Below are 72,089 nucleotides of genomic sequence, written 5' to 3'. Positions count from 1 at the left end.
CTGAGTGATCCGGAATTGTCCTGAGGGGCCTTGAATGAGTGTGGGGTTAGATATGTACTTGCAGGTGATATAGCAAGAACTGTTGCAAGGGAAAGTGCCTGGTGTGGATGGTTGCTGAGGGCGGTCAAGGGAGCTGTGAACAAGAAGGTTACGCAGATTAGGTGGTTGGAGTTATGAGATGATGGGGTGGTCAGAAAAGAGAACCCCAATGGAGGGATCATCCTGTAGGATGGAAAGGTTGTCGTTAATAGTCCTGGGGATAGAAAGTGTGTTGGGGTGGTAGGGAAGCACCAAAGTAATGTGATTGTTACGGCAGGAGTTCCTGCTCAAATTGATGGTCCAAGGGGTGTTTTTGGCTCGGGCAAGGGCCCTGTCAATAACACTTCTAGGGTATCCTCTGTTAATGAAAAAAGAATACATTTTGAGGGCTTGGTTCTGGAAATCGTTGTTGTCGCTGCAGAGTAGTTGTAGCTTAAGGAACTGTGAAAAGAGAGTTTTTAGTGTGTTTGGGGTGAAATGAGCTATACAGGAGATAGTTCAGAGAATCAGTGCGTTCGTAATAGACTGAAGTAGAGAGTCGGAGGTAGTTAATGGAGAAGTTGATGTCTAGAAACGGAAGAGTAGTGGAAGATATGTTAATTGTATATTTGAGGGACGGGTGGAAGTTGGTGAAGTGATGCAGGAATTGCTCAAGTTGATCATTACAGCATGTGGCGGAACCGACAAAGTCATCAATGTATTGCTTGTAGAGGTCAGGGACAAAGCCAGTGTAGGAAGAGAAGAAGCGTTCTTCTACCCAGCCGACAAAAATATTGGCAGAGTACTTGATCCACTTACCCACACCCTGGTACACCTTGCAGAATTGGTTCTCCCACTGAACGCATTCTCATTCAATAACCTTTTTACCAACAGGTTAGTGGAGTCGCCATGGGCACCAGAATCAGACCCAGCTATGCCAAGATTGATGACTGCGTTGGTGCCGCCACATGCTCTAACAATCAGCTTGTGTCTAACAACCAACTTTCTTTTCTTTTCAGCATGGAATAAACCTATTTCTTGTTCCTTTGCAACCCCAGTGGTTGGGCATCTAAGCTGTATATCTTTTTTTAAGAGGGTCCCAGGACAACATACATCTGCAGCCGTAAGGTGGTAACCAAGTGCTCTTTTATTTTATTTCTTCCCATACCACAACAAAACCACAAGTGTTTGGTCATGACAGTTTTGAATAAAGAAGAACCTCTTAAAAATATTGTATACATTACTTCTTTTTAATCAAAATGTGATTTTATTAGTGAATAACAGGGATTCTTCTTCACTGTAATACACAGTTTAAACATTGTACATTGTTTTGTTACAAAAAGGAGAGTGATGGAATTAATAAAAAAAGATGTTATGAAACTAAAATAAAAGGTCCTGACAACTCCTTAGTTTGCAAGTACAGGTAAATTCTAAAGATTATTCATAATATCATACAGTAATGTCATGGAATACTAAGCATTACACAACACGTGATTTTGTTATTCTTCAGCACAACTTGATAATGAGTAATCATTGGCGGCAAGCTTATACAGGACAAATATTTATTATAATGAATAAATTACATGCAACACAGAAAAGTTTTAAAGTATGAACAGATGTTTACAATTCGTTTTGTGAGATCCACAGCCCTATTGTCTCTATAGAAAATACAGAATTCTACCTCCATAACCTAAACACAAAATGCAGGCCAAATGGCAATGTATCCTATTAAAAAGGGATTTGACTAGGGCTAAATCTCCCCCTATAAAAGGACGCTAACCAAATGAGAACAGATTCTATATTCTAAACATGATATCAATAAGAACAGACAACTTGGTTTTCAAATCTAAAAAGTGATTTGAGGGAAAACCCTCTCACAGACCAGTCTTCTTATAATAATGTCTGTCCTTTCTGTCTGTTATTACTGTTTCTCCCATGCTTACTGTCTTCCTCTGTTTATCCTTTCTTGAGGCTAATTTTGTCTTGTTCACATCCGAATGGAGCCTGGCTTAAGGACTTCACTCGCAATTTACAGTCACTTTCAAATATTTATATTTTAATACGTTTGAGGGATTAGCTCTCTATTTATTCCCTCTCCATTCATTTACAGATTGTAGCTTTTGATACCTGTTCTCCTGATCTCCCTTTCTGTGGATATTTTCCTGACCTCTATGGGCATTCTCACCTACTCTGTCCTTTTTTTCCTGTGTTTTATATTCCCACCATTTTACTCTCTCATCCATGCACCTGAAAAAGGCTTGACAGCCTGAATGTTGTATTTCTCCACTTTATTTTTTATTAACCTTTACATGGTACTTATTTTCTAATATGACTTGCCTTGACAATTTCACAGTGATTAAAAAGCATTTAGCTAACTCAAATGTCCACACCTCCCACACCCCCCTTCAACAGGCCACACTGTTATCTATGTAAATATGTCCATAAATATTTAAATTTATCATTTGAAAGATTCCTCCTATAACAAAAGACTAATGTTGTTTACTAGTGTTGTATATCCGAAAATTGACTCAGTGGATTATATATTATGGATATTTTAATGCAAATTATGAATAGCACTCATCTTCACACATTTATATTGTATACACTATATATACGAGCTAATTTAGCACAAAAATCAAAATACACAAAATTGCCTCTTATAATACTGAATATATTTATAAGTAAAAGAGCTCATGAGAGGTCACACATTTCAAAAACCATGAGTGAACACTATTGTGAGAAAATAAAGTACAGTGTTTGATGGTGTTTGTGCTATGGTTTGAGAGATGGTTGAAATATGTGGAGTATCAAATCAGCAAATTGCTCTTACAATTGGTTTGCAAAGAATGCATGAGATTGCTTGAGAAAAGCATATGTTCTGAGCATCCTAACATCCTAATGAATATTATTTGCTCTTAATTTTTATTATTCCAAATGTAGTTGTCTTCCCATCTATTGGATTTCTACCAATATGATTAGGCACCCATCTTAATCAAAACCCATTTTCTTGTGTTGCTTTTATAAGCAGAACACAAGGGTAAAATATTTAAACCCTTAAAATTATTCTCACTATAGAATAAAAAAACTATGACTATATACAATTTTATATGCTATGCATTGATCAACCAAAAAAGAAAGAAAGATCATATAGTATAGCATATTAACATGTTACAGTATTAGAATGCATTCTAAACATTCCTATCTGGACAAAGAAATATTAAGTTTGAAACTACAAATCTTATGTGTACTACTCCTTTGCTTGAAAAGGACAAATGAAGTTAAACAAACAAATAAATACATTTTCAGAGTAGAAGCTTTGGACTACTAAAAAACTCTCAATAATATTGAAGAAAATATGTTTGACCTTTAAAAGTTCTATCATTTTATAATTAAGGATCTAGAAGATATTGCAACAGCTTGCTTATCTTTTTCTATCTAATTCCTAATCTCTACAAGAGAAAGAGTGCCCACGAGCAGAGAAGGAGATACTGTAACTTTATGGTCCATCCAGATTTCAAGGAGGACTGTAACATTGCACCCAAATTATTTAAGATTCAAGCATTTGATGACCTGGTGGAGACTTAGAAGTGTTTCTGTCTTTGCCAGCAGTTATTTTACACCAAAGGTCCTCTGAATGACAGTTTATTATTGTTTCTTTTCAATGCAGATGACATTGCCGCCTTTTCTTAGAGTGCTAACAATCTACACAGACTGCTAAAAATAAAACAGACCATAGCAAAGGTTGACATGTCTTCCTGCCAGTAACCTGATCTGTCTTGTATCTACATGCTCAAGGGCCATCCCACCGGCTCCACAAATCATGAAACTTATCTTGGCAGAATGTTCAGCTCTGGCAATAACTTCACAGATGAAATCTCAAGGTGCTAGTCCTAGCCCCCAATGCTTTTCACATTTTAGGAGGAAATTGTGTTGTTGATAATCGGTTTCTGCTACCAAACTTTTGCATAGGTTTTAACTATACTACAACATTTTAGGTGTTTGTTTAGATTTTTTTTTAATGGGAAGGTTTCAAATAACTCAAAAGGCCATTATATTGTATAAACAGAAAAATACAATGAAGGGTAAATCGGGTATATTACTGTAATTTGTGAGATCGACTCTACACAAACAACGTTTTTTTTAAATAAAAAATTGATTAATTTTTCGAATCTACTTGTGTTTGCATGCACATTGCATTTGAAGAAGTGATTACTTATCACTTTTACAACAGGACACTATGCACTAAGATCTTTATGTAAATTAAATGCAGAAGATTCACTGTAGAGAAATGGAGGAGAAAAACAACTATTTAAACATTTTATATCTGTAATATGTACATATTCAGAAAAATGCATCTACTTTGGTTCAGTTTAAGAGAGCAAACAGCTAATTCCCAAAGGAGATTTGCAGATATTTTCCATTTTTGTATGGAATTGAAAAATCTGATAAGGTCCTCTGGAGCATTTATTCTGTTTCATTTGTAAAGTATACATTTTGCAAGTAGAATAGTTTTTGTGTAAATTGTATATGAATTTCAAAGGAAATAGAATATGCCATGTAACATTAATAAAATATAATGTATTCTATTATTGGGTTAAAATATGTTTTAGGATTTACTCTTAACTCATAAGATACTTTTATGTGTAATGTTGTATTCAACCAATATTCACAAAAACAAAAATCAAATTTAACAAGAGAACAAAAGAAGGCAAACAAGGGAAGGGCTTTCAGTGACCATTTATGTCATTTGGTTGCCAGCAACAAATTAATCTGAGGAACACATCCAGCAATGTATTTAAACAGACAAGGAAATAGGTTCCACAATATTGATGGGAGACTCTTACCAAACTCTAGCATTCCTTTGTGGAAAACAGTAGTTCCTTAGTTTTCATGCACTTACCTAGTACACTTGTAAAGTTTACACTTTTCTCTTTTATTCCCCCCTCACATTGCATAGAAAAGAAGTGTGCAATCCTTTCCTGGTGTGTCTACAATTTTTAGGGTCATTCAAATCAATAGCACCTGAAGAGTTGGGAGACATTGTTAAATTAGCCCAATTAAGCAAGTAATCAGTTGATGTAGGTCGTGTACAGCTGAGCTAGAATGAAAACCTGCAGATACACTGGGCTTGCAGGACCAGTATTGGGCTAGAAAAGTAAATTACATGTGAACCAATGTATTTTTAAAAAACAGATTCCTCACTGCTATTCTACCTGTTTGCTGTTCAAACTGTTCTACAGTTTGATTGCTCTCCATCTCCTCTTATTACTGTTTTCTTTGTCATTCTCCCATATACCTCAAGATAGCATAATAGCCAACAAAATTATTTTTACTTTTGAAGGTGTAATTAACATTTACTTATTCCTTTGAAGCTGACTTGCTTGTGCAACTCCAAACTGTAACATGTGTTTATCCATATATACCACGTGGATATTTAAATATTGTACACACTGTCACTCATGTTGACAAAGCCAGTACCTTTCAAATATCGGTCTTTGAAATAATTTTTAAATTTAAAAAAAGGGCATTTGTGTCTAAAATACAACATATTGCACTTTGCTTATGAACATTCATCAGTACTATAGTTTATCTCATTTGTCTTTTTTATCTTTTTTCTAAATGTCATTCCAGGATTGAGTCAAGAAACTCAAAAGAGTTTCATTTTGTTTTATTTTGTTTAAAAGCTTTTCACATGCTTTTCTTTGTAATAAATCACTTATAGTGTAAACACTATAGGATTTCCATTTTGAACAAACTGATAAAAAGTCAGAGGTACAACCTGCTTTTAGTTGCAGGATTAAGGCTTAATAGCTTTTGTCAACAGCTTTCACTGAACGAACTTGACCTGACTTGATAAATCACCTGTATTTTGTTAAGGCAGAACTCTGAATAGACACAAAACAAGCAGAACAGTTGTACAACTGTCTGAACTAATTAAAAAAAAATGTAAAGTTGTATATTTTGTTGGGAAAGTTGAAACCTTGTGTTGTTACATGTAGCCCGAGTCTTGTGTAAAAATATAATAATACATTGACAAAGCTTTTATGCCCCAAATGAATTTACAATACTTGGCAATTTAAGACATAGATTTAGAGGTGACATTGTCCCAGTTTCCTAACACAGATTATTTTTACTGTCACCATTGCTCATCCTGGATAACAACAATAAGAATAATAATAATAGGAAGAAGATTATGATGTTGATGATGATGAGAAATGTTTTGTAAATCACAACTAATATCAGTTTCTCACCTCTTCTCAAAGCTATTGTAAATCACACAATGAAGGCTCCTAGGCATGCAAACTAACACAAAGCCAACACATATCTCATCATAACAATGCAATCCTAAAAGAAGCAACTAAAGATATATTGGGCATAAAGATTAAATTCCCTTCCAGCAACTGAGTGGGTGCTCTCTCTCGAACTGTGCTGAAACAAATCAGAAGGACTCTTGGGACTCTGGATCAAATGTTATGTTTTGCAACAATCTTTGGATAGACAAAATGCTACAGGCTGCAACACTCTCATTTTACACCTATCATAAACACTAGAGAAAAAAAAAAACAATTACACTGACTTGTGGATACAAATATTATCTATGGATATAGAAGAAAAAACAATCATAAATATCACTACAATGTGAATAATCTCTATTGATCATGGGTAACAGTTTGAAAAAAAGGCAAAAAAATAAAAGTGCAATTTAGTATTACTACTTATTTCCATTGTATTTCTCTATCATTATTGAGCTATAATCCTATAATAAAAGTGAGATCCACAGCTGCACAATAATTTCAGAATCTGTGAAAAATGTAATGTTGGATGTAAAGTTGACTTTCCTGTTTTTTAAAAAAAAACAATTACATATTTACCCCTTGTTACACTGTTCCTAGTTTTTTTTTACTCTATTTTTTACTTCAGTGGAAGAAAAATGGTAATTGTACTTACAATACATGCAGACAGCTGCCATATTTCATAATGTCAATCCTCCTGAGTTATTTCAATTATGCTCTAAGACACTTGACAGTAAAAACATGGAAAAATAAAAATGTATTGATTTCAAATGCAAAGGAAAATATTTCAATCTTAATAAAATAACTCTCCAAAGACGTCCTAGACATTTTCACAGGAATTGCTCTGCGGTACTCCTGACAAGCACCTTAAACATCTATGATTCATTTATTTTTTAGCTACAGTACATATTCAAGAGTGGAAGACTGAGATTAGTAAGGATGAAACCAAACAGAAGATAAACCTAAATTCTGCATATGTTTTAAGAAATGTGATTGTCAGTTATTTTTTTTATATTTTAGAATTTTTCAACATTATGTTTTATTTATATTGTGATATTTCATTATTATTTATAATGTGTGTAGCAGCCCTTTATTTTACGTTCTCTAAATTAAGTGCAATAAATACTGTTTATCTCTTTGTGTGTTTTTTTTTTTACCTTCAATGCATTCATCCTTGCAAGTTGTAATTAATATGTTCATTACATTAACTACCAGGTTCTAACAAGTCAAAGGGAAAAGATCTGGACCAAAACCAAAAGTAAGCATAGAGTGTTGACTCACACAGTAGGTTAGATTAAGCACAATTATAGCAGTATTTTGTCATTTATAGATATTTAACAAGCAGTAATGTGAAAGAATGAAAGAAAAGGAAGGCTATTACCCAGTTCTGCATTATTGTTTTGCCCCTTCACTGAACCAGCTGTCAGGTTTTTAATCCTAACCTGAATAGGCAATTAAACAATCAACCATATTATTTTATTAATTAAACACATGAGAATAATCCAATAAAGAAAAAAAAAGTATGTGTTCACGTATGGTCGTGTTTTAGCATGCAAGCTGCAAAGGAACAAGTATAAAATAAGTCTAAGGTTGAATGTACAAAGACAAAAACACAACATTTCACCCTATGCACCTTTCTCCTCACACCTGAAAACAAATTACAGTTGATCACTCTAAAATATAATTTCATTAAAGTTGGAGCTCCAAAACATCATACTATCAACCCATAGTTATGCAGTTCAATAAATAATTAGATCATCTATGTAAATTAGATCTAAGGTAGAGCAAAACAAAAATTACACTTAATCCTCCAGAAACTGAATTTAAGACCCATTCGAAACCCCAATCTATGAAGAATTAAACACATAGTACAATATAATGTACCACAGTAGCTTATTTAAATGGAAATACTGACTACCATTTAAAAGTATTTTAAATGGTAAAGTGTTGGTGTGGAGGATGCGATCATCTACATGCTGCAAAGGGCCTACTCACACCTGGACAGGGCTGGCAACACTGTAAGGATCATGTTTTTCGACTTCTCCAGTGCCTTCAATACCATCCAGCCCTTACTTCTAAGGAGGAAGCTGGAGGAGATGCAAGTCGATGCCTCCATGACCTCGTGGATCACTGACTACCTGACAGGCCGACCACAGTCTGTGAGACTTCAGAACTGTTTGTCTGAACAGGTAGTGAGTAACACAGGGGCACCTCAAGGGACAGTTCTTTCTCCAATCCTCTTCACTCTCTATACTTCGGACTTTAAGTACAACTCAAAGTCATGCCACCTGCAGAAGTTCTCAGATGACTCTGTAATTGTGGGATGTATCAAGGGTGAGCAGGAGGAGGAGTACAGAGGACTGGTCAGCAGCTTTGTGGAGTGGTGTGGGGTGAACCACTTGGAACTGAATGTAACAAAGACAAAGGAACTGGTGGTAGATTTCAGGAGGAAAAAGGACAAACCTTCTCCTGTCTACATCCATGGGAGTGGCGTGGAGATGGTGGACTCGTTCAAGTACCTGGGAGTGCACATCGACGATAGACTGGAATGGTCTAAGAACATCGAGGCCATCTATAAGAAGGGACAGAGCCGACTTTACTTCTTAAGGAGGCTCAGATCCTTTAATGTATGTAGTAAGATACTTCATATGTTCTATCAGTCGGTGGTAGCGAGCGCCATTTTCTACACAGTGGTATGCTGGGGCCCTGGGATTAGAGCAGTGGATTCTAAAAGGCTGAACAAGCTCATCAGGAGAGCAAGCTCTGTCATTGGGTCTGGCCTGGACCCCTTGGAGGTAGTGGCTGAGAGGAGAATGGTGTCCAAACTAGAGGCCATCATGGACAACATCTCCCATCCCCTCTATGACAGGCTTGCAGAAATGAAGAGCATGTTCAGCAATAGACTGATTCATCCACAGTGTGACAGGGGGCGCTACAAGAGGTCATTCTTGCCTTCTGCCATAAGACTGTACAACGCATCCACGTCTGGGCAGAGGCAACATTGACAGTGACCTGTTTCTGGACTGAACGGATCTACACATCTACTGCTACATCTGTTCTCTTTCTTTTTCTTTTCCCGTTTACAACCATTTTTTGTGCAATATATGCCAGGGACCTGTGCAATACATTTATATCTATATTTATATCTATATCTATATTTACATCTATATTTATATTCATATGTGTGATACAATCTTTCTGTGTACTGTTCTGTTCTAGTTTGTTCTTTGTGTGTCCGAACTGTGAGTAACTCTTGTATTGTATTGTATGTATTGTACTATTATTATGTAATTCGTTACACTGTGGCTGTGTTGTCTGTGTTAAGCTGCTGTTGCACTGCAATTTCCCTCACGGGGTCAATAAAGTATCTATCTATCTAAAGTTCTGGAATAACATGAGTATGTAGTTTAATTTTCTAATTTATAGAATTAACTAAAAGAAAAATTTGTGGGTTTTCAGACTCGCTTTTAAAAACAGACACCTGCAATGTTCTGTAGTTAAAAAGGACATTTCAGAAAATATAAAAAATATTTTACCTTTTTATAGACAGTTAAGGGCTTAAACAAATTCTCATTTACAACAATGACTTGGAGATCACCCATTTATAAAATGGAATAGTTAAAGTTAAAAGTAAAAACCTGAGTGAAGTACCTTGCTCAAGGGTACAATAGCAGCATCCCACCCACAATATAACATCACTTTATTAACCCTTTACAATCTTGCATTAGGAATTATCGTTTCGCATACCCCAGCTTGCTCTCCATGAGACACACAGATAGGAAGAGAGCCTGGGGTCAGAGCGCAGGGTCTACCATTGTACGGCGCCCTTGGAGCAGTTGGGGTTAAGGGCCTTACTCAGCAGCCCACCGGAGTAGGATTCCTCTGCCAGCTAGGAATCCTATTGGCCAAGGATTCTGGCTTTACACGCAACTGTGTACAATTATGTTGACACAACTATGAGGAGTTGAGCAACAGTCAGGCAGGTTGACGGTGAAGGGAAGCCAGGTTCAACAATCTGAAACATCAGACAAACAATATCAGAAAGTCCAAAACCAAAGAGGTAGCAGAAGGAGAGAATAGGTTTAGAAGGTGAGGCAGGGGCTCTCAAGAGGAGAAACTACTACCGAGCACAAAGCAGTGTGAAGTGAGGGTTTAAGTATGCGGTGAACTAGTGATGAGATCATGAAGAACAGCAGGAGATGATTAGTTAACTTGTGCAGCGGCGTTTGGTGTATTTAGGCAACCCCTGAAGTTGGTTAACTCATTTACGGGTAGAGCTCCAATGAGTGATGGCTGTGACAAAGGCAAATAAAGATCTAGATCAGAATTTATTTAAATTAATTAATTAATTAATTAAGTCCTATTCTATGTCACTAAATGTCTTTAATGGGTTTTTTGGGTTAATAAGCTGATAGCAACACTTTTTTATATAATAACACTTTCAAAACTGCAGTATTTGAAATTATAGAAACTGTTTTGAAAAGCAACTTTTATACTACTTTTGAAAATTTTACCATTGATGCTAGCGGCTTTACTGTTTTGAAGTACGCAATATTTTAGCTGCAGCTCCACTGAATGCAGACTGTTGTCTTCCTACATATTCAGCTTTGCCCATTATTTATTCTTTATGCATATCAAGGCTGAAAAGAGAAACTGGATTCACATGTTTTTGTATAAAGGACAAGGACTTAACAAAGATTGTTTGGGGATAGTGTATTTCAAAGCAAACCACGAAAGCAGTCAGAGGAAGGGACTGCAATCTACTTCAGAAACAAAACACATATTATGTTTATAAATTCTTATGGAGCTGTTAAAATGAAATATGGAAATATATTAAATTTGGTAACCAACAGTCAAATGGTTTCTCATCTACTTGAATGCAGTTAACAATTAGCAATGTATTGTAAAGTATAGAGAGGTGCTCAGTTTTGTGTTGTATTAAGTTTTTGAAGAGTGACATGATTGGATAATATTTCTAAAGAATCTTTAAGTGTTGTAACCATTGCTAATGTCTTGTTCACTTGGAACTTACCATGAGCCATTTGTTTTTCTAAAGACATAAATTTTATTGTTCACTTACAAAATGTTTATTTTCCTTGCAGTGACTCATTCAATGGCTTTAAAGGATAAAATATATCAGCTAGGTATGCAAGTGCTACCAACTGATGTCATTTAAATGCTTCTTCAGTAGAGACCATTTAAATAAGAAGCAAATGCTCTAAACAGCCCCTGCCAGCAAACACTATGTGGAGTATAATGTGCTGATGCCCTAATCCTGTTTTTTTTTATTTCATAGAGACTTGCAGAAAGATGAGAATTTACTTTTCTTCAGTAAAATTAATAATTGCTACACCCTGAACCAAACCTGATTTAAGATATGGATTTAATGTTTTTACCAGCAGGAGCCTCCCTGTGAATTTCGTAATGTGTCTGCTAGGAGTCAGGTGCCACTATTGCAAGTCTCTTAGCATGTTTGTGTTGATTCCTGCTTACAAATTTAGTTCCAATTAAATGAGTTTCCCCAGTATAAATTCACTCAAATAGTTTAAATATTTATTTTTCCTTAGTCTTTGCAAATGCTTTGCAGAAGAGAAAATCTTGTTGGGTTTTTTTCCTAAATATACCACATTTTGCCAGAAGCTGTGCTGCATCTGAAACCCTAAACAATACGTTATAAGCATGATTGCTCAGTTGGACAAAAGTACACAACCTACCTTTATCAGAAATATTTATGCATCAATGCCTTTACCGAAGATATTACTAATAGTATAAATAATGAATGACTTTGGACAAGCTGTATACTCAAAGTATAATTTCTTTAGCACATTTGTACAAGCACTTGGAATCTGTCCAAGCCCTACTTTGTCAGGCATTTTGTTTTACTTCAACGGGCATAAAAACTCCCTTGCTTTTAACAGGGCGTTTCATAATTTCTAACTTTGAAAATTATTTAAAATGCGACACTTATCATTCAACTAGAGCTCAAAATATCACAAGGATCCTCAAGAGCACAGCAAAGACTGTATTAAAAGATATTTGTATCAGATACATGAGAATCCAGGCTTTTTTATCAATGCTTTCTTTTCCGTATACCAGATATTATGGAACCACTTCAGAAGGGTGTCAGCCAGTCAGATTCCAGGAATTGGTACTTTAAAAGAAAAATACAAACCGGTATTCCATTTCTCCCTAAACATTTTAAGCATCGAAGTATTTAACTAACATGTGAAATAGCATGTGAAAAAGTGGTAGTTTTAAGCTTTTCTGCTAATATAATATGGAATCGCATATCTAAAGAAATTAATAACGATATGATTATATTCGTGTACTGCGACAGGACTGTGTAGGGCTGTTTTGTCTCTCTCTTCATGCGACTTCCCTTGTAGCCCACTGGTCTACGTGCCCGATTAGCAACTCACGGGTTGTGTGTTCAAATCCAGCTGGTGCTCTGACTTTTCTTTTAACAAACATTTCTTCGAAAAAATAGAATAGCAATATTATGGACAATCAATTGACTTTTATATTTCAAAATATCACAACATGATCGATTCTAAGTCATTTTTGATAGCAATGAATAGTCGCCTTCTTCCCTTCTGACAACGGTCCCTGCGTCTGCTTTCTGCTTCTATTGTGTGTGTGTGTGGGGGGGGGGCATCCCTTCAGATCTCCCTTCAGATTTAAAAGGTTATTAATCATATCTTCGGTGTCGCATCTTACCAGTGCAGCTGATCTTTTGCTGCCTGGGTGGGTCAACTATCACAAAGCTTTAGAGAACCTAACATTTCTATTATCAACAAATTGTAAATTTGTAATAGAGTAATTTTTTAGAGAAATGGAGGCTGGACAGTATGCGTTACAATATAAACATTTATATTGATTTAAATCGTGTTTTGATTTAAATCGCAAAAGCGTGTTTAATTATATGTGTTTTTTTTAATCATAATCAGACTAATGCAACATAAATTGATACAGTATCTTTGTCTTCTAAGTATCTTAATAAACTTTCAGCATAGCTTTCTACCCGTTTAGATTTATTTTTCTTGGGATTTTGGGATCAAAGGTGGAAGGATTAGATTGTAATCGTTTTTATTTTTCAAATACGTTTTAGAAAAGTGTAATCTATACCTGCCCAGACTGTATGCCTTCCTAAACCACTTTCAATCCTGTCCTGCTCTTCCCCGCGCACCCCAGCCGGGCGCTCTTCGGCCTCTGCCCGGGACGAATGTATATTTAGATATTTACACCCGGCGCGGCACCGAGGGAGCGTCTGCATTTCTAACTTAGTTTTTAAAATTAGTCAAGCAATATGAAGCATCTCCTTTTACTTTTAAGTCCCTTAAATACATTGAGCACAGCTTTCTCACCACTTAAGATTACTTTTTGATACCATCCTTACACAAAGCAGAAACTTCTTGTATTTTCCGATGACATACAGAACAAGTGGAAAGATTACAGATTTTAATCGTCTTCAATTTTGTTACGTTATACGTTTTAGGAACGTTTCATCTATACAAACACCACAAAACTATTCTGGATTGTATTTCTGAATGTTATGTTACACCTACAGTAGTTCACTGCTTTAAATACATCGAATTAAGAAAGTTAGGTGTAGCACTTTAGATCTTTTTTTCTGAACCAGGGAAAATCTGATCATGTTTATCTATAACAATAATAAAAAACTTTATTTTACATATCACCTTTAAAAGTGGCATCTCAAAGCAATACAGTAGATGGAAAAACAGTTAAAAGGGACCAAAGTAAATACCAGACAAACACAAACGCGTTTTTAATAAAATGCTTTTATTCATTCAGCAGAGAGAGAGGGAGACATCCAGCAGAGAGAGACACACACACAGGTTTTCATTGAAAAAACGTAATTGTTTTTTTAACATTCCTCTTGTCTAACAGGAATGTTTTGTTTGTGGACAGACTGTCCACAAACGTGAGACTGTCTTTCTCAGACTCACATTTCCGAATGTCCCCCGCCCCGGTCAACAATCCTAGGAAGAACACGAAACAGCCTGTTAATAAAATTGTTACAATTTTGTTCGGTCAGTTCTTCCTCCCAGAATTTATAGATCGCATCGATCAGTTCCTGCTTTGTGACGGGCTTAGCAGTTTTCCGAACGTAGTCTTTCAACGAATGCCAAACCATCTCAATCGGATTTAGATCTGGGGATTCGGCTGGAGTTTTCACCCAGTTCACTCCTTCTGCTACAAGCCTCGCCCTTGCTGCTGTGTGTTTCGAATCGTTGTCTTGAAAGAGACGGTGCCTTGATCCAAACTGCTCCCTGATATATGGGGCGGCATGCTGTGTGACCACGACTTCCTCGAAGAATTCACAGTCCATAATTCCTTCGAAAATAAGAAGTGGTCCCTGGCCTCTTCTAGATATACCCCCCCAGACGTGAACCTTCAGTGGATGTTTGGGCTTTGGCTTGTCCACATATCTCCCCTTTTGCAAAATGCCATTGATGAAAACTATTCCAGAACCACTGTTGTTTTGTCGGTGAAAAGTACATCCTGAAATGCCTCCCCCTGTTCAATCCATTGGAGCACTTGTTTGAGTCTTTCCTCTTTGTTTTTTAGCCTTATCATGGGGCATGTGTTGGTTTTTCTGTATCTCCATCCAAGCCTCCTGCTTACTCTTCTTATCGATGTCGGGCTAACGGTCGCACCGAGGTCAGCCCATAGCCGTCTTTGGATTTGCATCGCCGGTAGCTCATCATTTTCATCAGTCAGTTTGTCGATAGCTCACACAATAGGACTTGAAAAAAAAGAGATCAACAGTTAGTTTTAAAAATAATGTGCGTAGTTGTATTTACATGCAAGAAAGGTATTTTTAGAAATTTATTTACCTTTGAATCATCCTCGGTTTAGATTCTCTTTGCCTCCTCTCCCCTTTATAATGTCGTCTCACTGTGCTTTCAGAAACGAAGATGTCCATCGCAGCCAAATGCTGTACAATGTCCCGTGTTGAGTTCCCGTTTCCTTTCATCTTCATTATTTGATGCGAGAGAGTCTTCGTGATTTTGGCGATTGTCCGTCTCCTTACCAAAGCGATACAGTGGTGCAGCTTGAATTCTGTACCTACAGTGCCTTGCGAAAGTATTCGGCCCCCTTGAACTTTTCAACCTTTTGCCACATTTCAGGCTTCAAACATAAAGATATACATTTTTTATTTTATGTGAAGAATCACCAACAAGTGGGACACAATTGTGAAGTGGAACGAAATCTATTGGATTTTTGAAACTTTTTTAACTAATAAAAAAATGAAAAGTGGGGCGTGCAAAATTATTCGGCCCCCTTGCGTTAATACTTTGTAGAGCCACCTTTTGCTGCGATTACAGTTGCAAGTCGCTTGGGGTATGTCTCTATCAGTTTTGCACATCGAGAGACTGAAATTCTTGCCCATTCTTCCTTGCAAAACAGCTCGAGCTCAGTGAGGTTGGATGGAGAGCGTTTGTGAACAGCAGTTTTCAGCTCTTTCCACAGATTCTCGATTGGATTCAGGTCTGGACTTTGACTTGGCCATTCAAACACCTGGATACGTTTATTTGTGAACCATTCCTTTGTAGATTTTGCTGTATGTTTGGGATCATTGTCTTGTTGGAAGATAAATCTCCGTCCCAGTTTCAGGTCTTTTGCAGACTCCAACAGGTTTTCATCCAGAATGGTCCTGTATTTGGCTGCATCCATCTTCCCCTCAATTTTAACCATCTTCCCTGTCCCTGCTGAAGAAAAGCAGGCCCAAACCATGATGCTGCCACCACCATGTTTGACAGTGGGGATGGTGTGTTGAGGGTGATGAGCTGTGTTGCTTTTACGCCAAACATATCATTTTGCATTGTGGCCAAAAAGTTCGATTTTGGTTTCATCTGACCAGAGCACCTTCTTCCACATGTTTGGGGTGTCTCCCAGGTGGCTTGTGGCAAACTTTAGACGAGACTTTTTATGGATATCTTTGAGAAATGGCTTTCTTCTTGCCACTCTTCCATAAAGGCCAGATTTGTGCAGTGTAAGACTGATTGTTGTCCTATGGACAGACTCTCCCACCTCAGCTGTAGTTCTCTGCAGCTCATCCAGAGTGATCATGGGCCTCTTGGCTGCATCTCTGATCAGTCTTCTCCTTGTCTGAGCTGAAAGTTTAGAGGGACGGCCAGGTCTTGGTAGATTTGCAGTGGTCTGATACTCCTTCCATTTCAAGATGATCGCTTGCACAGTGCTCCTTGGGATGTTTGAAGCTTGGGAAATCTTTTTGTATCCAAATCCGGCTTTAAACTTCTCCACAACAGTATTACGGACCTGCCTGGTGTGTTCCTTGGTCTTCATGATGCTCTCTGCGCTTTCAACAGAACCTTGAGACTATCACAGAGCAGGTGCATTTATACAGAGACTTGATTACACACAGGTGGATTCTATTTATCACCATCAGTTATTTAGGACAACATTGGATCATTCAGAGATCCTCGCTGAACCTCTGGTGAGTTTGCTGCACTGAAAGTAAAGGGGCCGAATAATTTTGCACGCCCCAGTTTTCATTTTTTTATTAGTTAAAAAAGTTTCAAAAATCCAATAGATTTCGTTCCACTTCACAATTGTGTCCCACTTGTTGGTGATTCTTCACATAAAATACAAAAATTTATATCTTTATGTTTGAAGCCTGAAATGTGGCAAAAGGTTGAAAAGTTCAAGGGGGCCGAATACTTTCGCAAGGCACTGTATATACTGTATGGTATGGTACAGCTAAAACTTACACCATACCAATGAGCTAATACCAGGGAAAGACACTCCTATTTTATTTAAAACACAATACGCCAGGAAATGTGTCTGATGCATTAGCAAGTTAAAACACGCTTTCTGATTACACGTCTCACCTGTCCTGTTCTTTGTTTTCCTGGTTTGCTGATTATGTCTGCTGCGATCCACTCCTACCCTCACACCTAAAGAAGACTATTTTAAATTTCTTGGCGCGGTTCATTGTGCAATTAACCCTTGTATGTGCTGTCCTTAAGGTGATATCACATAAAGGTGATATGTAAAATGATGTTTTTTATTATTGTTATAGAGAAACATGATCAGATTTTACCCGGTTCAGAAAAAAAAGATCTAAAGTATACTAGTTTGTCACTAGTATACTTTTAATACAGTCTTTGCTGTGCTCTTGGGGATCCTTGTGATATTTCGAGCTCTGGTTGGATGATAAGTGTCGCAGTTTAAATAATTTTCGGTGTTGGAAATTATGAAACGCTCTGTTAAAAGCAAGGGAGTTTTTGTGTCCATTACAGTAAAAGAAAATGCCTGACAGAGTAGGGCTTGGACAGATTCCAAGTGCATTTTTGCAATCGGCCTTATTTATGGGTTGCAATTTAAAAAAAGTCAAAAACCCCGCTCAAAATGCAATTTACAGATTTCTGGCAAGAGGAGACACCCAAATTAATTATGTAACATGCCACTGTTTGTGCATGAACAGGGTTATACTGCTATTCCCTTAGATACCCGATTAAAAAAAATATAAAAAATGTTTTGAATCCCCGGCGGAACCGGGCATCCATATGAATAAAGTAACAGGTTAATTCCATGCTGAAAAAAAAAAAGAAAGAAACACATTCCATAAGAATTGACTGAGCTCCGCTCTGTACCATGCAATGATCCCCCAAGAGTCTCTGCCCCGGGTTATTTGGGTTTTTTGACAGAGGGTAAAAAACTCTCTCTCTCGCTTGCCCTCCCCCTCCCTGTGTATTGTCTGTTTTTTTGTGCTGTCCTTTGACAAAACAAGGCTCGCCAGCTAATGTGAATCGAAACCTGTTTTTCTAGCTTGCAATGTGTAAGCCACAATTCAAATAGAGAAAAAAGAGCTGACTGACAAAATTTAAGATGTCGCTGTCAATGTTGGATTAAAAAAAACACATTGCCCGACGTTTGTTGCATTGCTTGAAAAATAACTTTATTTCGAGAGACTGGATAAGTAATTCATGTGTTTTTTTAACTTCCTGAAAAACAACTAATAATTTAGTATAAAATAATAATTTAACTATATGTGCAAACTTTTTATGATATGTCGCTGTTGTGAATGTCTGTGGACATGTGCTGGCTGGACAGGAGGCTCTACTGTAAACAGAGATGGGCGGGAGGAGGGGACAAGCCGATACATACTTAGAGTTTGATTAATAGGGAATATAATACAAAAATATAGCTCCTCAATGGGCTTTGACGTGCTAATGCGTTGGTTTAACAGTCCGGGTGTGGCAAGCCTCTAATGTCTCCTGACTTCGGCAAAAGGCACCCGCTTTTCATTGGAAGACAATGAACACACTCTAGCCGTACATGTGAATATAGCATAAATACACCAAGGGATTGGGTGAGCTCCCATCACAAAAAAAACTGCGAACCTGCACTACAGCGACCACAGTACAGTATGGAGACCAAGACCTTTAACGGGAATAGACGGGGTGCTTCTGCCGCCCCAGCTTCCAAAGACCGAAGGGTAAGCAAATACAGCAGACTTCATCTGAAATACGCGATTACAGAGCATATTACAAGGTATTATTGCCGTTTTGAATTTTAAATTCAATTATAATTATTTCTTCGCAGCCTGTTCTTCAAGAAAACACCGCACGGGTGAAACGATCTTCGAAATCTACCACCAGGACAGTAAAAAAGAAAGCGGTAAGACGGAAAAAAAGAAGTTTATTTTGACGTCTGTTCCGCGACTGATGAATACTACTGTGTGACTTTATTTCTTACATCAATTATGTTATTTTGCCACAGGCCGTGGGTCTCTGCTCTCGGCCACTGGCCAGGGTGCCAACCTGTAGAAGAACCACCTGTGTGGAGACTTTTCGGCAGCAGCGGGAGCAGTATGACGCATTACTGGGGAGGATTGGGAGGCTAGAGACACTCCTGAAAATGCAGACTTTTGTCAATGGAAACCGGTGTGTGTGTCTCTCTCTGCTGGATGTCCCTCTCACTCTCTGCTGAATGAATAAAAGCATTTTAATAAAAACGCGTTTGCGTTTGTCTAATATTTACTTTGGTCCCTTTTAACTGTTTTTCCATCTTCTTTATTGCTTTGAGATGCCACTTTTAAAGGTGATATGTAAAATAATGTATTTTATTATTGTTATAGAGAAACATGATCAGATTTTCCCCGGTTCAGAAAAAAAAGATCTAAAGTGCTACACCTAACTTTCTTAATTCGATGTATTTAAAGCAGTGAACTACTGTAGGTGTAACATAACATTCAGAAATACAATCCAGAATAGTTTTGTGGTGTTTGTATAGATGAAAGGTTCCTAAAACGTATAACGTAACAAAATTGAAGACGATTAAAATCTGTAATCTTTCCACTTGTACTGTATGTCATCGGAAAATACAAGAAGTTTCTGCTTTGTGTACGGATGGTATCAAAAAGTAATCTAAGTGGTGAGAAAGCTGTGCTCAATGTATTTAAGGGACTTAAAAGTAAAAGGAGATGCTTCATATTGCTTGACTGCTATACTATACATATTGCTATACTAGTTTGTCACTCTTCTCATCCCCTCTCTGCTAAATGGCTTTTGAATAGAGTCACATGAAGAGAGAGGTGAAACAGCCCTACACAGCCCTGTCGCAGTACACGAATATAATTATATCTTATTAATTTCTTTAGGTATGCGATTCTTTTAATACAGTCTTTGCTGTGCTCTTGAGGGTCCTTGTGATATTTCGAGCTCTGGTTGAATGATAAGTGTCACAGTTTAAAGTGTCGCAGTTTATTTATGGGTTGCAATTTAGAAAAAGTCAAAAACCGTACTCAAAATGCAATTTAGAGCTTTCTGGCAAGAGGAGACACTCAAATTAATAATGTAACATGCCACTGTTTGTGCATGAACAAAGTTTTACTGAGATTTCCTTAGAAACGTGATTAAAATATATATATATATTTTGAATCCCCGGCGGAACACATTCCATAAGAATCAGCGCTTTTATATATCGCCTTTAAAGGTGGCTTCTCAAAACGCTTTACAGGATAAAAACAACAAGAACAGCAACAACAACAATATTGTATTTCATTGCACTTTGAAAACCAAGTAATAACTTAACTATATGTGTAAACGTTTTATGATATGTCGCTGTTGTGAATGTCTGTGGAGTGTATCTTATTTGCCTGTCTGTCCTGGTTATCTCGCTCGCCCCCCTCAATTCAATTCAATTCAATTCAATTCAATTCAAGGTGTTTTATTAGCATGACAGATGGGTACAATCAGTGTTGGGTATTTACTTTGCTTTGAGATTCCACTTTTAAAGGTGATATATAAAATTTTAACTAAAATAAATTGATATCTTTGTCTTCTAAGTATCTTAATAAACTTTCAGCATAGCTTTCTCCCCGTTTAGATTTATTTTTCTTAACTAGTATACTTTAGATCTTTTTTTCTGAACCGGGGAAAATCTGATCATGTTTCTCTATAACAATAATAAAAAAAACATTATTTTACATATCACCTTTATGTGATATCACCTTAAGGACAGCACATACAAGGGTTAATTGCACAATGGACCGCGCAAAGAAATTTAAAATAGTCTTCTGTAGATGTGAGGGTAGGAGTGGATCGCAGCAGGCATAATCGGCAAATTAGGAAAACAAAGAACAGGACAGGCGAGACGTTTATCCAGAGAGCGAGTGATCAGAAAAAGGAACAGCTGTTACACCCAGGTTTTACACTCTCTCTGCTGAATGAATGAAAGCATTTTATTAAAAACGCGTTTGCGTTTGTCTGGGTATTTACTTTGTAATCTGTGGTTTACATCTACTGTATTGCTTTGAGATGCCACTTTTAAAGGCGATATGTAAAATAAAGTTTTTTATTATTGTTATAGAGAAACATGATCAGATTTTCCCTGGTTCAGAAAAAAGATGATTAAAATCTGTAATCTTTCCACTTGTATGTCATCAGAAAATACAAGAAGTTTCTGCTTTGTGTAAGGATGGTATCAAAAAGTAATCTAAGTGGTGAGAAAGCTGTGCTCCTCAAAGCGCTTTACAGGATAAAAACAATAACAACAATAGTGGCTGGGCAAACGATTTTTTTTTATAGAAATACAAAATGAGATATAATGATGTGTTCCGGCTAAGACATTAACGAGTACAACCACCCTCTCAACCCTCTCTACAGGTTGAACTGTAGGGCGCAAATCCACCTGAGCCCAAAAGCCCAACATTAATGTGTATTCGCCTGGCGCTGCGCGGTTTTCATCACTCTCTGCGGGAGTGCTGGCTGTGACAAATTAAACCAGTTTCACAGGTATTTTCAAAGTAGAAGGGGGCGAGATTTCCAGCTTAATTTTCGTGTTAAATATTTTTTTTAAATTTAAATTCATTCTATACAGCAATCGCATATTTGGGTACCGTTTCATAAAACTTTCATGCTTAAAATGTTTAGGGAGAAATGGAAGACTGATAATGGAATGGAATGGAATGAATGATAAGTGTCGCAGTTTAAATAATTTTCGTAGTTAGAAATAATGAAACGCCCTGTTAAAAGCAAGGGAGTTTTTATGTCCGTTGCAGTAAAAGAAAATGCCTGACAAAGGAGGGCTTGGACAGATTCCAAGTGCATTTTTGCAATTACGTTGCATTGTCCATTGTGCTGCTGTAATACAGCTTAAAATAAAGTAAGTCTAAACTGTATCAGCTTTATTTATGGGTTGCACTTTAGAAAAAGTCAAAAACCGCACTCAAAATGCAATTTAGAGCTTTCTGGCAAGAGGAGACACCCAAATTAATAATGTAACATGCCACTGTTTGTGCATGAACAAAGTTATACTGCTATTTTCCTTAGATACGCGATTAAAAAAAATAGTTTTTTTGAATCCCCGGCGGAACACATTCCATAAGAATTAGCGCTTTTATATATCGCCTTTAAACACATAGATTTAAACACGCTTTTATGATTTAAATCAAAACACGATTCAAATCAATATAAATGTTTATTTTGTAACGCATAGGTGACTATTCATTGTTATTAAAAAGACTTAAATTCAATCATGTTGTGATATTTAGAAATATAAATTTGTTTGGTGCGAGTGAGGTTTTATTTAATCTCTGACCAAGGGAAACGTTTCATTTTTTCAAAGAAATGTTTGTTAAAAAAAAAGTCATAGTTCCAGCAGGATTCGATCACAGACCATGTGACATTAGAGTCAGGAACCTAACCCACAGTGCCACCGGCAAGGTCACATGCAGAGTGCTGAAAAAGCACTACAGAAACATTATCGACCGACAGTGTACAGCATGTACTATTCTTGTGTTGCGGTACATGAATATAATTATATCGTTATTAATTTCTTTAGATACGCGATTCCATATTATATTCCCTTTCAATCAAATTCTAAAAGTATGCTTGTTGACTCCGGTATCTCTTTAGTTAAAGACTTCGATGCTTAAAATGTTTAGGGAGAAATGGAATACTGGTGTGTATTTTTTCTTTAAAGTACCAAGACCAGCCATATACTGTATGTTTATGTTCCATAATTAATATCGTTTATGGCCTTCAAACGCGTTACAGTGTGCTCCTATTCTTTTTATGCTCAGCTACTAAGATTTCCCTTCAGTGGTAAAATTCCATATGAATATTCAATACTACAACGGGCACAGTAAAGACGTTTACTGTAAATCTTTCTACGACAGACCAACAGACCACGAATGCCCCTGTCGGTCAACCAATCACGTACCGCGCGTCATCTTGCGTCACAATGCGCGACGCCGTAGCCAATTACCTCCGGTACGTGTCTGTACCGCGCACTTTGAATGGCTGCATCTGTATGTCTTTTGACTTCTTTTAGGATAGGACATGAGATTTTAGTAAGAAATATTGCACAACATACTGTATAGTGCAACGTGTTTTGAAAGAGCTGCAGTGCATTGTCAGAAATTAATATTAATATTAATAAAAACCATTCCACCGTCATGTTAGCCTTTTTCTTCCAATACCTTTTGCTTTTTCAAGTTTAAGAATTATATTTTTAATCAGTAAGAAATCTTAAAATGTTGGAAGGAGAAGATGGTGCATTGAATTTGTACAAAGCTTGGGCTGTACTTATTTTCCCAAGCAATGCTACCATCAGAATTCTAAACAGAGCATTTTGTTTCTTTCTTGTCTTTCCTGTTTTTTCTTGTCACACATCACATGGTATGCAGCTCTCCCAGGACACCTCTGTTACTGTGGCCATACTCATGTTTAAATAGACAGGTATATCTTCCCTGCTGCCCTAATTTCCAGAGAGGCTATTTGAAACAGTTGAAGATTATCAGTCTGCCAGCACAGTCAATCAGTGTATATGATCAAACACTCCTGCAGTTGATCCTGTGTTTCAAAACAACATAGTCTGAGACAGACCCCCTTCTGTCACAGTATCACACAAAGAAATTTCAGTTTTTTTTCTAAATAGCATATAAAAACACTTTAAATCTGACATACTGTATACTCTTTGTTTGTTATCTTATTAACCAATTTTCTGAAACCACTATATACAGAAAAAAAATGTGATCACTGCATACTAACCAAATATATTTGTTTGTTTTTAAAATAAAGAAAAGTTAATTAGCTCTAATTAGGAGTTTAAATTAAGTTGCAATTAAAAATGAATTTTAAGCATTTTGGTCTACTTTTAGTATGTATTGCCTGTGATAGGGTATAATTAATAACATTAGCATGTTACTTCAGTAAAAAATAATGAAGAATAATACAAAAAAATAAATATTTACATTATTTGAAGAGTAGGAACCTTAACTCCAAAAAATAATACCTTCTGTGAGAACACAGACCTGTTGGGACCACATTCCCCCGAAACCTCTGCGGGAATGCTGCTCTGAGTTCCCTGACCAATTGCAGGAAGGTCAATTCCAATTAATTTTTGGATTTAGCACACAGTTGCATACTAAGTTGCAGACTAGTTAATACAGTACTATCTTTAGATCATCTCCAGCTTTTAGATCTTTTGCAGCAAAAAAAATGTGTGTAACAAAGTTGAACAAAGTGAATTTGTGCTTAGTATGGTGATAAAGGCTCGGCATCATTTTTGTTCTTATTAGGATGAACTGCATCCAAACATTTCAATTAATCTGATTAGTAAATCAATATGTAGGCCATGTTGATATATAATTATTACTTTGTCTGTCTCATATTTACATATAACTAAATGTCCCTGACAATTTCATTTATGTACTGCATTTATGCTAAAATATACCAAATGAGGGTACATAACAACTAATGGAATACTCAAATGCAATTAGTCACGAAACAAACAAGTATAGCAGGTGTACTTGTTTGAATTTGTGGCCAATATTAAAGTGGCTTTTATTTCTGTTGATAAATGATTTAGATTCATGGAGATATTCTTCAGATGAATAAGCAAACACACTGCTATTTCTGTTTTATGTATGACTACATTTATGTCTGTAAATGTACTGTAAGTCTTATGCACTTTCAGGGGCTCCATTTGTTGCACTTCATCTATTTTTTTTAAATTTATGTTTGTGGGTTTTCTCCAAATGAGGTAGTGAATTAGATACGAAAGTTACATGAATGTAGATTGATGACTGACAAAGGCATATACTATATATTACAGCAGAATTGTATTGTTTACTATATAAACTTAATTAGACATACTGTCTGTCATTTTGTCAGTTTTGTGTAATTATAGGAAAGTTGTGATAAGCTGGCCCTTAATTCCAAAATCAGATTGAGGAAATTATCTCTTTAATTCTGTCGGAGGCTTTAAGTAGCTTAAAGATTAAACTTCTTCTTTGCTGCTGCTATAATTTACAGGGCAAATTTCTCCCATTCTATTATCAGGTCAGATGTCTGATCAAAAGATGAAAGATATTATTTTTTTATTATATTTATTACATTATATATAAAATATTGCTTTTAAACAGAGTTTATTTTCTCTCTCTGCTGGAATCACCAAACTAACTCACATTCTATTCTTTTTTAACTAAAAACAAATTGCTGTGTCTGACTAGAATGCCCATGTGAGTTACCTGTTCCATGTGAAAATTCCTAGAAAGTGCTTAAAATGTTGCGTTAACAAAATGTTGGGTGCCTGTTTAGGCACCCTCTGTGGAGTTTGTGCTGAATAGTGTCACGGACGTCCAAAGGGACTAACCGTGGGGAGCAGGAGAGTGGAAAAAGACCCATATGCGTAGCGGCGAGACAGGAAAAAAGGCCCGGGCTCATAGTGCAAAGAGTTCAGGAATGCCGTATAGAAACCTATGCCCTCAGGGAACGGACGTGGGGTGCCCTGGTGCTAGGCGGGTCTCAGGACATCCGAACGTCAATGCTGAGCCAGGACAGAGTGCAAGACCCGGAAATATATAGCCCAAGGGAAAGAGAGGGACAGGAAGGACAGCAGACCAGAAACTAGGGACAGGACAGAGAAGGAGCGCCCTCTGGCTGCAGAGGGCGTGACACCCGCAACCTTAATGATCTAAATTCTGGTGCCTTAAAGTCTGAGATTCCAAGGAAAAGTCTGATTCAAAGTTGGTTTACGACTCTAAGGTCAGAGGGCATGGTTACTCATCATCAGCCAATCAGGAACTGCCTGGGCAGGTTAACCCCACGGGGGTTTCTGATGCCCATGAAACTTTAAACCAATGAACAACCTGCAATTCCTCTAGGTAAAAACAAGCAACACAGAGAGCCTGTGAAACGGTTCACAGGGCAGAACAGTTGGGAAGCGTAGAACAGTTCCCAAGGGAACACAGTTCCCAAGCGCAGGACATTCTTGCAACACGCCTCACACTCAGCCCGGACCACCACGTAATGGCCAGTGTGTCTGAGTGCAGGACTTTCCTTTGTTCTAAGAGTCGAGGACGGACTCACCTTCTGTGAGAACACAGACCTGTTGGGACCACATTCCCCCGAAACCTCTGCGGGAATGCTGCTCTGAGTTCCCTGACCAATTGCAGGAAGGTCAATTCCAATTAATTTTTGGATTTAGCACACAGTTGCATACTAAGTTGCAGACTAGTTAATACAGTACTATCTTTAGATCATCTCCAGTTTTTAGATCTTTTGTAGACATAATTGTCTCAAGTATTTTTTTCCCTTGACACAGAACTCCTCACACAGGTATGACATTGATTTATATTACTTAAAGGAAATTAATAGCCTACTAGCAAAATAACAATACCATAACAGAAAATAATGAGAAAAAGTGTACTAATTTTAATATGAATATGGACAATTATACACTGCATAATGTATATACAATATTAAACACTTTAGTTCTTTTTTCATATTGTTTAATATATTATATTGTTTTCTTTGAATATTTATTTATTTCTTGTGTGAATTCATATTAATGGGATTTTTATATTTATTATTTTGCAACTGTTTATGCTTCAAGTGAACATTTTTAATAACTTTATATACAGTATATATTACTTTATATAGAAAACATGAGATGTCTTCTATCAAAGTCTGAGTTATAACGCATTTTTTCATGTGTCACATCCCATTGTCAAATAACTGCCTAGACCAATTATTCATCCACTTCAACGGACTCGTAAAAAATTCTGTTCCATTTAATATCTGACATTACTGCATATGATTTGACAGGGAAAAGAAATTCTCTGGACACTGGAATGTTTTGAAATTTCATACTGAGATAGATGCTGAAAAATAAAAAAAATAAAAAATTGGATTCAAGTTTGACAAAGACCAACAAGCAATTTTGCTTTGTGAAAAAGCGAGGAGCTCCTGCAATATTAATGTTTCATTACTGTTTAAAAAAATGTTGGAAATATTTATGGAACACAATTTTGTTTTTAATGCAAGATTACCAATGTAACACTTACATTGAATTATGTTAAAGGAACAGGAAAAAAAAAACCCAACTTGTCAGACCTATTACAAATTGTACAATTTGTCAAGAATAATACATTTTTTTTTTACTGTAAAGCTGCACCCCTTCAGCTGAACTCTTAGCAAGGGAATAACTGGGAATCACTAGTCAACAAATTCACAAATTCAAAATCTCTCTTTTTTCAACTGCTTTCATTATTTCCATTATAAATATGATGGTACATTTCATTGCTTGATTTTTGCGTGCTGCCCAGTGTGTGATCAGTACAGCAAATAATATAAGTGAAATGTTCTTGTTTTAGCTAGAATAAACTACAAAACAATAGTGATCTACAGGGATGTGTGAAGTGTTGAATACTGTAAATCATTTAATTTTCCAGTTCATGAACAGGTATTTAAATAGCTTGAATAAATCAACTGAACTGAATTGAATTTGTGATGTGATTTTCATATCATAAAATATCAATGTCAGCATCAGCTTGCAGTACTTTATATTGAGATCGAGGCCTTGAAATTCCTGTTTCTTTAGGCAGAACTGTTTCATTAAAAAGCTGTGTGCTTTTTAGCCAAAGCATCTGCCAACCTAATATAACTACACTGTTTCAAGCCCAATGTGCTTAGGATATATTCTCTTCAGTAGAATTCTAATTGTTTAAAGGGGAAAGAGCATTTAAACAGCCTACTAGTTTACAATCACTAACCAGCCTAAATGTTTTCCAGATGAAATGCAGGTGGGTATTTACAATCTCAAGTCAAAGTGCTTAGAAGTATTATTTAATGGCTGAACTACAAACAGAAACTTACTACATCCAGAACAAGTACTGCCATCTAACAGCTTGCGGGTGTGATGCTCTATAGAGTCATAGCAGTAATGTAAGTACTGTAGAAGGAAGTCCCAAAACATTAGCTCATGTATTTGCTTTCAATAAAAATATTTACAGAACTGTTTTACTTGATTTCTGTCCAGATTATTATCCAGCATGTAAAATTTGAAAGGTGGCCTAATAAACTTAAGATTGAGTGTTACATTTACAGTAATAAGCATTTTTAATTAACTTAATGGACATTATACGGTTATTGAAGGCACTTTATGAGTAATAATTTAGAAAAAAAAATCTATATTTTATGTTTTATACTTAACATTTCCCCATGTTTGTGTGGGTTTCCTCAGTGGTTCTACAGTCCAAAGACATAGAGGTATGTTAATTGGCTTATGAGAAAACTGGCCCTGGTGTGATTGTGTGTGTGTGTTTGTTCCCATTGCATGCTGGAATAGGCTCCCGCTTACTCACAGCCCTGTACTGGGTAAAACAGTTAGAAAATGCATAGATAGAAATGCTCAGTAGAAATGAATGACTATTATACTATTTGCATCTGTGTTTTTAGAACCTTTATAAATTGTCGATTTATAAAAAGGGATAGTGTACTTGATATTTTGGTGTTTGGTTAACTCAATTGTATAAGGAAATGAAAGTCCTGGCCAAAACGTCAAAGTGCATAAGATGCAAAGGTGAGGTTGGGGAGGAGGAAGGAGTGCTAGAAAAGATGTGCACAGTGTTGTTCACAACAGGCTAGTATTTATACATTAGATCTTGGAAGTACAAAATTACAATTTGACCTCCCACCAAAAGTCTATTTAAAAACTCAATTTCAGTAGATAAATCAAATTTTAATTTAAATTACACAATATGACAAATATAAGGAATATAAGGAATTGAACACTTAATGTTGTTACAAATCAGGAGTTATGAAAATAGAGTTACAGAAAATAGACAGAGTGGGATAATCATCTATTAAAATAAAAAATCATAAACCCCATAAGATATACCCATAATATACAAGAAACAAGAAATAAACCAATTGTGGATTACCAATCCTGTTTGTCAAGTACTGCACACCAAATTGCTTCACAACTTTTCTCAAAAACCTCTGCCTGCTCTGCTTTCCTTTCATATTCCCTGGAATATTCCAAAACAAACAAAACCACAAAAATAATACAATACATGAAAGAATCCATATCCATTTTACAGATATCTTAAATTATACACACAAACAAAAAAGGAGAGCAGTCCAGTTCAATATAAGCATTTTTATCAGTAATTATCTGGTAATTCCAAATGGTGCATTCCTCTGGCCGGGCCTATAAATGGACTATCCCACATGCAGACCCTGCTTTTAACAGGATCACTGCAGCACAAACAAACCCTGGACTACTACAGCTACAATATGTAAAGGAAAGTCACAAGCTATTGTACTTACTGCAAGTGCAATAGTGACAGACTGCTCTGTCACATCACCCACTCTCTCTTCTAGATTGTCCATAGTGGGAAATCAAGACAGGAAAATGGCTACCACATTTTGATTTTCTGCTCTAGCATGAACATTGAACAACGACCCTTTAGGGTTGCAAGAAACCACCTAGTGACTTGAAAGTTCTGATCCTTTATGCTGTTTATCCACCACAGGACAAGGTGATCTGTGTCCAGGATACATTTTCATCCTAGCAGAGAGTACCTAAGATTATCCAGGGCCCATTTTATGGTCAGTTCCTCTTTTTCAAGGGTCAGCTATTTCTGAATTAATTACTGAATGGGCTGCTCGTGTCCTTCTTAGCAGTTGGCAAGGACAACCCCAAGACCAGCTGTTGAGGCATCTGTCTGCACTAGGAGCAGCTGGTTGAAGTCTGGACTCTTTAGCACTGGCTTTGATGTCAACCACCACTTCAGAGTCTTAAAACACTACTGCATTTCCCTTTCTACCATTCCTTGCTCCTCTTCCACTTGTACAACCAATACTGAATTTTTGAACACTTGCTTTGTTTCCTTCTTATCGTATTTCAGTATCCCATAAATTACTGGCCCCATCCATCTCAATAATTAATATGGCCACTACCACTTTGCCAAAAGTTTGCTGGTAACAGAAGGACGCAGAAGTCAGACCTTATGGCCATACTTCATCTCACAGTTCCATGCACACTGATCATCCACAGTTTCTGTTTCCTCAGTTCTTTGTCCGAGTTCTCTCGTGTCTGCTTTCTAATTGTCTATAATCAGTCTCTCATCTGCAGGACGTAGGACACAATACCCAGTTTAGACATTAAATTGATGCCTTGATCTGTAAGAAAGTCTTCTGGAAGCCCCACTCTAGAGAATAACTGCACTAGACACCCTATGATTCGTGGCATCCTAATGCTTCTCATTGGAAAAGCTAATGGGAACCTAGTAGCATAAACACAAAGTACAAGTATTTACTGGTTCCCAGGGCTACTGGATTCCAGAAGCCCTGCAATATCAATACCAATAAGCTGAAAAGGAACATCTATTACAGGTAATGGATTCAGGTTAGCCCTATAAGATTTTCTAGCTGGCTTTGTTCACTGACATACATTACAAGTTTCACAATACTTTTTCACATCAATATACATGGTGGGCCAATAAAAATGGCTACCAAATCGTATGTTTTCTTGTCACCCAAATGACCTGTCCACAGCATGGTATGTGCTAAGCGCAGAATCACAGTTCTGCAAACTTTATGCATAACCAGGCAATTACCTTCACTGCTTGCTAGATATAAGATGTCATTTTCCAAGACACATACTCTTTGCTGGCTGATACTTTTGACAGCTTGGCAGCCTGATCATCCACTTTACTGACTTATAATAATCTTCTGAATATAAAAATTCTGTTGCTCCTCAATGTTTCCAGGAACCTGCCATTCAGGATCCACCTGTAAAGCTTTGAAAGGTATGGCTAACTCTGGAGTAGTCTCCTTCTTCTCCACCCTGCATTGATGTCAAATCTTACAGACCTTACTTTTCTGGTCAATTAATGAATAGTCAGGTTGTGGTTCTAACCCTTTCTTTGCCTGAGCTCTTGTCACTACTGGACATTTCACATGATTTTAATGCAGCAATGTAACAATGGGAACATCTCTACCCAGCACCACATTACTTGGGAAATAATCAATAACTCCCATTTTGAATAAGAATATCGGCTCACCTACAGTTGCAGTGTAGGTCACTAGTACCTGTCTCGTAACAGTCATCCCAGCCAAAGGATATGACCTTTTGCCCCCTTGCATGCAGGTTTGGTACCTGGTCTTTATAATCAATTGCCTTGCCAGCCTCACGACACCTTTTAATTAACGATGAGTTACCACTTTCGATTAATGCTGTTAAAGGAGGTTCACCATTCATTTGTACCTGAACATAGGGATCAGTTCTACCTCACATTTCCCTTTCATAATTCCTTTTCCTGGGTATACAGATGCAGCCATTCAAAATGCGCGGTAAAAACCCACGGTACAGTAACCTACCCACAAGCCACCGCAGGGCACCGGAGGGCACCGCAGTAAGTGATTGGCTGGCCAAAATGACCGACAGGGGCACTCGTGGTGCATTGGTTGGTAGTGAAAATATTTAATCATTTAATGTCTTTACTGTGCACATTTTAATCCGCTTAGTTTTGAATATTTATATGGAATTTTACCACTAAAGGGAAATTTTAGTAGCTGAGCATAAAAAGAAGAGGAGCATAATGCATCTGAAGGTCATAAACGATATTAATTTAGGAACATAAACATTACTGTATGTACATAAACTATACTGTGTATGGCTGGTCTTGATAGTTTAAAGAAAAAAATACACACCAGTCTTCCATTTCTCCCTTAACATTTTAAGCATGAAAGTTTTATGAAACGGTACCCAAATATGCGATTGCTGTATAGAATGAATTTTAATTTTAAAAAATTATTTAACACGAAAATTAAGCTGTTTACATCTTCCGCCTGAGAACAGTCACCCGTTGCTACCCAACGCAGAAACACAGCCACTAACTAGCAAAGAGAGGACATTAGCTAGCCAATATGATAAAGAAATAAATGATTATTTTGTTTATTTCTTTTGCACATTTATTTGAACATTTCCATCGATTGTACAAGCACTTGGAAACTGTCCAATCCCTAGTTCATCAGGCATTTTACCGGTCTTGCGCCGGTCTGTGTCTTCTAGGATATAATGCCAGCGAAATCTTGTTTTTATGTCCACTATAACAGACAATCTCCTTTGTTTTTAACCGAGCGTTTAATAATTTCCTAAAATGAAAATGATTTACTTTACTTCCCTCACGGGATCAATAAAAGTATCTATCATCTGTCTAAACTATGGGACAGAATTCTGGGGTCTCCCCATACCAGAGATTATGGTAGGGCTTCAGAATGGTGATTGGCTGACACCATCTGACACCCCTCTGATTGGAGAAAAAAGACATGCTGGTTTGCTATACATACTGTACCAGGAAGAGGATTTCTTTCTATTCGAAACGTGTATTTTAGAAGTTTAAGAAGTAAAAACCTTACAGCATACACAGATTTCTAAACTGATCAGGATCGTTATCTTTGTCTTATGCATAATAACGTTCACCGCTCTGTCCAGCAAATTAAGAATAAACTTTATTTTATGTAGTGTTTTAAACGAATAAGTAATTAGATTGCTCATAAACCTAATCACTTGCTTTTTCTTTTTATTTAGGCTCAGATTTCAACTATAGATCGTATTATTAATAACCATAATATCAACCAACCAACAAAAACAACCATATAAACATAATACCAACCAAAAACATAGATAACAACCACAATACAAAATCAAATATATCAAACCATTATACTCTTGCAAATTCCTTCAATTATCATAATCCCGCCCCTTATGCAAAACCAAACCCTCCTCCCATCTCAGTTTATCCTCTTTATCATAAACAAAATCCACCTCAATTTTCAACATAAAGCATTACACAAAAATCAATTCCTCAACACTCCATACTCAACAACGATAATTCACAAACAGCCAGAACATGTAACTCCACATTCTCAAACAGACCTCATTTCAATAGCCCCGCCCCTTATGCAAAACCAACATCCCTCCCCTGTTCTCTCTCTCCCCTGGCGTTTGTAATCGTTTTTATTTTCAAATAAATTTTAGCAAAGTCATGTATTTTAAAAATCTTAGGATTTTTATATTTATGTCTTTATTTAGTGGTTTCATTAGTGACAAAGGCTGAACTTTCTTGGAAAAATGTATTTTATGTAAACCATGTTTGCTATTAATTCATTCAGGGCTAAAATATGGTCATTGTCTTCTAATGAAAGAAGGGTTCCTTTCGCTGTAGTCGGGTTGACATTAGAAGCTTGCCACGCCCGGACTGTTACACCAACGCATTAGCATGTTAAAGCGATTTCATTGAGGAGCCTAGCCTTTAACTAGTAAGTACTGTACTTACTGGGTTTTTGAGGGGGGGAGGTGTCTTTTGCTGGAAATCTCACCTCCTTCTACTTTGAAAATACCTGTGAAACCGGTTTAATTCGTCACAGCCAGCACTCCTGCAGAGAGGGGGTTGTACTTGCAGTGTATACAGTAGATGGGAAAGCCAGAGCCGACCACTACGCCGCCCACGTGTTATGCTCTTCCTTAATGTCTAAGTCGGAACACATCATTATATCTCATTTTGTATTTCATAAAAAAAAATCGTTTGCCCAGCCTAACAGTATTGTTGTTATTGTTTTTAACCTGTAAAGCACTTTGAGGAGCCACCTTTAAAGGCGCCATATACAATAAAGTTCATTATTATTACTATTGTTAATTTGCTGGACAGAGAGGTGAACATTATTACACAGAAGACAACGATAGCGATTTACGTTGCATTGTGCATTGTGCTGCTGTAATACAGTTTTAAATAATTAAAAGTCTAAACAGTATCAGCTTTATTTATGGGTTTTAAATAAATGCGATTTAAATCAATATAAATGTTAATATTGTAACGCCTAGGTGACTATTCATTGTTATTAAAATGACTTAAATTCGATCATGTTGTGATATTTAGAAATATAAATTTGTTTGGTGCGAGTGAGGTTTAAATTAATCTCTGACTAAGGAAACGTTTCATTTTTTCAAATAAAAATTTTGTTAAAAAAAAAACAGTGGGATTTGATCACAGACCGTGTGACGTGGGAGTTAGGAACCTAACCCACAGCGCCAGCGGCAAGGTCACGTGCAGAGTGCTGAAAAAGCACTACAGAAACATTATCAACAGACAATGTACAGCGTGTACTATTCTTGTGTTGCGGTACATGAATATAATTATATCATTATTAATTTCTTTAGATACGCGATTCCATATTATATTCCCTTTTAATCAAATTCTAAAAGGATGCTTGTTGACTCCGGTATCACGTTAGTTAAAGACTTCGATGCTTAATGTTTAGGGAGAAATGGAATACTGGTGTGCATGTTTTCTTTAAAGTACCGAGACCAGCCATATACTGTATGTTTAAGTTCCAAAATTAATATCGTTTATGGCCTTCACGCGCGTTGCAGTATGCTCCTATTCTTTTTATGCTCAGCTACTAAGATTTCCCTTCAGTGGTAAAATTCCATATAAATATTCAATACTTAAACGGGCACAGTTAAGACATTAAATATACATATACATACTGTATACAGTGCAGTTTGCATACGGTAATATGTTTATGTTCCTAAATCAATCTCTTTTATGAGCATGTGAAAGGCATGGTGAATCAATTCTCAAAAATTACTGTACTTTGCATGATTGGAAACGAATGCGTGATTGCGAAATGCTGTTGTGTTACTTTTACAAAGACGGTCAATGAAAAAAAGAACGTGGACAAAGGCAATACTTTGTTTACAGCTTGTCCAAGGTCATTCATTATTAATACTATTAGTAATATCTTCGTTAAAGACTTTGATGGCGACAGCTCAAACATGAGAGGTTGAGCTTTACTAGCTCCACCTTGCGGAAATTCCGGATACTATTATTTTAATTGTGGTATTATAGGAGAATTTACGGTAACTCGCGGTAGATCACGTAAAGCGCACCGCAAAATAATGCGGTATCGCCCGCACATTTTGAATGGCTGCATCTGTATAACAAAAATTGAACAACTTAGGATTTTTCAAAGGGCACACTGAATGCTTAGGACCAAGATGTTGACAGTAATAGCACACCAGACTTCTTGCAGATGCATTAGTGTCTCTACTCACTTTAAATTTTTAGAATATCCATCAGAGCACTGTGCCTCTGGCTGGTGACAGTAGCTGTTCTGGCAGTGAAACCTCCAGGGGGGTTTAGCTGTCCACAGCGGGCATTAAAGTATTGGCCTGCCAGTTGTAATGTCTCCTCCCCATCTTTTGGCTCATGCTCCTTAACCATTGTTCAAATATCTTGAGACAGAACCTGTAATAGCTGGTGCAGAATGATGACCTCCCCGATACTCTCCATGGTCCAATGCTTTGGTCACATCCACCATCATTACAGGCCTTGGAGTCTGTGGTAGGTCTTCCTGGATGTCTCTCTGGGTGGTATCACCTCAGATCAAAACCAAAGCCTATAAGTCTCCTCAAAACTTATACAACAGCAGGGCTGCTTTCACACTCATGTATGAATCTGTTCTTTCCTTGTCCATTACAGAGCATGCCTCCAGGGCCTTGCTGGTCAGCAACGAACCCAGATAGCTGGCCCACTCAACCACCGGCCATGGCTAAGTATGTGCAAGCCAGTAAATCTTACAAGGTAGTTTTCAATGTCCTCTCCCTTTTGATATGGAGGTATTCTAGGCTCCACTCTGCAAGGCACATAGTTTGTTGGCCTCTGCATAAGGTCTGGTGAGTTCTGGCTGACCTCTTGAGCTCTTGAGTCCAGTTCTTCCATTTGTTTTTTTAATGATTGGGTTTTATTATCAAGTGATACTACTAACTATTCATTGATATATAAACAGTAAAAAAAACATAAGTAAGAAAAAAATAATCTCACCTTTTCACATTCCTTCATTAACTTCAAACCACTGGAGATATTTTTAAATGATAGAATGGATTAATACCATCACTAAAAAAACATTTTAACATTTAAGTAACGATAAGCGGATTATTCATGAATATGTTCAGGTGGGTAGCTGCGTCAGCATGCATAGGCTGCAAAGGAACAAGTCATAGGTTTATTCCATGCTGAAAGAAGAAGAAAGAAAACACAACATTTCAGAATGTTGTGTTTTCTTTCTTCTCTTTTCAAACCTATTACTTATTCAAGAATATGCTGTCCCCAAAATCTAGCTGAAGAATAATGGTTAATATAAAATGTGCACACAATAAAATATTGCTACTGTAAATGGATACAGCTGAGTTTTAGTTGGGATTAGCTTGTTTGCATTTCTCAGTTTGATTGCCTTATTCAGTAAGTTCAATAAAATTGATATTGTATTTCTGTAGTTACAGTATGTAGCATTGAGACATGCAGCAAATAAACATACAGGAAGACAAAGATGATCAAAGAAATGCTACAGTAAAATTTACTGTAGAGTCATTAAATCAGTTATATTAAAACATATGTATTAAACGGTGACCAAAACATTCTTAGTGTGGTCATTATGCCATATTCCATGTGAATAGATTAATACATCAAGACAACAGATAAGCAAGAACAGAAAAAAGATCAAGTATCCCATCTTTATCAAAAGTTTGTGCCAAGAGAGAGCTCCTCTTTGTTCAAACTTGAAATCAGAATCTCTCTAGACAGTTTGAATGCTAACAGAGCAGACAGAGTTACTGAACTCTGAGCCTTATTCTGTAAGAGAGATGTTATTTATCTATAATTATTCATATTATATATGATTTATACTTATTTATACTAAGAAGGTCTGATTTCCTTAGTTGTGGAATCTACAGGCTAAAAACATCCCTCCTATTTTAGTGATGCCTTGTTTTAAATTGGGAAATTGCTACTATTCATTTGTGAGCACTTGTTTAAAGAGGGAGATTAGTTTTGGGTAGGATCCATTGTATTTATTAGTTTGTAGGTTTCACCCTTGTGAGGTGGGTTAGTGTTAAAATTATAGGGACAATTTATATTCTATGTTATGTAAAGGTGTGTGTTGTATAGTGATTTATTGTTTGGGCTTGGTCATTACTCTATTATCAAGCTTTTCCAGAGAAGGAAAACAAACATGTGTCAGGTAACATTCAGTAATGCTCAATTTTAGTCAGTGGAATTATTAATAATCCTTATTTTGTTACATAGCAAGGTGGTGTCAGGACCTGGTTTTTATTTTATATTTGATTAAATAAGATCCTTGTTTTCTAATTGTATCACCCACAGGTGTAACAATAAAACAAAATGATCTTATGTAGTCAATACTCAATATTACTTGCTATACAAACTGTAACAGAATTTGGAGCTTTAATACTTCCAAAATGCAGTCGGATATTTAGAAATAAGAATGATCTGTTAGAATATAGCAGGAGGTCTGCCCCCATTGATCATGTATTATTTGCTGAAATGGCTTTTTTCGGTAATATCTAATATCTGAAGGCAAAATAATAAAAAATGAGTCAATAGTAAAGTACTTTAGAGACAAGGTAGAGTGAGGTCAAGAAAGAAATTACGGGATCATGTACATTTCTTTCACTTTTAATCTGCTATTCTCTCAGTTTTCTTACTCTGAAAGCAAAGTTCAGTGTTTAGATTATACTGGAAAAAGTCCCCTTCATGGACGGGTGAAGGATGCAGCGTGCTTGATCAATGGCCTGTCTCTAGGCTCAAATGGCAATTCATTGCCTCCAATCTGACTATTAACTCTGCTGGGAATCTCAATATGCCTTATCTGAAACAGGTTATAAATCTCAAAGGAAGTCAGCCCTGAGCATTTCTGTGATAATACTGTCTAATGGCCACAGGCTTGAGAGAGCACCCCAATCAAATTTTAATAAGCAAAACCAACAGTAACTCAAAAGAACTGAAGAAGCTAAATGTTCTTCAAGTATGCAAATAATAGCAATGAATTTGCAATAAAATTTATACCTAAGGGGGTATTTAAAATTATTATTTAATGTGCTATTACTATGCATTGTATCAAATGTTGTAAGTATTGCATTTTAAGTACATATTCTGTTTTATACCCAATTTTCTTCATATAAACAAAAATTATTTAAAGGTGCCTTCTAAAGAAAAAACAATTCTTATATTACATACAATTATACACAATTTTTCAAGCAAAACCAGGGCACATTTGCTGATTCGAGAAAGATTCTACATAAGAAAATATTATTTCTCTGGACGTTTTTATATTGAATATACAGTCTACATTTACAACAAAAAAATCCTATATATTCATTTATGTTGAAAAACAAAACAGTCCTGGTCTATTCAGGATACAATTTGCCATCTAGATAATGAGGAAGAAAATATAATTGCATGTTGGTTAGAAAACATCCAAGGCAAAGAAAGCTGACTGGTAGACCAATCATTTAACAGATTGAAAAATTCACTACTGAAAGAAAGAAATAAAAAACAGTGTGAATTTTATTCATCTGTTTTTGCTTTACTGTATTCATTTTAGGGCAACAAGACAGACAATTTGATTCAACATACAAAAATGTGAAATGTGAAATTAGGAAGCAAATTGACTCTAATATAAATCCAGATAGAGCCCTTGCAAATTAACCTCATATGGTAAATGTAAGCACTGTCTAAACATATTTCTAGTCTAATCTCATGTCATTAATCACATTTAAGGCCATGTCATTTAACACTTACTAAAACCCTCAAATCCAGCATTTATCATGTGAGCAAACAATGTAAGGTCTTCCTATATAAGATTCTAGAGAGACAGAGAAGCAAGTACATACTAAAGCTGTTCAACCTTTAAATATAAAATGAAAGGGAAGGTGAATTTACTAAAAAGTAAAATCATCACTGTAGCTTGTTTCTGCCATGCTTGTGATAAACTAGATGTGTATATTATTTATAAGAGTCTAGGTTCTTTAACACATTTCATTTCACTAAATGTTTTTATATTCAGTATTAAACAGGAACTTATTCCTTACTGATGAATAGTGTGTCTGGTCAAATCTAGAAGCAATATAAACTGTACTATATTGCTGCAACATACTGTAAGTATGACTGGCCATCAGATTATACTATTAGAGAGGGTGTATCTGTTACTATTTGCTGTTGCTGTGATAGCAGACAGCTATAAACCTCTCCATATAAACATGTGTCCCCTTCAGCAGCTGTATGAGGTAGCTGGGAAAGGTCAATTGCAATAAATTGCTTTTGGATTCAGCATACAGCTGTGTACTAAGTTGCAGACTAGTTGATACGGTACTATCTGGAGATCATCTCCAGCTTTGAGCTCTATTTTATATAGTGCCTTTAAAGGTGGCTTCTCAAAGAGCTTTACAGAACAATAAAAATAATAATAAAGTATACACAAGATATGCACAATGAGAATACACAATGAGAAGAGACAGCTGATGGGGGTACTGGATACAGTAGGAGCAGAACGATAAAGAACAGAACAATTTAAGTAAAGGTTCTTCTAAAGAAGAAGGTTTTGAGTCTAGATTCGAAGGGGTTTAGAGAAAGTGACTCTCTGATATCTGTAATCATAGCCGGCCCAGGGACGCCAAATATGTAATGTAGTGGCTCTCTGAAGGCACCAGTTCTGTAGGGTTTGGGCATTTACTGAGACAATTATTAATTGTAGCAGTAAATCACAAAGTTGATTCTTTTGATGGCTTTAGAATCCAACAATGCGCTATAACTCAAACAACGCACACACACAGGTACTAATACACGAAGATACATTTATTAATACATAGAATATGCATATAAAACTAACAGATCTTATCGAGAGGGTTATCAGAATACAAAAGGTATATATTCAGTCAGTTACAAAGAGTTACATATATCAAGAGGACATACGTTCAGTATATCATTCATTAAGACCGTTTCGTAATTGAACTTGGTTATAACTTCTACATTAGATACTCAAAACAAGTACATAACTCTTAGGAATTAAATTGATATCAACTGGTTGGGATAATAATTGAATTCTCGAGCTGTAATGCATTGAAGTTAAATACTCATCCAATCTCTGGGGATTCAGATCTCCTGCGGGCTCAAAGAAACAGTTGCAGGCTGTTGCTGTCCAATCCGCGCTCTCTGGCTCGGTGCCAGGCTGTGCTGTGCGGCTTGCGATGGTGCACTGCAGATGCTCATTGACCGGCTAGTTAGTGTTGGCTTTAACTAGCACAGTTTGCGCACAGAAGAAAAGATGACTGTGGGTCCCAGCAAGTCAGGAAGAGGACCGGTTCGTTCCTGATGAAGAGCTAGTTCTGAATAGTGATTCAGCTGTCCACAGTTCCGACCTGTTCACGAGGCCTGCTGCTGGTGCTAACCTCGGGTGGATCCTCTGGTTACTCTCTGGCAACCTCCACTCTAGACTCTTAGAACAAAGGAAAGTTCTGGCACTCGGACACACTGGCCGTTCCGTGGTTGTCCGGGCTGAGTCTCAGGATGGTCAGGAGGCGCGCTGCGAGAATGTCCTGCCCTTGGGAGCCTTCTGCTCCTGGGCCGTCCTGCCCTGGAATTCTCCTTTGAATTCCCTTTAGAATAGTCCACAGAATTCGCCTGAATCTTACTGAATCTCTTCTGAATCTTACTGAACCTCTCAGGCTCTCTGTGTTGCCTGTTTTTACCTGGAGGAACTTCAGCTCGTTGATTGGCTGAAAGTTCCATGGGCATCAGAGTCCCACGTGGGTTACTCGGCCCTACCAGTCCCTGATTGGTTGATCAAGGTGAGATATGAGTCACTTACTCCTGACACTTAGGAATGCAGTCCAGATGTCCATCTGGCACTCCCTAGACAGATAGGCGCCAATGGATGACCATTGATCATGATAGCCAGGCTTAGCTAAGTGCAAAGGAACAAGTAATAGGTTTATTCCATGCTGAAAAAAAGAAGAAAGAGAACACAACGTTTTGGCCGTGGAGCCTTCTTCAGGTGTGAGGAGCCTTCTTCTGCTCACACCTGAAGAAGGCTCCACGGCCGAAACGTTGTGTTCTCTTTCTTCTTTTTTTCAGCATGGAATAAACCTATTACTTGTTCCTTTGCAGCCTACGCATGCTGACGCAGCTACCCACCTTAGCTAAGTGCATCCCCCTTTGGGAGCTGTCCTTATCAAAGGAACCTTAAATCAGCCTGCATGAATAGTTTCTCTGTGGCTGCACCACAGAGATGAACAGAGAAATGGGGCCTCTTTGGGAAAGCTCAGAACACTTAATTCTTTCTTATTAATAAGCCTCGCCGCTACATATCCTTGGGGATATAGTTCAAAAGCTTTTGGGCATAACAGGCCAAGGCTCTGTCACCGATAGAGTGTAGATGGGCATGGGAGACAAATATGAGGCATGAATTAGAAGAGCAAAGGTTATGAGGTGTGAAGTAGCAGCTCAGACAGGTACTGAGGTCTCAAGCCATACCGAGCCTTATAGGTGAGCATGAGAATTTTGAAGTCAACATGAAACTTGACAGGAAGCAAGTGTAAGGACATCAGGATAGGAGTGATGGGATTACTTGCACTAGACCTGGTCAGGATACTGGCTGCCGAATTTTGGACATACTGGAGTTTATTCAATGTGGATTTAGAAACCCCTGTGAGTAGAGTGTTAAAGTAGTCAATTCGGGAGAAATCGGTGTTGATCAGCTTTTCAGCTACAGTTAGCAATAACAGGACATAGTCTAGCAACATTTCTGAGGTGAAAGGAAGATGTTTTGACAATATGTTGTGCATGTGGGTCAACTGTCAAGCCTGAATCAAATATCATCCCTAGACTGAAGTTCAAGTACAGTGCTGTCCACAGATAAGGTTACAGCATTGGCTTTACAAAGTTGATTATCAGCATAGAAATGATAGTTGAGGTCATGTGATCTTAAAAGCTCAGCAAGTAGAAACATGTAAATGCTGAAAAGTAGGGGTCCCAGTATTCCCTCAGGAACACCAGACTTAATAAGTCCAAATTCAGAGCTGAAGCCCCCAAGAGAGACAAAGAATCGGCAGTCAGTAAGGTAAGACTTGAGCTATTTATGAACAATTTTAGAAACTCTAATCACAGTCTCAGGAAGAGAAAGTAAGATAGAGAAGGAGAATAAGGATAGAAAAAACAGAATCAAAAGCTATAAATCATTGGGGACTTTAATCAGGGCAGTTTCTGTGCTGTGTAGTTGTCTGAAACGAGATTCAAACAACTTCAAACAGGTTATTTGCAAATGAGATGGTTATTTAACTGAATTACAGCATGTTTCAAGATTTTTGCAAAAAACATATATATGGGGTGAAAATTGTTTAGGTTGTCCAAAGCCATTTTGGTTTGTATTTTGTAGTCCAGGGGTTACTGCAGCTGTTTTATAGGCCATGGGTACCATAGCAGTGCTCAAGGACTCATTTAATATGTTCAGGACAACAGGGCAGAGAGTAACAGGATTAAAATAAAGCAGAAGGAAAGACAAGTGGTCTTATACATGGTACTAATTAATAAGGCATGCCACATCAAGTAGAGAGAAGGTAGAGAGAAGGGAACCAGCAAAACTAAGCAAGCAGAGAGGAGGTGTGGTGGTAACGTGCTGTGGAGAGAACGTGATAATGGATGCTGTCAATCTTGCATCTAAAAACCTCTAAAAATGTGATGCAGCCTCATGCCAAAGAACAGGCACAGTAGCTAAATTACAGTAGTGTAGGGGTTTTGTGAATTTACTGGGACAATTTATTAATTGTAGCAGTAATCAGTGATTTGTTATGGATATTAGAAAATCAATCAATCAGTGACGCACACAGACGGATTCAATAAACGAGATACATTTATTAATACATAAATTGTGCATATAAAACAAATAACAGTCTGCCTGGATACAGGTAGCAGATCTTACTGTGAGGGTTATCAAAGTGCAAGGTATATAGTCACGAAGCACTGATGCAAAACACAAAGAGAAACACACAAAGAATATACTTCAGTATACCGTTCGGTTATACGATCGTTAATCAGTCTACATTAGCTACTCAAAAATAAATACATTACTCATTTGAATTGAATTGATATCAACTTGTGTTGAGGTAACAATTTAATTCTCGAGATGCAATGTAGAACATTGGGTTTACAGATGTAGCCATTCAAAGTGCGCGGTACAGACACGTACCGGAGGTAATTGGCTACGGCGTCGCGCATCATGACGCAAGATGACACCCGATACCGCGGTGCGTGATTGGTTGACCGACAGGGGGACTCGTGGTCCGTTGGTCTGTCGTAGAAAGACTTACTGTAAACGTCTTTACTGTGCCCGTTGTAGATATTGAATTTTACCACTGAAGGGAAATCTTAGTAGCTGAGCATAAAAAGAATAGGAGCATACTGTAACGCGTGTGAAGGCCATAAACGATATTAATTTTGGAACATAAACATACAGTATATGGCTGGTCTTGGTACTTTAAAGAAAAAAATACACACCAGTATTCCATTTCTCCCTAAACATTGTAAGCTTCGAAGTCTTTAACTAACGTGATACCGGAGTCAACAAGCATACTTTTAGAATTTGATTAAAAGGGAATATAATATGGAATCGCGTATCTCAAGAAATTAATAACGGTATGATTATATCCGTGTACTGCGACAGGGCTGTGTAAGACTGTTTCGCCTGGCTGATCATGCGTGCTCTCTTGTAGCCTACTGGTCTAGGTGCGTGACTACCAACTGGCAGGTTGTGTGTTCGAATCCAGCTGGTGCTGGACTTTTCATTTTTATTTATTTATTTTTTAATCGCGTAACATAAACATATTACCGTATGCAAACTGTACTGTATACAGTATGTATATGTATATTTAATGTCTTAACTGTGCCAGTTTAATTGAATTAAAAAAAATTATTTAACACGAACATTAAGCTGTTTACATCTTCCGCATGAGAACAGTCACCTGTTGCTACCCAACGCAGAATGGTGATTGGCTGACACCATCTGACACCCCTCTGATTGGAGAAAAAAGACGTGCTGGTTTGCTATACCAGGAAGAGGATTTCTTTCTATTCAAAACGTGTATTTTAAAAGTTTAAGAAGTAAAAACCTTACAGCGTACACAGATTTCTAAACTGATCGGGATCGTTATCTTTGTCTTATGCATAATAATGTTCACCGCTCTGTCCAGCAAATTAATAATAAACTTTATTTTATATAGCTTTTTAAACAAATAAGTAATTAGATTGCTCATAAACCTAATCACTTGCTTTTTCTTTTTATTTAGGCTCAGATTTCAACTATAGATCGTATTATTAATAACCATAATAACAACCAACCAACAAAAACAACCATATAAACATAATACCAACCAAAAACATAGATAACAACCACAATACAAAATCAAATAATCAAACCATTTTACACTCGCAAAGTCCTCCAATTATCATAATCCCGCCCCTTATGCAAAACCAAACCTTCCTCCCATCCCAGTTTATCCTGTTTATCATAAACAAAATCCACCTCAATTTTCAACATAAAGCATTACACAAAATCAATACCTCAACACTCCATACTCAACAACGATAATTCACAAACAGCCAGAACATGTAACTACACATTCCCAAACATACCTACTTTCCATAGCCCCGCCCCTTATGCAAAACCAACATCCCTCCCCTGTTCTCTCTCTCCCCTGGCGGTTGTAATTGTTTTTATTTTCAAATAAATTTTAGCAAAGTCATGTATTTTAAAAATCTTAAGATTTTTCTATATATGTCTTTATTTAGTGGTTTCATTAGTGACAAAGGCTAAACTTTCTTGGAAAAATGTCTTTTATGTAAACCATGTTTGCTATTAATTCATTCAGGGCTAAAATATGTTCATTGTCTTCTAATGAAAGAAGGGTTCCTTTCGCCGTAGTCGGGAGCCTAGCCTTTAACTAGTAAGTACTGTATTTACTGGGTTTTTGAGGGGGGGGGGTGTCTTTCGCTGGAAATCTCGCCTCCTACTTTGAAAATACCCGTGAAACCGGTTCAATTCGTCACAGCCAGCACTCCTGCAGAGAGTTGGGTTGTACTTGCACTGTATACAGTACACGCGTTATGCTCTTCGTTAACGAAGCCAGTTTCCGCCAGGGAGTAAAAAAAAAACACACTATGGTATTCTCTCCAATGCAGTGCAGTTAAAAACATACCTCTGATGCTGCTCCTAAATGAATATCGTTTATGACCATCAGAAGCTTTATGCTCCTTTTCTTTTTTCCAGTGGATTGAACAGGGAGAGGCATTTCATGATGTACTTTTCACTGATGAAACAACAGTGGCTCTGGAACAGTTTTCAACCAAGTCGTTTTATAAAAAGGGGAGATATGTACACGTTACTGAAGCTAAAAGTTTAGCCTTTGTCACTAATGTAAACACTAAATAAAGACATATAGAAATCCCTACGTTACAGACTGTATATGGCTGGTATTGGTAGTTTAAAGAAAAAATACACACCAGTATTCCACTTTCTCCCTAAACATTTTTAGGATCAGAGTCTTACATGTGGTTATTTCGAAAACGTTTGTACGTGCTCCTTCTTACCATGTTACTGTTTACCGTTACTGACCATATTAAGTTTAAGTGCCTGTGGGCACTTTTCCTGTCCGTGGGGGGTGGACCGTCTTTCATTAGAAGGTTAGTCTGTTCTACTCTGAGAATGTAGAGGGGGTGGGAAGTGCCCGCGGTCATTTAATTAGTATTAAAATCTTAGTTATCTTTCTAGTTCACAGGTTTGCATGCATAATTTAATTTTGAAAGCCACTGAGACATCAGGTACTACTGTTGTATTTATGAAAAAGAAACAAAACAAAAAACATGCTAACAACTGTGCCATCCTACTCCTTAGTTAATACATTTTATTATTCATAAACAGTTAACATTGTTAGCAAAATATTTTAAATTATATTTAACCCTATTTTTTCTTTAGTTTTGTATTTAACTTATTATATGATAGTCAGACTTAATGTATATTAATGTATATTTGAACAATGAAAATACATTTTTACAAGATTTTACATTAAGCACTTAAAATTAATATGGTTAATTATAGTAAACTGTAACATGCTGTAACAAGATCGGTTAAACTCCGAAGAAAATCCTTTCAGAGAAAATGTTTCAGGTGTGAAGAACAAACCTGTTCCCACACACCCTGCCCCCACTACCATTAGAATATACACAAACATTTTAGCGTTTCATTCTGAGCAGAAGACCCTCACACCTGAAGAGTGCTGGCTGTGACTAATTAAACCGGTTTTACAGGTTTCAATCACAGATTGGGACTCAGTAAAGTAACACACAGCGCCACTGGATTTGATAATACTGTACCTAACCAAAATCCGCAATATGGAAACAGAACCTGTGTAATTGTTGATAGATGATGTACTCGTAACATTTTTTCAAGACGAACTACAACATTTAAAAAATGACTTGTATGTACTTGATATCTCTAATCAATCCACGGGTTCCAGCTCAAAACGAAACTAAAACGCATACCGTTTAGCGCTTCTTATTAGTTGCTCAAAAGTAATTTGACCGTATGAAATGCATAATATAAACCTAGAAACATATAAGTGAGCAGTACTTAAGCACTGTAGTATCGGTGTTAAGACATACCTCTCAAATACTGTAAATCAAGTTAAAAATATCTCAAGACCGATTCTGGTCGTAATGAAACCATGTTTCGTGTATGTTTTCTTTTTCATCTTGAAATAACTCATTTCTAAATACCTTTTTCACTGTTAACATCTTGTAGCAACTTTGCGACAAAATATACACTCTGACAGTTCATCCTGCTACCAACATTAAATAAAACAAATCTTAAGATTTCTATATTTATGTCTTTATTTAGTGGTTTCATTCGAAGCTTACAATGTTTAGGGAGAAATGGAATACTGGTGTGTATTTTTTTCTTTAAAGTACCGAGACCAGCCATATACTGTATGTTTATGTTAAGATTTCCCTTCAGTGGTAAAATTAGATATGAATATTCAATACTTAAACGGGCACAGTTAAGACATTAAATATATATATACATATTGTATACAGTACAGTTTGCATACGGTAATATGTTTATGTTACGCGATTAAAAAATAAATAAATAAAACTGAAAGGTCCAGCACCAGCTGGATTCGAACACACAACCTGCCAGTTGGTAGTCACGCACCTAGACCAGTAGGCTACAAGACAGTTTGCATAAGCAGGCAGGCGAAACAGCCCTCCCGCAGAACACGGATATAATCATACCGTTATTAAATTCTTGAGATACGCGATTCCATATTATATTCCCTTTAAATCAAATTCTAAAAGTATGCTTGTTGACTCCGGTATCACGTTAGTTAAAGACTTCGAAGCTTACAATGTTTAGGGAGAAATGGAATACTGGTGTGTATTTTTTTCTTTTCATGATAGGTGTCGCATTTTAAATCATTTTCGTAGTTAGAAATTATGAAACGCCCTATTAAAAGCAAGGAAGTTTTTATGCCCGTTGAAGTAAAACAAAATGCCTGACAAAGTATGGCTTGGACAGATTCCAAGTGCTTGTACAAATGTGCTAAAGAAATTATACTTTGAGTATACAGCTTGTCCAAAGTCATCCATTATTAATACTATTAGTAATATCTTCAGTAAAGGCTTTGATGCATAAATATTTCTGATAAAGCTAGGTTGTGTACTTTTGTCCAACTGAGCAATCTTGCTTTCATAAAATATACCAACATTTGAATGACTGATGATTAACATGCTGTAATACACAGTTCAAAATTAAAGGCTCGAATGCTGTACATGAGAGGTTAAGCTCCCCCTGGCGGTTTTACAAGGCGACGCCGGATAGCTAGACACGTGACACACGTGATACCGCGTGATACCCCGGTGGGCGTGTCGCGGTATGCCGTGAAATACCTCACCCATTTTGAATGGCTGCATCTGTATAAAAAAAAATCGTTTGCCCAGCCACTATTGTTGTTATTGTTTTTATCCTGTAAAGCGCTTTGAGGAGCACAGCTTTCTCACCACTTAGATTACTTTTTGACACCATCCTTACACAAAGCAGAAACGGATTGTATTTTCCGATTACATACAAGTGCAAAGATTACAGATTTTAATCGTCTTTTTTCTGAACCAGGGAAAATCTGATCATGTTTCTCTATAACAATAATAAAAAACTTTATTTTACATATCACCTTTAAAAGTGGCATCTCAAAACAATACAGTAGATGTAAACCACAGGTTTCAAAGTAAATACCCAGACAAATGCAAACGCGTTTTTAATAAAATGCTTTCATTCATTCAACAGAGAGAGAGCGTAAAACCTGGGTGTTACAGCTGTTCCTTTTTCTGATCACTCGCTCTCTGGATAAACGTCTCGCCTGTCCAGTTCTTTGTTTTCCTAATTTGCCAATTATGCCTGCTGCGATCCACTCCTACCCTCACACCTAAAGAAGACTATTTTAAATTTCTTTGCGCATCCTTAAGGTGATATCACATAAAGGTGATATGTAAAATAATGTTTTTTTATTGTTGTTATAGAGAAACATGATCAGATTTTCCCCGGGTCAGAAAAAAAAATCTAAAGTATACTCGTTAAGGAAAATAAATCTTAACAGGGAGAAATCTATGCTGAAAGTTTATTAAGATACTTAGAAGACAAAGATATCAATTTATTTTAGTCAAAATTGTATGTATCACCTTTAAAAGTGGAATCTCAAAGCAAAGTAAATACCCAACACTGATTGTACCCATCTGTCATGCTAATAAAACACCTTGAATTGAATTGAATTGAGGGAGAGAGGGGGGGAGGGCGAGATAACCAGGACACAAGGCAAATAAGATACATTCCACAGGCATTCACAAAAGCAACATATGAAACATTTGCACATATAGTTAAGTTATTACTTGGTTTTCAAAGTGCAATGAAATACAATATTGTTGTTGTTGCTATTCTTGTTGTTTTTATCCTGTAAAGCGTTTTGAGAAGCCACCTTTAAAGGCGATATATAAAAGCGCTGATTCTTATGGAATGTGTTCCGCCGGGGATTCAATTTTTTTTAATCGCGTATCTAAGGAAATCTCAGTATAACTTTGTTCATGAACAAACAGTGGCATGTTACATTATTATTAGTTTTTTTGTTAACAAGGCTCGCCAACTAATGTGAATCGAAACCCGTCTTTCTAGCTTTTAAAGTCGTGCGATGTGTAAGCCACAATTCAAATAGAGAAAAAAGAGCTGACTGACAAGATTTAAGATGTGGCTGTCAATGTTGGATTAAAAAAAACACATTGCCCGACGTTTGTTGCATTGCTTGAAAAATAACTTTATTTCGAGAGACTGGATAAGTAATTCAAGTGTTTTTTTTGACTTCCTGAAAAACAACTAATAATTTAACTATATGTGCAAACGTTTTATGATATGTCGCTGTTGTGAATGTCTGTGGACATGGGCTGGCTGGACAGGAGGCTCTACTGTACACAGAGAGGGGCCAAGCCGATACATACTCTTAGAGTTTGATTAATAGGGAATATAATACAAAAATATAGTACTAAAAATAAGATACACTCTACAGACATTCACAACGGCGACTGTCAGAAGATAGGACACAGCGGCTCAGGCACCCGCTGAATGGAAAACGGGCACTTTAATGTTCTGTATGGCTAATACTAAAGCCAATACTAATATTCAATACTTTAATGTTCTTTTCTGTATGTTTAACAATAGTGGGTACTGGCCTAATTCGTCCCTGCTCCCGTTGTTAGGTGTTAATGTGTTGTTTAGTGTGAATTTGTACCTGTTTCCCTGAGGTCTAGCTTTTTTTCTGGAAAACCATAACTCTGGTCTTGTCCAGATTGACTGTCGGCGCCCAGGTCTGACAGTGCTGCTCCAGCAGTGCCAGGTTCTGGCGCAGCCTCTGTTCTGTGGGCGACAGCGGGACCAGGTCGTCTGCAAAGAGCAGGAACTCGATTTCCATAATTAATGCAGATCAGTAAATCAAGGGACAAAAACAACTATTGCGCCCGGGTCCTCAATGGGCTTTGACGTGCTAATGCGTTGGTTTAACAGTCCGGGTGTGGCAAGCCTCTAATGTTTAACCTTTAACTGTTTTTCCATCTACTGTATTGCTTTGAGATGCCACTTTTAAAGGTGATATGTAAAATAAAGTTTTTTATTATTGTTATAGAGAAACATGATCAGATTTACCCTGGTTCAGAAAAAAAGAGCTAAAGTGCTACACCTAACTTTCTTAATTCGATGTATTCAAAGCAGTGAACTACTGTAGGTCTAACATAACATTCAGAAATACAATCGAGAATAGTTTTGTGGTGTTTGTTTAGATGAAACGTTCCTAAAACGTATAACGTAACAAAATTAAAGACGATTAAAATCTGTAATCTTTCCACTTGTACTGTATGTCATCGGAAAGTTTCTGCTTTGTGTAAGGATGGTATCAAAAAGTAATCTTAAGTGGTGAGAAAGCTGTGCTCAATGTATTTAAAGGACTTAAAAGTAAAAGGAGATGCTTCATATTGCTTGACTAATTTTAAAAACTAAGTTATAAATGCAGTTATAAATCCCTCGGTGCCGCGCCGGGTGTAAATATCAAAATATACATTCGTCCCGGGCAGAGGCCGAAGAGTGCCCGGCTTGGGTGCGCGGGGAAGAGCAGGACAGGAATGAAAGGCTTTAGGAATGAAAGGCGGGGTTTAGGAAGGCGTACAGTCTGGGCGTGTACAGATTACACTTTTCTAAAACGTATTTGAAAAATAAAAATGATTACAATCTAATCCTTCCACGTTTGATCCCAAAATCCCAAGAAATATAAATCTAAACGGGTAGAAAGCTATGCTGAAAGTTTATTAAGACAAAGATACTGTATCAATTTATGTTGCATTAGCTTGATTATGATTAAAATACACATATAATTAAACACGCGTTTGCGATTTAAATCAAAACACGATTTAAATCAATATAAATGTTTATATTGTAACGCATCCAGCCTCCATTTCTCTATAAAAATTTACTCTATTACAAACACACAATAGAAGCAGGAAGCAGAAGCAGGGACCGTTGTCAGAAGGGAAGAAGGTGACTATTCATTGTTATCAAAAATGACTTAGAATCGATCATGTTGTGATATTTTGAAATATAAAAGTCAATTGATTGTCCATAATATTGCTAATCTATTTTTTCGAAGAAATTTTTGTTAAAAGAAAAGTCCAGCACCAGCTGGATTTGAACACGCAACCCGTGAGTTGGTAATCTCGTCTCGTTTCATCAATCATGTCTCTGAGGTACACTGCACTGCAACTTCTTCAACTAAAACAAAGCTACTTCCTGGTCAAAGACACATTGATTACTGCCGTTTTACTGGGATTTTACGACCGACTCGCTACATCCATCGCAGCACAGGACACCGTTCTCTACGTTCGTCTGCCTGCGGAGTCTCTATCCCTGCCTTTCGCCGCACGTCTGTAAGTCCATCACGTACCGGCGCCGATCTAAAAAATCTCCTCTCACTACCGCACCTGGACCGCACTCCGCTTCCCCCCGCATCCCCGAGACTGGCCAGATCAGCGCTACTCAACACCCGCTCCGTTAACAGCAAGGCTCTTCTTTTATGTGACATTATCAAAGAAAAACAACTGGACCTTCTGTGCTTAACCGAAACATGGCACAAACAAAACGATGGACTCCTGTTCAACCAACTAGTTCCTCCTGGATATGGTTTCTTTGACCTTCCGCGTCTTTCAGGCAGAGGCGGGGGCATCATTGTTATTTACAACCTTTTTTACAGTCTAAGTCCTATAGCTATACCTCCTCCCTCTTCTTTTGAGTGTCTTGTTTTAAATGTTTCTATCCCCCAATCTACTATTATTGCCACAGTTTACAGACCACCCAAACCCAGTGGAGTCTTCTTAGGTGAGTTTGCTGATTTTCTCTCATTCTTATCCCTTACATTTAAAAGGATCCTTATTCTAGGGGACTTTAATATACACATTGATTCAACTTCCTCCAGTCTGGCTAAAGACTTCCTTTCTCTTTTGGGATGCTTTGACCTTGCTCAGTTTGTTTGTACCCCTACACATAACAAAGGACACACCTTAGATCTAATTATTGCAAATGACTCCTTTGTCTCCCACTGCTCCCCCCTTGATCTAGGCCTCTCTGACCACTTAGCCATTCTCTTCAATCTGGAATTACCTGTTTCTAACACTTCCCCCTCACGCTCTGTAAATTTCCGCAACTGGCGATCAATTGATCACCCAAGGTTTGCAAATTCTGTTCTGTCCTCCTTATCCTGTTTCTCTTCCTCTGACCCTCTAGAGGACAAAATACAGTTACTTGACAATGCTCTTTTATCTACCCTCGACACCTTTGCTCCTTTAAAAACTCGAACCATTTCCTTCTCTCGCCCTGCCCCCTGGTACAATGACCATCTGCGTTTCATGAAGGCAGCCTCTCGCAAACTTGAGCGTAGGTGGCGTCTTTCCGGCCTAAATGTACATTATCAGGCCTGGAGAGATTACTTATCTGATTATAAGGTTACTATAGAGTCTGCTAGATCCACCTACTTCTCTCACATCATTGAAAATCACCAAAACAATCCCAGACATCTTTTCTCCACCATCAACAGACTGCTCAAGCCAAACTGCCCCACCACATTACCTGCCTCATCACAACTTTGCAACACATTCTTAGATTTCTTTAGTTCTAAGATTGACAACATCCGGCATCACATTCTCTCCACTACGGATATAATTTCCACACCTCCTCCCTCCTCATCCAACTTCTCTGGTTCCCGTCTCTCCAGCTTCTCTCTTCTTGACTCAGCATCCCTAAACAAACTAGTTACGCGCATGAAACCCACCACATCTATTTTAGATCCCATTCCCACCACTTTATTCCAGTCCTGTTTCTCTTCTCTCTGTCCCATTGTCCTCAATATAATACATGAATCCTTGAGCACCGGCATTGTACCAACGGTCCTCAAAACTGCTGCTATTACCCCAGTGCCAAAGAAGCCTAACATGGCTCTCGACAATCTTAACAACTTTCGCCCCATCTCCAACTTACCCTTTCTCTCTAAAATTCTAGAACGTGCTGTCACACTTCAGTTACATAACCACCTCATGACAAACAACCTTTTCGAACCCCTCCAATCTGGCTTCCGTCAACTTCACAGCACAGAAACCGCCCTAGTCAAAGTCACCAACGATCTCCTAATAGCTTCTGATTCTGGTTCTCTTTCCATACTCATCCTTCTTGATCTCAGTGCTGCCTTTGACACTGTTGACCATAACATCTTGCTTTCTCGTCTCGAGACTGTGTTTGGAGTCTCTGACACTGCCCTCAAATGGTTTAAGTCTTACCTCACTGATCGCTGTCACTTTGTCTCTCTCAATGGGTACAGGTCTGAAATTGGTCTTGTCAAGTCTGGTGTCCCTCAGGGCTCAATACTGGGCCCCTTGCTCTTCAGCATTTACATGTTCCCACTTGGTCAGCTTTTAAGATCACATGGCCTCAGCTTTCATTTTTACGCTGACGATACTCAAATATACATCCATACCAAACCCGACACTGATGTGGCTGTCTCTATTCTATCTAATTGCATCTCTGACATAAAAATTTGGATGACTCAAAACTTCCTTCATCTTAACTGTGACAAGACTGAAGTCATGCTTATTGGTACCCCCCATCAACTTCGCAAAGCCAGTCCTGTAACCCTGTCTGTAGATGGCTCTGTACTTGAGCTCCAATCAAAATTGAAAAACCTTGGGGTTATATTCGATTCTGGCTTAACATTCGACCCACATGTACAGCATACTGTCAAAACATCTTTTTTTCACCTTAGAAATATCGCAAGACTACGCCCTATGCTATCATTAACTGTGGCTGAAAAGCTGATCAACATATTTGTATTCTCTCGAATTGACTACTGCAATGCTCTGCTCCCTGGGGTATCTAAATCTACTCTGAACACGCTGCAGTATGTCCAAAATTCAGCAGCCAGAATCCTGACCAGATCTAGTGCAAGTGTTCACATTACTCCTATCCTGGAGTCCTTGCACTGGCTTCCGGTCAAATTCCGCGTAGACTTTAAAATCCTCATGCTCACCTACAAGGCTTTACATGGCTTGGCACCTCAATACCTGTCTGAACTTTTATCGCCCTACTCCCCACCTCGCAACCTCCGCTCTTCAAATTCTGCCCTCCTTACTGTCCCCCAAGCCCGTCTACATTGTATGGGCGACAGGGCCTTCTCCTGCTATGCCCCCAAGCTCTGGAACTCCTTGCCCAAGGATATTAGAGAGTCACCTTCTCTAAACTCCTTCAAATCCAGACTCAAAACCCTCCTTTTCAGAAAAGCCTTTACTTAACTGGTTCCATTCTTCACCCCTCTGCTCTTCTTAATACCATCTTCCACGGTCTCCTCTATTGTCATTGTTGTATTGCTGTAATTATAATTGTGTCCTGTCTTGTGAAATTTTTCTTATTTATTGTTGTAGTCTTCTTATTTATTGTTATTGTCATCCTGTAAAGCGCTTTGAGAAGCCACCTTTAAAGGCGCTATATAAAATAAAGTTTATTATTATTATTATTATAATCAGGCACGTAGACCAGTAGGCTATAAGGGAAGTCACATGAAGAGTGAGGCGAAACAGTCCTACACAGCCCTGTCGCAGTACACAAATTTAATCATATCGTTATTAAATTCTTTAGATACACGATTCCATATTATATTAGCAGAAAAGCTTAAAACTACCACTTTTTCACACGCTATTTCACATGCTAGTTAAATACTTCGATGCTTAAAATCGTTAGGGAGAAATGGAATACCGGTGTGTATTTTTCCTTTAAAGTACCGATTCCTGGAATCTGACTGGCTGACACCCTTCTGAAGTGGTTCCATAAAATCTGGTATACGGAAAAGAAAGCATTGATAAAAAAGCCTGGATTCTCATGTATCTCATCCAAGTATCTTTTAATACAGTCTTTGCTGTGCTCTTGAGGATCCTTGTGATATTTTGAGCTCTAGTTGAATGATAAGTGTCGCATTTTAAATCATTTTCGTAGTTAGAAATTATGAAACGCCCTGTTAAAAGCAAGGGAGTTTTTATGTCCTTTGAAGTAAAACAAAATGCCTGACAAAGTATGGCTTGGACAGATTCCAAGTGCTTGTACAAATGTGCTAAAGAAATGATACTTTGAGTATACAGCTTGTCCAAAGTCATTCATTATTAATACTATTAGTAATATCTTCGGTAAAGGCTTTGATGCATAAATATTTCTGATAAAGGTAGGTTGTGTACTTTTGTCCAACTGAGCAATCTTGCTTTCATAAAATATTCCAACATTTTAATGACTGATGATTAACATGCTGTAATACAGAGTTCAAAATTAAAAGCTCAAATGCTGTACATGAGAGGTTAAGCTCCCCCTGGCGGTTTTACAAGGTGACGCCAGATAGTTTCCGGCATGACGTCAAATGACGCCATTAACCGCGTGATACTGCGTGTTACCACATGATACCACGACACGCCCACCGGGGTATGCCGCGAAATACCACCCCCATTTTGAATGGCTGCATCTGTACGTATCCAGATATGGATTCATATTTCCCAGCACGGACAACAAAGACCAGCTAGCGGCTGTGTCCAATCGATGTGGCATTTAATAGACATCGTCCAGGTGTTGGCTTCCGGCCAACCAGTCAGGGTGCAGCTCGGAGTTGAACGAATTGAGAGGAGAGATTTCTGCTGTGGTGACGCAACCAACAGTGTCTCTCTCAGGGACCTACTACTAGTCTGGCTGACTATTAGAAAGTCTCTATGCAGAGGGTGACCACGGGTCAGGGCAAGTCACTCTTTAGGGGGAAGAAACTTGGTTTGCTTCCAGTGTAGTGCTGCTGCTGAATAAAAAAATTATTCAGGTTGTCGACAAGAGCTCAAACGTATACTCCGGTGATCAAGCAAAGCATCCACCTTTACATTTACATACAGGCATTCCCCAGGAAACAAGGTTGCTGAAACAAGGTCCAGTCTCTATACAGTCAACACTGGCCATCACGTGATTGTCTCTGAGGGTGTGAAAATTGGCCGGAGAAGCAACGTTTCTGAGCTGTTCAGTGTCTTTTAAACCAGAACCAAGACAGGTGATGACTGGTCAAATGTTTAGTGGGCATTTCAGACCCACGTGGGATTACCACGGCCTACAGGTTCCTGATTGGTTGGTTAAGGTGAGAGATGAGTAACAATGGCCTCTGACATCTAGGACTGCAATCTAGATGTTTCCAAGAATCTCACAGACAGATAAGCACCAGGAATGGCCATTGATAACCATTGATCATGATAGCCAAGCATGGCTGGGCACATCCCCATTTGGGAGCTGCTCCTTATCTGAGAGAAAACACCTTAAATCAGAACTGCATAAATAGCTTCTCTGTGGCTGCACCACAGAGATGAGAAAGAGAGATGGGGCCTCATTTAGGAAAGCACTGCAACACTTAATTCTGACTTATTATAACAAAATAGCTACAGCTGACAGTGAATGTAAAGATATTGAGGTAGTAAAAATGATGGAGAAAAAACATATTAAGTATATGTGAGAGAATTGGCAAGTAGATGTGCCTGCATTCCCCCTCAACCAGATATAGAAAGAAACACCTGAAAAGAATAAAGATCACTGTTGCACTCTTGTATCTCTTCCCCTCTCTTGCTATCGGTATTTCAGCCAATAACAACTTGCTTTATATCCAATTGCAGATACTGTTTTGTGGGATTTTGTCTCATTACTCCCATAGCGCCTAGGAAACCATTTACTTGATCATTGATCTGAGCACTAGATGTAACACATTGTTCTATTTCACTGCACATTTCAGAAGATTTTACGTCTAGTGAGTAGGGCATCCATAGCATAATTCTACTAACAAGAAAACCATTGCGGATGTACTTCATTTTACTGGAAAATTTTCATGTCAGGATAATCCCAAGGATGAGCAGCAGGTTTATTGTTACATCATGCAGCAAGCTTGTTAACAATCATTAAAAGTTAAGTTCTGCAGTGATTAAACAACAGCTGTCAAAAGCGTCTAAATTGTACCTCTACAATGCATGAATTAGCAAATAAATCATTTTGAATGAGTGAACAATGCTTGCTGGTATCTGCCAGGGTGTCTACACAAAATCCTGATTTATCTCTAAAGAAGACTTGGCTCTACTGCTGGCAGGTCCATCTGGTATGACGTGAAATGACGCGTTAAGACGCGTTTCATTGCGACACACCCACCGTGTTGTTCCGCAACAAACCCCACTCGTTTTGAGTGGCTGCATCTGTAGGTATACTAAGGTAAACTTTTCAATTTCTGCTCACGGGGACCCCCCAGACTTCAGCAATCATCCTCTCTGCTTTGAAGCTAGGAATGTTTATTATTTTTCCAAGTGTCACATACTTTATCTAAAATGTAAGAGACACTTCTCAGTCATCTTAAGTTTTAACAACTCCATGCACTTAGCACCCCAGGAATTAAACCAAGGGCCCAGTGCTGCAAGGCAGCAGTGCTAGCCGCTAGCCACTGTGCAACCATGCCAGACCATTATTTAATGTATGCTGTTTCATTTTTTCAAATGAAATAACCATTCATCACATTATTTAATTAATACAAGCAAGTTGGGAGTAATTATGTGTAGCAGTGAGGCTTATTAATAAGGCAGAATTAAGTGTTTCTGAGCTTCCCAAATGAGGCCCCATTTCTCTGTTCATCTCTGTGGTGCAGCCACAGAGAAACCATTCATGCAAGATGTTTTCTTTTGATAAGGACAGCTCCCAAAGGGGGATGCACTTAGCTAAGCCTGGCTATCATGATCAATGGTCACCCATTGGCGCTGTTGTAACAGAAGAAACAAGGTTCTTGATCCCGAGATGAAGTGAAACAGATGAGTTTATTGCATGCAAGGAACAATAAAGCCGAAGTCTTGTTTCTCGCAAGAAACAACAAAACCGAAGTATTGTTCAATGTACTGTTACAAACTTTTGGGTTATATAGTGTTTTCTTCTCCGTTTCTGACGTCACTCGGTCTGATGGTAAAGAGGGGGGTTCATGGTATTTGGCCAGTTTACGATGTTCTGGGCAAATGGTCAGTTTAACATTACACCCAGGGGGGTTCCTAGTTTAACATTACACCCAGGGGGGTTCCTAGCTTGCATCTGCAATCCTTATCAGTTAACCCCCTTTCCTGCCATAAACCCCAGCTTGTGACTTAGAAGTCTAAACCCCCTACAGAAAGGATTAAATTCAAACCCCCGTCTTCACATCTTTCTTCATTCCCCCCTTATAAAATATGGCATACGTCAGTGTAGCCTATTTTTATACATACAATGTCAGGGCAGATCTTTCCTTTCTTGGCGAACAGGTATGTATTGCCATGTCATTGTACGTTCCACGGTTATAGCAAGATGTGATACATGTTTTTGTGAATGTGATGATTACAATTATACATATAAACAATACTACTCCTACAGATAAACACTATAAAAAGGTTCCACCCCAGGCCCCAAACACAGACTTTACCCAAGGCCCAATTCCCCAATTTTCAGTATAATAGTCCTGATATTTCTGTCCCTCATTGTAAATGTGTTGGGCCAGATCTGAGATGTGCTCAGAATTATCAGGGATATATGTGCAGCATTCAGTGCCAATTACTGCACAAGTTCCTCCTTGGGCCGCCAGTACATAATCTAAAGCTAGTCGGTTCTGCATGGCCACTGTTCTGAGGGCTACCATCTCATCATTAACAGCCTTCAGACTAGATGAGGTAGACTTTGCTAATTCTTCTAAAGTCGAGGCCATTTGAATTAACTCTCGACTCAGAAAGTTCATGCCGGCTTGTGGAAATATTATACCTAAATAATATTCCCAATCAGCCAATTTTCTTTGTGGTCTGTGGTTAGGTCCGAAGGGGGTGTGGGTTTGAACACGGATATGAGGAACCACATATCCTAAATAACATGAGCCAGACCACTGGGCTGGCAACCATGGGTAGGCTCGTTTTCCACAAATGAAATATGTTCCGTTTGGCGCTCCCCATGCCTCTGAAAATAAGAAACTTATACCGAATTGTGGGGTGTGCCGATCCCATCCTGGAATTTGGGAGGTAGAGGTGGATATATTTGCAGCGCTGGTAAGGTTGCAACGACTCCATCCAACCAAGTGCAGACCAATTAGTGTGCTGAAAACATATGTTTCCCTCACGTTCCTTATTGAGAGTCAGGTATGGTGGTGTATGGCTTCTGTTATATTTAGGAGCGTAAGAGCCTGTGAAACTCGTGGGCTCTAAGCCTCGCTCCTGTAGATATTGTAATGTTGTGCAGGTTAAAGCCGTGTTATGGCAACCCCCCATAGTTTGTCATATTAAAATCTCCTAAATTATCCCTCCAAATGATCATGCCTATGACTTCCTCGCCAAGTAATGGCTCCCATAGGAAGTCCTCCCTGTACATATTTGGGTAATGCGGCACACACCCAGCAGGCACTTTGGTTGGTTTTCTTAGCTGTCAGATAGGAGAGGCCTAAAAAGGAATTAATTCCATGTTCTCCTTTGTGGGAGAGATGATCATTAATCCCTGCGGAACATAGTTCTACAGCAACAATTATCATTATTGACAGAAATGATTTCATTCTGGGTCTGTAAATGGGGATGAGGCTCGTCGGCAGTGTGGCGCGTGGATCCAGCGATCTTTTCCTTCCACTCGAACCGCAGACTCGGTTGTCAACAGGATCTGGTAGGGTCCGTCCCACCTGGGCTGGAAAACCTGTGAAGGAAATTTCCTGATCCACACCCACTCTCCTGGGATGAGGTCGTGCCCTCCTTCAGGTGGTGGTCCCCACGCCTCCAGGACCTGCTCGCGGGCTCCTTGGGTGGCCTCTGTCAGCTACTTGCAATAATACAAAGGAATGGTTGATCCCTCTGAGGAAACCCCAGTCTCAGCACCTGTAAGAGAACTTGTTTCAAATTATTAAAGGCGGCTTTTGCTGCAGGAACCAAGGCAATCTTGTCCTTGTACTGCACTCCCCTACTGCACTCCCCCCTTAAGCAGATCTGTTAAGAGTTGTGCTCACCCTGCAAAAAACATATTACCCAGGCCCTGTTAAAATTCCACAATGCTAGACACAAAAGGGCCTTATCATAACTGCTTCTATTAGACACTCTAAAGCTGAAGCAACTCAGACTTGTGGGTTTCCTCGTCAGGGGAAGCACTCAGAATACCATCAACATACTGAGTGATCACAGCCAGTTGAAGCCACGTGATACCCTGTTCTGCATAGTCATTCTTTGTAATGCATAATATTTCAACCCAATAGATCTGGGATCAAACCACCCATTAAAATCTGGTACTCGGCAAGTAAAACTTGCTGTCCCAATACTCCTGTGCCCTCCTGCCATCTTCCCCTATACATTGCTATATAGTACACTGTTGAACAGAGGAGTGAAACAAGCATGACAGTAGTGCTCCAGTATCCCCTAACAGAGAAACCACCACTCCATTAACAGTACATTTTTAACCACTGGACTGGGACAGACTTAGGGAGGCTACAAGGGATTTACAGGATCTAATCGTTAGGTAAACAGATTTTCTCACAAGACGTTATTCTCCCCAGTCTCGATTCTAAACCTACAGCGTTTCAGCATGTCTGGTTTCGAGACATTCGAATAAAACCAAATTGTTTCCACTATTGCAACTAATTGTATAAATTACAATTTATAATAATACAAAAACTGTTTAACTACTTTTACGTCCACCTGTACTGTACTTATACGTTTCAGACGCTCTTATATTTTCCAATCTCCTTAAGTTGATTTTCGTCAAGTCTCTGTAGTTACGTCTCTAGCCAGTCCCGCTGGCTAAACACACTCACACCGTCATTTAGTAGACCAAAACTCACAGTTGCACACATACATGCCGGCACACAAATTCATAAAACACACATATACATCGAGAATATATTTTTCTCTTCGTAATACAATGTGCTGTATTCTTGTTTTACTCCTACATGAATCATTTTAATTCCTGAAGCGCACTCCAGGTTCGCTGCATTTCTAATTTCGGGTGCGGTACTTTAGCCCACCGGTCAATATCTTACGGTTTTGGATTTGATCGTATGGGGGAAATCAGGGAAGGTAGGTGCGATTGCAGACCCCCTCGACGGGGTGCGAGACAGTGTTAGAGTGGCGCTGTCATCAACGGCACCAGCCCCTGCTACATCAAGTCCTTTCCCACTTCGAGTGAGAGTACAGATCTGCGGGCGCCCTCCCTCTAACAGGGGAGACCCTGATCCGTTTTTATCACACTCATACCAAGTGTTATCCCAATCAGACCCCCCTTCTCCATATGGCCACTGAGGGAATTGATCCCAATTATTTTCGTTTCCTGCCTGTTTGTTCCCCTGTGGGAGAGCAGGATATAACTTAGTCGCCGGCTGTAACACATTAACCAGTGCAGCGTGATCAGGAGTTAATTCCTTCTTTAATTTCTCATTCTCCTGTACTGCCTCTTTTAGTTTTTTTTCTAGTACCTCTTTTGCCGCGAATAAATTATCTTTCCTCTCATTTAACGCTTTTATTTTTTCTGTGAACTCCTTCTCTTTTCTATCCCATTCTGATTTCTCCTTCATGCTAATCTGCCACCTCAGGTGTCGGCCGATCACCAGGGCTGCAGCTAAATCTTTGTTTTTGTTCCAATGTTCGTACGCTTTTTTACAGGCATCTTCGCCCCAAACTCCTTCTGACAGACTCAGCTTCTTCCTATATTTCTCTTCCCTTTCAGTCAATTTACACTTTTCTGATATGTAATCAGATACTTCCACCACTTTCTCAAACACCCGATTAGCACACATGTTTGGTTTCTTTAAGATTTACTTTTGTCGTGTGTGAGGTAACAGTTCATTCAGTAGGGGGATGTTTTCACTTGGAAAAACCTGTGCATTACTGCACTCATTCAGCTAAGGGCGTCTGTTACCTCCAGATCTAAATGCCTCTCAGAGACTTTAGAGAGGATTTACACCGCACTGTTCACAGGTAAGAAACGAGACCTCGAAAACCCCCTTTCTTGATCAGTAATTCACCATCCCCAGAACGCCAGCATCGCTGCTTTTGCCCCGGGGTGGACTTACGCACTGAGCTCAATCAGGGCGATTCTCGGGTCTCAACGTCCTTTAAATCCTGCTACTTAATGCTTTGCTCTTTTATTATGAGGTGTGTTTATGTTAGTGTAGTGCGTGTGTATATGTATTTCACAAACAAGGAAAACACCAAAAACATACATACATATATCTCTTCTACTCCTGTTTCCTTTAAAACAAAAAAAAAACCACGCCACGCCAATCTGTGCACGATCAAGGCGTAGCTAATCTCAGGACCCCGGGTGTAATTAAAGCCCACACCAATCCTGGATTATACGTGCATTTAATGCACCACTCAGCTCCAGAACCCCGGGCGCAATTAAGGCCCACACCGATCCCGAGCCACAGAACTCCGGGTGCAATTAAGACCCACACCAGTCCTGACCTTCAGAACTCCGGGTGCAACTAAGACCCACACCAGTCCTGAACTACGTGCATTTAATGCACCACTTGCTCTAGAACCCCGGGCGCAATCAAGGCCCACACCGATTCAGAGCATCAGAACTCCGGGTGCAACTAAGACCCAAACCAGTTCTGACCCTCAGAACTCCGGGTGCAATTAAGACCCACACCAGTCCTGACTTCACGGTAAGGGTCCAAAACCCGTTCAAAACTCCACGCGCAATTAAGGCATACACCAGCTTCGAACGCCTGTACACAATACCGCGGAACCCCTGCCAGACCAAATTCTGGGCTTACAGCAAACAACCCATTACATACACCGGTGCCTTCCCCGGGCCAGAGGAATTCAGAAACTCACGTTTACTCCGTCATCTCGGGCGATTCTCGCAGGGAGCAGAGATTTCCCAATCGGTCAGAGAGAGTCGGGACTTTTAAATAAAAGAGGAGTCCTTACCTCTTAGTTATGTGCGCGCTGACCGTCTCTCCTGCCGATGGGAAGTTCTGCGCCTTCTGGAGCATCAGCCGACTACGCCAAATTTGTTGTAACAGAAGAAACAAGGTTCTTGATCCCGAGATGAAGTGAAACAGATGAGTTTATTGCATGCAAGGAACAATAAAGCCGAAGTCTTGTTTCTCGCAAGAAACAACAAAACCGAAGTATTGTTCAATGTACTGTTACAAACTTTTGGGTTATATAGTGTTTTCTTCTCCGTTTCTGACGTCACTCGGTCTGATGGTAAAGAGGGGGGTTCATGGTATTTGGCCAGTTTACGATGTTCTGGGCAAATGGTCAGTTTAACATTACACCCAGGGGGGTTCCTAGTTTAACATTACACCCAGGGGGGTTCCTAGCTTGCATCTGCAATCCTTATCAGTTAACCCCCTTTCCTGCCATAAACCCCAGCTTGTGACTTAGAAGTCTAAACCCCCTACAGAAAGGATTAAATTCAAACCCCCGTCTTCACATCTTTCTTCAGCGCCTATCTGTCTAGGGAGTGCCAGTTGGACATCTGGACTGCATTACTAAGTGTCAGGACTAAGTGACTCATATCTCACCTTGATCAACCAATCAGGGACTGGTAGGGCCGAGTAACCCATGTGGGACTCTGATGCCCATGGAACTTTCAGCCAATCAATGAGCTGAAGTTCCTCCAGGTAAAACAGGCAACACAGAGAGCCTGGGAGATTCAGATTCAACAAGATTCAGAAGGGATTCTGGAGAGGATTCTGTGGACTGTTCTAAAGGGAATTCAAAGGAGAATTCCAGGGCAGGACGGCCCAGGAGCAGAAGGCTCCCAAGGGCAGGACATCCTCGCAGCGCGCCTCCTGACCATCCTGAGACTCAGCCCGGACAACCACGGAACGGCCAGTGTGTCCGAGTGGCAGAACTTTCCTTTGTTCTAAGAGTCTAGAGTGGAGGTTGCCAGAGAGTAACCAGCAGCAGGCCTCGTGAACAGGTCGGAACTGTGGACAGCTGAATCACTATTCAGAACTAGCTCTTCATTAGGAACGAACCGGTCCTCTTCCTGACTTGCTGGGACCCACAGTCATCTTTTCTCCTGTGCACAAACTTTGCTAGTTAAAGCCAACACTAACTAGCCGGTCAGTGAGCATCAGCAGCGCACCGTCGCAAGCCGCACAGCACAGCCTGGCACCGAGCCAGAGAGCGCGGCTTGGACAGCAACAGCCTGCAACTGTTTCTTTGTGCCCGCAGGAGATCTGAATCCCCAAAGATTGGATGAGTATTCAACTTCAATGCATTACAGCTCAAGAATTCAATTGTTATCCCAACCAGTTGATATCAATTTAATTCCTAAGAGTTATGTACTTGTTTCGAGTATCTAATGTAGAAGTTATAACCAAGTTCATTTATGAAACGGTCTTAATGAATGATATACTGAACGTATGTCCTCTTGATATATGTAACACTTCGTAACTGATTGAATATATATCTTTTGTATTCTGATAACCCTCTTGATAAGATCTGTTTGTTTAAGGCATATTCTATGTATTAATAAATGTATCCTCGTGTATTAGTACCTGTGTGTGCGCGTTGTTTGAGTTATGTCGCATGGTTGGATTCTAAAGCCATCAAAAGAATCAACTTTGTGATTTACTGCTACAATTAATAATTGTCTCAGTAAATGCCCAAACCCTACAGAACTGGTGCCTTCAGAGAGCCACTACATTACATTTTGGCTATGGCAACGTTACATATTTGGCGTCCCTGAACGGCTATGAATCACTACATATGTATAAGTAACTGTGGCAAATCTTATGATTTGCTTAATAATGAGTGTCAGCTTTCAATGTTTTACAATTTATGGTAAAAAGTACACATTAATTTCCTGTGATGAAATGCATTTGCTTTGCAGGAAAAGACTACTGGATTTTTCTATGTAGTGTTATTTTTGCTTCTTATGAATTAAATGTATCTAAAATGAGTGTTAATTATATGTATACTTAATTCATTACACAATTGCAACATATTTTAGAGCTTGATTTGTTAGTTGTACATTCACATAACAGAAACAAGAACGATGTACAGTATGTGTAATTTTTACAGGACACAGGTGTGTGTTGTGTGTTCTAAGAAAATATAGGTAAAGTGCATGTCAATCCAATCATTCCTCTTAACTGCAGCGTCCACCACTAAACAACAAAAGTACCTTCTGCAGGAAACGTCTCATGGAATGGAGCGCTTTGATTGATTGATCAATTCATTTCCATAATCATATATTGCATTTTTTTTTGTTTCTCATCATATATTTAAATTATATGGGAGAAATAATGTCAGAAAGAGAATATTTTTACTTTTTGTGGCAAATACTGAATGTTAAAAATCATACTTTAAATTAACAATACTGTATGTGTTACATACACAACCTACTCCACACATTCAAAGCAAGAAACAAAGAGAAGGAAATGAATAGACAAATGTATTGCCTGTCTGTGTGTAATAATAATGGTTCACATGATTTCACGATAAATTGTAAGGCCAGTGGTAACTATAGGATTCAGTGGTTGAGATGGAAGAAAATATGAATGAGTCAAAATATCCCAATCACTCCACAAAGCTGCAATGTATGGTTGATTGGAAAACCTTCTGCAATTTCCTAATGTGTTTTGAACAAAGCTTTTATGTTATACAGGAAACATGTGGCAAAAGGTTTTGCCGCCAGACATAGGAATAGGAACTTTTTAGTGTAAATACAAGATGTGAACCCAACATAGTGCATCACTCAGTCAACATCATCAGTGTTTTCATGGAGGGTGCTGGCAAGTATTCTTGTCAAGACTGATGGAAACATAGAAGGAGCAAAGTGCTGAGCACATCTTAAAGGATAATGTGCTTCACACCCATAACTGGGTGCCAATGCCAAAGCTATACTGAAGTAGCTTAAGAAAAAGTCCTTGAGTGGCCCAGTCAATGTCCAGTCAAAGTCCATGTGTCCTTGCTATTTATTGCTTTATAATTCCACTTTTGCGCAGTTTCCAGCCCAGATGTAATGGTTTTAATGCAAATATTTTAGTATGTCCTTGGAGGATGCGATGGTTGTGATATGTCTGTATGCTCCAGTAAAACTACCTCTCTTTTTCTTACTAGGACAAGGCATGCATTGTGGGTCAGGAGGCTATATTTACAGGACAGATATTTGAGATTGGAAGTATGGCAATATGGAGAGATTTTGGACCATATCATTATCATAGTATGGCATAATACATTTTGAACTGTTGTGTGTTGTACTGTATGTTGTGTCTGACTTTGTTTTTCCCCTTTAAGAAGAAAAAATCAGAAAAGTCCAACTTCATTTTAAAACTATCAAATTTCACTACTGAACCACTACTGAACCTTAGCTCAGTAAATATACTTATAAAACTTGTGATCAGTTAGGGAATGATATAAATAAGTGAATGTTTCAGTGTTTTGTGCTAAAGAACCAATAATATATGGCAATAGAAATGGAAATATACTGAATAAATGTTTTTCACTAAAAACAAGGCTATTCTTGTAGAAACAACAAGATAGCATATTAATATGAATTATTTCTAGCAATTGTGAAATTGTTGAATTAAAGAATAAACTGAAGATTTTATATTTTATTATTTTATTAACATATACTTCCTTAAAAAGTTAATGCCTTCTAAGATTTTCAATAGTAATGTTAGTGTACTCGAGGTTGTTCACTTATTGTTAACACACTTGGCTTTGAACCCACTTTTCACATCATAACTCAGGCCTGGAATAAAGGATCCACAAAATGAAATTACAAACTGTGCCAGGTTATTTCATTTTAGTTATCATTGGACATCATATGCTTTTTCTCACATACATTAGTCACAAAAGACAAATCATAATATATGAATTAACATTATAGTTGAATAGTGCATAGTGAGTAAATGCAAAATTATAGTTTATGAATGTCTGCTTTAATGTAGCCAATACAATTTACAATTACATTTTTGTTCACACTAAAACAAAACCATTTGCCCTTGATTAAAGTGTTTTAACTGTAACACTCTTGCTGAATGCATGTCAAGAACTAGTATTGTTACACAAGAGCACTCTCAATGAGAGTTGTAAAAAATCATATATATATTAATACACATTACAATCCATAGATACACTAATTTTATGATAAAAATGTGATAGAAAATCTTACTTCATTTTGTGTATTCCAGAATAAAAAAGACAAAGTTAACAAAATATATTAGGTAGAGTGCAGAAACATTATGCAGGGATAAAAAGGGTAAGAGGAACTAACTCAACTGAATTCGTTTTTTTTTTCTCTCCATCAGCTTGCATACAGTTCAGACATTACATAAACATGTTACATTTTAGAAATAATTTATTTACATATCAACTTTATGAAGCTATTTTTCAAACTTTGTATCTTGGTGTTTAAATTATAAATGTAAAAATATTTCCCATATTTATTCCTTAAACTATTATGAAAGCATACATAATTTTATACCAAATGTTTCTTGAGAGTTATGTCAGCATGCACCTTCTGTTAGACTAAGGAAGGTAGAGGTAATCAGGCTACCGATGACAGTTTTGCCAGGGGTGATAATCCCTATTTAATCAAACAGATACACTTAAACAACTGTGTTTCACATCCCTCAAAAGGAGCTTTACACATGTCATAGCCCAAATTAGTGAAGCCTAAATTTCAGCTGCAGGCTCTGTGTGCCATTTAATAGCTTAAATTTGCTAGATATAGCCAAAAAAATAAGCTTCCATCAGGGATCCTGAATCTCTTCATTTGCATAAGAATGGGAAGTTAATAGTGTTAGAGATATCCAGGCTTCCCCGAGGAGTTCATTAGGCATGTTGAACATGCAGAGAATATAACTTAACTGTCACTTACGAAGCGTCATAAAAATAATACTTTAGAGAATCAGTTGAAAGACTAATAAATAAATACATTTTTAGCAACTTTTTATTTTACACAAAATGATTGAAGTTAAAATCCTGTGCTCTTGATCTCACCTTACTACCTAAGTTTCTAGGATAAGTATGGTTTCCCATAAACCTCTTTATATTGAGCAGAGAGATAATGTTTGTTACACTTTGTTCCTTTACTGTATTAGAGATAAAAAAAAATTGGGCTATCCAATTTGGTCATTTTTTCCCCCTAAAATTGCATTCTCATTTTTTTCATATTTGTTCTTTTGTTATAAAAATTAGACATTGAGAGTCATTAACATTCCAATAGAATGTATTTATTCTGTTATTCTGTTATTCTTTTGAGGAATAACATTTTAGCAATAAAATACCCTGATTTAGTTAGTGAAAAAAAGTGTTTTTTGCACTTGCTTTCTCAGATGTGGACTCCTTACAAACTTTTTTGTTTCCAGGAGAATGTGAGATACATAATCTGTACAATAAAGGATGTTTTTTTTTTATGTGAGAGGCTTTTGAAGAGTTTTTATTTTTCTGGTAGAGTGTCCCCCATTTATGGCACAATCACCCCTGCTAGGAATACTATTGTGTATAAAGTAACTCCACTGTCTGAACAGACATTCTTTATCTATCTACACTGAAAATACTATTTTCCATAAAATATATGTACATACTGTATTTGGTACAGAAGTGCAACATCACCAAATAGGGTTTCTCAACAGCAAGAGAGCACTGGAAAGGACTTTGGGCCCTTTAGAGGGATTAAAGCAGAAATCCTTGTCCCCTGAGCTCCTGCTCCGCAGTTTCCGAGCTGAGACAGGGAAATGGCGTGGACAAAAGCAAGTGGTAGGACTTGGAGGGACTCTTTCATTGTGCAAATCAGGTCCCATGTGATTGCACTGATTGATAATGGACAATCATCTCATTTGGAATGGTTTTTTATTTGATGATAGTTTAATGATTTGTTAGAATCTGTACCTGTTGTGAAATGTGTTTTGTGAAATATAGTTTATTTTTATAGAAAAAATAATAATTTATTTGTAGACCAATACATCTATTTAATCTTCTTTATACAGTATATATTTCTGTACTGGTGCAAAAATATATCTTTAAAGGTATTTTAACCAATAAACAACTGACTGAAAGCAAAGCAGGCAATGTGAGCACTGAAATAATTATTAATAAGCTTGAATTTCTTGGCCTATTTTTTTCCAATGTAGAAAGCAATTCTACAATTCTTCTTCAGTTAAATGAAGGTAAGGGCCTCAAATCCTTCAGGTCATATACTTACATATCTTAATATGTATCCAGGTGGATGCTGCACATTGTTAGTGGTGGAGAGGAGTTCCCATTACATATAAAGCGCTTTAAGTGTAGTGTCCAGAAAAGCGCTATATAAGTGTAAACAATTATTATTGTTGTTTTTGTTGTTAATAATAATAATAATAATAATATACTGGTCTATAAAACAATGAAAACTATAGACAATACAAAATATTGTGTGTTTGTAAGTAGTTTCTATAAATGCTATTCTTAGCATTTGTTTTTACTCTGAATATACTCAGATATATGGTAATTAAAATAATGAGAAATATAATGAGAAATGAAAATAAATATTAGAACAATAAAATGGCAGAAACAAAGTAAGTTTACGAAGAAGAAGACCAGTATGAAGTTCAGTTATTGGTTAATTTGCAACGTGTTACTTTCTTAGAGTCAAATACTCCAGATATCTATGAAAAACAATCATTCACTCTCATAATCTTTTTTATACAAGCAATACTGTAAAGTTAATCAGAATTTGATTTGTTGCTGAAGACTATTTACAGCACAATACACAAGGGAACAAAAGAGCCTAAAATGGAAAATAAAATGTGTCATGGACACATACTGTATATACAAAATCCTTTAATTCAAACCTTACAGCAAGAAGTTGATCTTGGTTGATCTGGCATTCTAATTGAATTGTAAGTTATTAAAATGTAGTGGGGGAGGTGCATGCATAGCCGTATCCTAATTGGCTATCATTGTCAGACACTCTTAGAGGTATCTAACGCTAGGTTTTTGGTTTATTAGCCAACATTGCAAAACAAATGCATTTATCTACTTTTTTCAAAAAGCCTTGTGTAGATGACCAGACCAGTCCAAAAACAAATAAGATACATGAGATGCTACAGGCATCTTGGTTTTTAAGGAGTACAGCCTGGCTTCCCGAATATAAGTGCACCCATTTGCTTGTAGGAGCTCGATACATGCTCGACCTCTAAGAGCTAAGCACGAAGAGATTCTAAAATTTCTCCTGTAAACAAATTACAAGTTTTGGAATGCATGAATAACATTAAGATAGTATTAACGGATAGACGCGAGTGTGCATTTTACAGATAACTATTCATATTGCCTCTAAATGCCCTGCAATATATATCCAAAGTATGTATTTGACGCTTTTATTAGCAGACCATTCTTGCAATTAAAAGTACAATTAATTGGTTAGCACTGTTATACGACTATACCAATTCAGTGTTAAGTCTTGTGGGAAGTAAGTCATGAATTTCCAAATTAGGTGTCTTTGGCATTGAAAATAGAATACTAATTTCTTGGGTTTCATATAAGTTTAAAAGCATCATGAAGAATCAAACAAGATCTTTAGAACTTAATATTTTATTAATATTTTACCTCTGAAACCCATACGTGCATGCACGTTCTTCTGGTATGTTATGCAAAGTCCTCTGAATATTTAAAAGCAAGGTAAACCCTGCATGGTATTTTAAATACAATATTTCGGACGGATTTTGAATCTTGTGTTTTGCGTTGTGTTCATTGTGTTTTGCAATAAAATATTAACTTCAGAGTAACTCGTAAAACTATAGAACAATCTAAAAGCAGATATATGAATACTTAGAACTGTTACAAGCAACAAGTGAAAATGAGCTCTTGCAGCTTTTCTTTAGCTAAAGAAACTTTGCAAACTAGCTGTCATTTGAATGGGAATTTGCTGATTCTCTAGACAGTGACAAGATTATCGCCATATTCAATTCCAAGCCCCAAAGCCTGCGTCTGGTCATGAAGGTCCAGAATTATGGTGGCATCACTATTTTTCCTTTTACTAGTTTGGTTATGATGAGTTAATTTATCTGAACTTCTCAGCAAGCCATGCATTGAAAGAAGACAGGGTTTCAGGTTTGACAACGTGGCTGAGTAGCACATTCCAGATTACCACAAACCTTTTTTATAAAATATGCCAGTCCCTGTACTTTCCACTTTTGTCCCCTGTTTTATGGAATGACCTATTTTTAAGTATTTAAAATCATTTGAGATATTTTTCTCAGTTTGAGACTTAACAGATTTGGTTAATTTGCCAGTCCAGGAGGTTCCTTTATGTCTGGGTAATATATTTCCCTGCTTTTCTCTGGACTGATTCCAGTGCAGAGGTTACTTTTTAGTTCTCCAATCTCCAATAGAGATTACTGTACTCAATATTCCAAATGAAATCTGACTAGTACATTGTACAATTCTAACATAACAACCTTTGGTTTAAATAGTATAATTTTTATTATATCCTAATAATGAGTATGCATTTTCTACAGCTTCCCTGTGGTATTGAGGAAATTAAAATTACATATCATTGTAAACATCTAAGTTCATAAGTAGTTTCTTTAATGTCTGTTTTCTGTTTTATATTTCTAATATATATGTTTCTATAAACTATTAACTGAAAGCAATAATCTGCAATTGTGTACATTAATTGTCACCTGCTAGGTCCCAGTCATTTTGAATTACCTACTGTATGAGCCTTATACAGTGTTTAGTAACCCTCCAATTTTGGTAACATCTTTAAATTCATTAGTACACTATATGCAGCAGGATTATACCAGAATCTAGTTTATTGACATACTGTACATTTGGAAAAGAAACAAATCTAATACAAATCTCTGTACTGTGGTGTTCTTATTACAACATTCTCCCTCCTCCAAAATTCCATGCCCTACAAGACACAATGGACACCCCTCTAACGGGACAAGCAGGGCCCCAGCCTGAAAGGGGAGCTACACAACACCGGC

The sequence above is a fragment of the Lepisosteus platostomus genome, chromosome 2 (assembly GCF_059453375.1).
Source record: "Lepisosteus platostomus isolate fLepPlt1 chromosome 2, fLepPlt1.hap1, whole genome shotgun sequence".
Classification (NCBI taxonomy): domain Eukaryota; kingdom Metazoa; phylum Chordata; class Actinopteri; order Semionotiformes; family Lepisosteidae; genus Lepisosteus; species Lepisosteus platostomus.
Note: the sequence above shows the minus strand (reverse complement) of the source record.